Genomic DNA, 51,892 nt, shown 5'->3' on the forward strand with positions numbered 1-51,892 from the left:
TTCTTCGCGATTTTTGTTTCACAATCAGAGGGACAAGGGAAGTTTGCGAACACGCGAATTATTAGGAAAATGAAGACGCTCGAGTGATTGTCTCCGGCGTGCGATTGATATCGCTTCTCGAGTGATTAATCAGTAGATGCAGAATACGTCGACAGTGAAAATTAATTCTCTCGGATTTTTTCCTTGCTAAGATATCGCGGGGCACAGATATAATCGACGCGGTACACTTTTCCGCCGAATTTTTCCGATTACAAGAAGGATTTCTCTTTCGCGTACCTCGCGCGAAGGGGTCGAACGAGACGCAGGCTCTCGCGGCTGATTACGATTCAGGATGCGAAGGGCGGTGATATTTTACCTCTTTTTCGAGGCTTTACGATCGGACGTTTTTAATTTCCCGCCGCGCGCTCCAAGGAGAGGCCCAGGCCGAATGCAAATTGTGACAGGAAAGTTATGCGCGGCCGTGAAATTAATGTCTTCCCGAGATCGGGACTTAATAGTCCGTTACATACTCCGGGCGCCACATACATATACGCGTGAGCAATTTCGCGAGCGGATTTATGAAGTGACGAACACTCTCTTTCTCTCTCTGTCTCTCTCTCTCTCTCTTTCTCTTTCTCTCGCGCCCATTAAATTGAATTCGATTTGCCCCATTTCTTCGACTCATGTAAATCGTCGAACAATCGATACCTTCACTTAAGTTTCCAATCATTTGTTCACATTTTATGACTACGATTAAGATAAAATTATCTAATTGATAATGACTCTTTTAATATAAAAATTATGGATGCTATCTTAAAGATAAAACATTTAATGCTAAAGATAATTTTGCGATAGCGTATTAATTTGTAATACTTTACAGCATGAAACGAACAGTCAGATCGTCTGTTCTCTCATTCTCTCGCCTTCGAATGTGCTTTCTACTCTACGTCATGCTTGTCGTCATTTCTACCTTGAACTCGGCGGAAATTAATAAACTCAATGGAAGCAAAATGACGTACACGAGGGAGAAATCTGACTCGATTAAGAATTCGAGAAAATCTACCATCTCTTCACAGCAGCGTGGGAAGAATAAAGTAAAGATTCGAAATGCATTTACGTAATTGAAACGATTTCAATTTTGTATCGATTAATTTGAAACTTTCTCCGTTCGATGAGATACACGATAATCCTTCCAAAGAAGCGTTTTCGCGAGGTTTCACGGAGCGAGTATGTGAATGATAACGGAAATGATATTATGTCGGACCGGAAGGGAGCGACTCGCGACGGCAGATCTCTGTTTTCGAATATGTTTTAATACCTCAAGCGTTAATTTCTTTCGGCGAGAGACGCGCAGAATGACGCTCCCCGCGAAGCATCCCTCTCATCGCGTGGCTTTCTACTTCTTATGTCGGATGACAAAATGACAAAGGGTTGGTCGCCCCGGGCCAGCGATATTACCGTTCCCGTTTCGGAACTATGCGAACTGTCGTCTACCGTTCCTCTCTTCGGCCGCGTATTGCGGCCGAAAACGCTTCGTGATTGATTATGCCCGCCGTACTTTTGGTTTGCCCGACTCCCGCAAAAGCCGATTGATGGAGAACCTACGAAAAGGAGCTCGCAAACGGGATTGCGATATTGATTAATGCAGGAACACTTGGAAACGATTAAAACGGGATCGAGAGAATTATGCAAGAAATAAGATATAACTCTTACGCATGAAAAAGAGAGAAATCAGGCTACATCATAGCATGTTATTAATGTTCACAATATGCAGTAATATAAAACTTATGCATTTTAAGACAAAATTAAACGTCGTTTAGCCAACAAAACGATTCATTATCGCGTGGCAGTTTAATAAAAGGAATTCTAGGCCCCGGATAGGGCTTGGGGCGGGGGAAGGCCGTAGATGAGAGGGAAGACAGCGAGTCTTTATTTAGTTAAATGCCGCGTATAATTGAGTGTAAGATTCTTTTTTCCTCTTTTTATTCGGCGAAAACCGACCGCGACGTCGCGTTCCGCAGCGAAACTGCGGGACCGTCTTGCGTCGCGACACTCGCTCGGGTTTTCCACCCCTTTTCCTCCGTGCGCTAGCTGCCAGCCACCTGATGGCACAAGGGCCCGACGGGAATGAGATGCAGATTGCCAGAGGCCACTTCAGCCGCTCTGGGGGAGGGAGTGAATTTTTAATAACACCGCGTCCCGCCCGCGGCTCCCGGATGTAGGGGCCATTGTCTTGGCCGTGCGCTCGCGTCGGAAAAAGGACGGGGGAAGCGAAATAGTACATACACGTTATGCGTTATATACGGAACGCCCGGTATTATTATAACGCGCTAACGTGCCGGCGGGGCTGGCAGAGAGGAATTGTCAGCGACAGGGCATTCCGCTGTCTTCGCGACAGGAATGCCGTTGCAGAAACCCCTTCGCAGTCCGTGGCACTGGCGCTTGTGCAAGTGTTAATTTTCTCGCATCCTCCGAGATATTTTAATTTAAGTCCGCGGATGTGCAACTAATGCTCGGTGAAAGCAACGAAAAGTCGATACGTCAATAAAAGCATTCGATGTCGAGATTGTTGTTTGAACGCAGGTCGACATTCGAAATCACATCATAAATGAATCAGCGACGATCGGCGAAGATCAGGAAAGTAGCGCGGCTCTAAACAGATTTCTGGATGATGTTTTGAAAGCGCAGAATGATTTGAGGTGGATAAACCACGCTAGCCCTCGTGTTAATCATATAACTCAACTAGATGAGTAAGAGCTTGTTACTTTAATATAAAAAAAAATAGTTTGAACAGAAAACAAAATTAATTCGAACGATGAATAAATTTTAATTGAATTTTTATAAAAATCTTAATAATTAAATTTGGAGAAATATCTATTCCAATCGATAGACATTACAAACAATCTATATTTTCATTTGACAGCCATTTAGAAATATTCTGATTTTTATTGAATGATTTAACGCGGATATTTCTGGTCCAGTTCACTGGCGCATACAAACTGGCATTCTACAGTATCCGTCAACACAGAAAACGTCCTAGAGTCGACTGATATCGGTTATAGAAGTAGGTTACGCGGCAAGAGAGGCTTCGATCAGAATTATAAAAGGATATGGATGCTGCAGAAGAAGAAATACGGGGAAAGTACTCAGGATGTTCCTCAGAGGGTCTATCTGGATAACGACATGACATTTAAGAGAGAGGCTGATGACGTTGATTTCAACATTTTTTATCGACCTCCTGACATGTAAGCCATAGAACATGACGCATTGTTTAATTAATCGATTATATATTGTACATATATAATAATTATATATAATATATTATATTACATAATATGTCAATTATGTAATATAATTATATATAATATATTATATTACATAATATATTTAAAAAATAATATAAATGTCTATAAAAATTGATAGAATAATATTTCAGGACCTTAAAATAATGATATTTAAAAAATTTTTTAATTTATTTTTTAAATTATTCTAATAAAATTGGTAATAATAAAACGATTTGTGAATTATAAATTTAATTTGAATTATTCAATCACATTTTTCATGCTCTACGAATTTTCTAACAGTCAGCACACGTCTTTCGCGACAGATAAAAAGAAATTCGTTCCACTCTTGAGTGCAGGTTAGATAGAAGCGTCTACGAAGGAGAAGCGATAGCCGATCAGCCACTGAAAGATTGGGGGAGAAAGAAGGATCTCCATTCCTCGGACGACTGGTCGAATTCTAATGAGAATCTCAAAGTGACTAACGGCAAGAATACAGGGCTTCGTGATTACAACTCTGCTCCTGAAAGTCTCGCTAATTCTGGTATTATTAAAATAATTCAAACATTAAAATTATTAGCTTAATTTTGAATAACACATAAAAGATATGATCTCTTAGACTTGAAGGGTGAGAAAAAGCTGCGAAATATTAACGATGACACGGAAAATCAATTAGAAATCGTATCGTTACACGATCCAATGCATGCAGATGATTTTAGCGTTTTGCAGAAATCTTTGATTATGAAGCGGAAATCTCAAAATATGCCGCTGGAATCTTTGAAGAAGATTGTGTTAGATTTAAAAAATAGTTTGACAATAAACAATAAAAAGAAAAATGCGCTTTCGAGAGGTAATATAATTATTCTTGTAACGATATTTTTATTATCTTTATATTGTCTTTACCACGATCAATTTTTTCAAAGAATCTAGCTGGTGGGATCATCCAAGAGCGGTAGCTGAAATATTTGACTTGGAGAGAGATCTTGAGCAACATCCATATAAAGAGACAATATGGAGAATTAAGAGAGCTAAAAATATAGACAGTGAAGCTGAAAGTGACCCGAGAATTTCTCAAGAAGTGGAACTTCGAAAGTATCTTGGAAAAGAAAATTTGGGAGAATTACATGATCGCGCTAAACGCAGTAGAAGAAGCTTCAACTCAGATTTAAATAATCAGAAGGATATTCCTGAAAATAAAAGCCATCGGGAAGCTCAGATAATTAAAGACTCTCTTGGAAATATAACCGGGATACAAAAAATCAAAGGAGTACACTTGTATTCTGATTATCTTAATAACGATGGAAGAAGTTTAACGAGGATTTTAAATAAGCTGAACATTTCCGACTCGCAGTATCCTTTAGACAAAGGGTCTTTCTTAAACAATCGTTTTACTAATTTAACGATTACCTCACCGGTCCCTAACAAAGCAAACATTTCTGAACTAAGATATCTTTCGGTTACAGAGCCTAACTTAAATAATTCTTCCGACAACATTACATCACTCTTTCTTGTAAAAATCAATCTTCAAACATCAAATTCACCAGAACATATCGCCGTAAATGAAGTTCCAAAAATAAATTCGAAGAAACCTACTCAACATTCTCTAACTGAAAAAATATCAAAAAATATTGATATTACAGCGGAGAACCACACCATTTCGCTCGATTTTGGAAAAGACTCTGCTACGTTAAGTACATCCGTAAATTCGATACGTTTTTCAATAAATGGCGATGCTGATGACTCTCGAAAGTTGGCGAGAAATAGGAAAAGCGACGAGGAAAAATTATCGGCGCGGAAAAAATCGCGACTCGATACAAATGACGGACAATCGAAGGACGCGAGAGAGAAGTTTCCCGAGGGAAATACGTCGCGTGGCTTCGACACGGCAGCAAATGAATCGCGGAGAATCCACGCCGAGACAATCGCGGCTACAAAAAGAGAAGAGCTCGAGACGAGCAGGATGCGGGAGGAAAACCGCGAGCTGATACCTGGCGTGATCAAGGTCTTTGAGTCTCGGGAACGTCCGTATCAAGAGCAGGAGATAGAGGCGAGATTGTTGGGGCGAATGAGAGAAGACGGGACGTTCGCGGAGCAGACGAGAACGAACGATGCCGACGAGTCAACGGATGCAAATGTAAGGGAAGACTCTTCGAGCTCGATTGATCTCATTATCGATGCGACAATGAAACTGGAAGCTGCGAATGTATTCGCGTCCGAGAGCGGTGAATCGATAATACCGAAAGATCGACGCGAGGATCTCGCTTCCATGATTGTAGACAACGATTTGCGAAGGCAGCAACAGATGGTTCCGTCTCTAAGTGCGACGAATAGCAGCGCAAATAAATCGAATGGAAATTCGGATACCGACAGAATCGATATTCGTGTTGTCGGGTCAAACGGAAATGAGACTATGAATGTAAAGGAGGGCACGCGAACTATAACGGAGGCTCGCGAGTATCACGAGCCTGATAGCCATTTACGGAGAAGATTATTATGGATTTTTACAGTTTCCGTCGACGCCGAAACTGAAGATTCTTTGACAAAGAGCACAGAATCAGTTCTTAATTCCACAACTGAGAATCATATCGAAAATGTTATGAATGAGGATCGGCAAAGTAAAATAATTAATTCTGCAAATTCTAGAAAAGTTTCAATTAGAGTCAAACGCGACGATAACGCTGAAGAAAATTCTGCGTTGCAAAATAATTTTAATTCTCAGATGTCCGACGCAAATCATCATGCCCGTTACAAACGATCTACATATTCCTTTGAGAATCTTGAATCCAATAATGCAGCAGAGAATGTAGAGGTTGGAAAAGAAGCGGCAGTAAATCACGATGAAAAAGAAGAAAATAATGAAGAGTATGAAAATGTCGAAAGAGTTAAAGAGGATTATAATGACAGTGAAGAGGATGTAATGGAAGGTATAAATTGATGGGATTTTTATAGCAGAAGTAACGCAAATGCAAAAGTGATGTAATGCATTTACAGATGATGATAGAGCAATGGAAAGCGAAGGTTCATCTAGGCAACGGATCGATCCTGTGAAGGCCAAAGTCGATATGCTAATTAAGCAAAAGCTTGAAAAGAAGTATAAAGACAAGGGTGGCGATTACAGAAGAAAAAGACGTAGTATGTTGGATATGATCGAATATTACGATTATGAAGATAATGAAGAACAAGAGCGCGATGCGCCAATAAAAGAGCAGAAAATTCGGAATAAAAATGATAAACTTTTAATCAAAGATGAAACATCGAAAGAGATAAAACGTGGTAAGAATATATAAACGTAATAAATAATATTAAAATAAATAAAATATAGCAGAAATAAAAATTCGTGAAATCAATTATGTATCAATATTTCGATTAGCTAAAATACGATATAAATCAGCTGATTTAGGAAAGAAGAAAAACGAGAACATCGAGGCGATGATGAAGGAGAAACACAAGAAGGCAAAGTACAAAGAGCCAAAGGAACAAATAGTCGTCGATCTTGGCGAACGTAAGAATAAGACTTTAAAAAATGAGCAGAAAGACAAGAAGCCGTCCAGTGCATCAAAATCAAGTCTTAGAGATGTATTAAATAAAGGAAGACAACTGTCGATTGAGGAAAACTCGGGAAAGGTTCATCAAAATGAAGATTTTACGAATAATATTTATCGAGGAGAATCGACAGATGCAAAATCGAAATGGTAAATTGAATTAATTTGCAAGTTATAAATGATGATATCTTGTTATCAATAATAAATATATATTTCAAGATATCTTTTATTTTAAATTTTATATAAATGTAATAACTTGATAAAATTGCATGAAATATAAATTGATCCAAATGACCAAAAAATAGATGTCTGATAGGTTGGACCAATCATTTGAGAACAAAATGGCATTGCCGAAGAATTCAGAGATGGCATTAGACGATAATCATAGAAAGCAAATTAGTTTGAATGAACCTTTAGAAATCATATCAAATGCACGTATAGACACAAATCCTGATGTTATCGAAAATATTTTGTTAGATATTCAGCCTATCAAAATCTTGGAGCAAAACAGAGAGTTAGAGGCCTGGAAAGATTTTTATGAAGATTTTGAAAACGGACGGTATCATTGTTTTTAAATTATATCGCAGAATGTATATGAAATTGGAAAAATTGAAAATTTTATTTAATTATTAATATAATTAATTAATGTGATATAAATTTTTACGAAAATTATTTATTTTGAATTAGTCACATTTCTTCTCAATTATATATAAAATTATTTTTATTTATATTTAAAAAATCCAATTAATTGTTAAATATTTTGATTGAGAAAAATTTAAAAATAAAATCAATCAACATTAATTATTAAGAATATGTATATTTGCAAGCCTTGAGATTGTCTAGTAGTTTACTTCACATAGACCGGAAGATCATTATTATTATCAAGAAAATGATCAGAGACATCCGAACAATGTCGAGCCTCTGTACGAGGAATTGAAGAACGTGTACGATTGGCCTGACGGTGAATTAAAGAGCGGACCCCGCCTCAGGGGTGATCAAAGACTGCGCTATGAATCGGATAATAAACTCGACACGAATTCCTCTCAATTACAGCCATTGAATGATAGATTCTTCGGCTTGAATCAAAACGACAATGAACAAAAAAGATACCAATTGGCCGATACATCCTCGACAAGTAAATATTGAGTGCATTTATCAAGAATATTTCTTACTTATCGTTATTTTAATAACGGATAATTAATCTATATGGATAATTTATCCATGTTTTTATATCGATTTTTATTTCAATCGCAGATTTATTACTACTTTTTATAATTTTTTTAACATCTCATTTACGATTTTTAATTTGCTGCGTTATTTTTATAAAACTTATGTAATGATGAGATATATACGGGAAACTTAAGAAATGTTTGGTTGATAATTGCAGGTTTGAATAATATTGCGACGGACAATTACATCACACTTAAAGTAACGGATGACATGCTTAAAGGTGATCTCGAACAAAGTGATTCTACGAAAGAAAATTCGCCAAATATATTTTCCGTCACTACATCTATCGAATCAAGTGTATCTAAAGTACGCATATATTTATTAATTCGTTATCATTAATCATAATTAATCTCTTTGCAATCGCAAATATAATAATACACCGATACATAGATTGTACAAGATGAAGAAGGAAATAATCTGTCTCCCGAAAGAAATGCATTAAAACGGTCAAAGATCAACGTAGATTCCGGTTCTCCTTATGAAAATCAAAAATACATCGAGTCCGAGACGCGTAAAGTACTGAAACGAAATCTGAATCCGGAGAAACAAGCGGCGATTAGTTCGCAAGACTTACACGAGTCATTTGTAGAGTCTTTAGATTGGCACGATGATTTGGACGATAACGTAAAAGTCAGGTTTGGCAGAGGATTGAAGGCCATAGACGAAGCATTAATTTCCGACTCAAATGAAACTCACGACTCAGATAATAAATCAGGTGTAGCAAATACAACGAATATAAATTCTAAACTTTACAACTCCTCGCATATTTTTCGTCATAATTCATCGATCTCGCATGATTGGTATAATAACAAAACTGAGGACTTAATCAATATATTTAACGATCATCGTGATGTAACCGAGGGGAGTGGTGAAAAGAATCAAAGGCCAATTTTAATGAACACGATTTACATTGTGGATGGCGATAAGGACCTTGAAGCTGCCGAACAAAAATACGTAAATAATCAAACAAGAGTGAGAAGGACAGCTGCTTCGTATCGCACGTTTTATGACGACGTGAACGAGAATCAAGGCGATTCTGATGACGTGGATAAAAGTCTAAGCGATCGTTTCCAGCTTTCGAATATTCTCGAGGATCAATCCGATGACGGGTACGCGGCCACAAATTTGAATAACGATGTACAATTCGATCGATACTCGCAGATTCCTCGAACCGATTCGAAAAAGAAGAAGATTTCTGGGAAGAAAAATAAAAAGAACAAGCAGCCCTCGGAGAAACATGCAAAGAAGAATAGTTCAAGTTCGTCTTCAAATAGAAACAGAAGACATCACACGCATCGATCCGACATGTCGAGAGACGCTAATCGAGACGATTTGAAGCCAAAGAAGGAAAGCAAAATTGAAGGGTCTTCTTTGATCGGACGCACCAGAATCCAGAAGAGCAAAACGGCCGAGCAAGATCTGTTTCGTGCGGGAGTGAATGAGGAGACACCAAGTGAAAAAGTGCTTTACGAGAACGCGGAGGATCAGAGTGTGAGTGAAAAGGCGATCGGTGATCGTCGTGTAGTAGATCGCACGACTGGATGAAAAAAGAGAAAAGAATTAAGGATGATTTTTCAGACAGTGAAGCCGGAAGAAGGCAACGCACGGAGAAAGGAAATTACGCTGCTTCTCACAGCCGACAACGTCGACGACGAGTCGCAGATGGACATCGCTCTTCATGGCGAGCTAGCTGGAAAAATCGTCGAGCAGATATTCGAACGGGCAAGTAAAGAATCGTGTAGCGCGATATCAAAACTGTTTCTGTAAAAATTATTTATGCAATTTACATTTTTATTATAAAAGTCATTGATAATAATTAATACTGACGTAGATTCAAAATAATGATCAATTGAAAAATGTCTTTGGTCCTGGACTTCAACGTAGTTATAAAACTAAAGACATGGTATCAGCGAGTAATATTTATCGGCAAGGATTTGATGAGGATAAAGTAATTGCTATACTTAATTTTAGAAATTTGATTGTATTTTCTCTAAAAGAAACTTTGATAATTTCAAGTTATTATATTTCTTAAATTAATGTTATTTAGACGAATTACACAGAAACGATGATGAAGAGAGTTAAGGAGCTTCTTGGTAGATTAATTTTAAACGAAGTTCAGAGAAAAACGTGTGTTTCTTTATCGCCGGATATGCGAGAATTTTTAGGATGGATGCTGGAAGTGGATCGAGAGGAGAAACCGTTGGAAGAAGTATATTCCATAATCCTCGAATGTGTATTATAATTATATCATGTATATGTACATTTTTCTTAATTAATAAGTATTAATTTTTGAACTAGGTACCACCGTTGCCATTGATCCGTGAGGAAATCATCCCGGAAGAAGACTCGAGACGCAAATTTTTATTTGACAACATTTCGGAGGCAGAGGATATTGGCGATTTACAGAGAAAAGTGAAAGTATTAGATACTCTAGTAAAGGAATATAACGCTCTGACAGCAAAAGAGAAAACAAAGGTTCAAACAGTGCACGATTATTTGGTGAGACTTTGTTAAAAAGCTGATATCGTTATTTGTTAATTAATATTCAATTAAAAATAATGATCAAATTTATATGAAACAAAAAATGTTAGAAGAATAGGAAATGTCACCACAGAATTTTACAATTATTTAGATTCGTCAATTAAATTTACTTCTGGAACACATCGAAGAGCGAGAAAAGAAAGGAAAGATCGCGCCGGTATCTATTGGAGCAGTTAGAACTGGAACCGGAAATATTCTACAATATCAGAGCGCAATGCCCAATGTCACTAATGCAAGCTCGATGGCAAAAAATGCATTCTCTTTGCCAATCGATACGCGTAATTTTTTTCAGTTCAACAACATTGCACCCCAAGTGGCAGGTAGACAGCATCGTGATGGTACGTCATGTTTCTCTCGCGATATATTTCTCGATTTATAGAATGCCTTTTAAAAATAATACAATCGATTATTTCGTTATTCTCTCTAATGCGCATTTAAGAATAAATATTGAAATTTCGTTGGTAAATGTAGTAAACAAACATTGCCGAACATGTTTCTTCAACTACCGGTATCGGAAAATTAGTTATATCGGAAATATTTTCAGTCTAAATACCATGGCGATAAACTATTTTCGCGATAAAAAAAACATGATGGCCTCGGACAAACTTTTAAAATCATATATAATTATATCCACGTAATTTCTCGTCCGAAAAATGCATGGTGAAATATTCGTTGGACGATTATTTCGCATATTATTTTCAGATACTGGCGGGATCAAACTATTTCGTTATTTAATAACTTGATCTTATTTTGCTTTTTATATAATTTTTCTATATTTTTTCGAAAAATTAATAAAGAATTAATAAAACATGTATTCTCTATTACATATTTAAAAATTTCTAGGTCATCATAGAGAAACGCGCAGTCTGGAAGTTCCATCGAAGCAACATCGCAAAACAAAACGCCAAAAATTTCGCAATTATAAGAAGAGCGAAAATAACAGAGCAACGAAACGAAAGCACAGGAAGCATCGCAAGCATCAAAGTCGCGCAGGATCATCGCCGGGATACAAGTCACGACAGAAGCGTGCGAGTCACGAAAGGAAGAATTCTATCTATTTAGGTTACGAAGAGCCAACTATTTACGATTCGTTCGACCTCCTCGATGCAAAATTGACAGGGAAGAAGAAGAAGAGGAAACGGGAATTGGCCGATAAGAAAAACATGACTACCGAAAATGACAGGATGCTCGATTTGTTGCCAATAAAGGGGAAGAATCGCTTGGAGGACGAAGTGATACTTCTCAACAAGCGGGAAGCTTGGAGGAAGCAGAACGAGAAACAACTGGAGGAGGTCGCCTTTGGTAAAAACATGAGAAATGGCACGAAGAGGGAGAAGAAACGATTCGAGAAATTGATGGAAGGAGATAAACATAAGCTGGTTGACGAGACAAGTTTCAGAACGAAGCGGGAAGACATCATTCGCGGGACATCAACTGTCAAGAGCACAGACCGTTTTGATAAATCTCATTCGGTATCCGTGGCCAGTAGTGACGAATCAGGAAAAATTTTGAAAACAGATTACGAAAACAACGATAATGGAAAGACGAAGGATGAGAATAGGTTAAGATTGGCTGAGCATAAGATCAATGTTTTCACGGACAACAAAACCGATGCTACAATTGATACAGCAACTACAGAAGTCAGCACGAGAGAAAAGTTAGTTATAAACGCGGGAGCCAATAACCAGGTTAAGGGAAAACTTTGCGCTATAAATCGCGAGACAAAAATTGACAGGGCGAACGAAAGTACGACTTTCGTAAACTTGACGAGCGATAGGAACATTGGGGTCTCGAAGGAGCGACAGAAAGTTTCGGCACCGGAAAAAGAAGCGGATGATAACGCTGTAAAATTAAATCGAGCGACAAACTATCGAAGCGAAGAAATAGATCCTGAAATCGAGCTGAAAAATCTGAGACAGGAACGAGAAAAAGGAATTTACGGCGTCGCAGATTGGAAGATGATCGACTTTTCTTACGATGATGATGATGATAATCTTTCCAGAAATAAATTAAGAGAAAAATATGTAACTAAGTTGGACGTACCGGGTGACCTAGATCCCGAAAATAATTTGGAGCTTCCAAGATTAAGAAATAATAAATGGTCGAATGACGTCGTCGAATGGAAGCTGCTGCCAGTAATAAAAAATTCGCATTATGACGATCGTGCCTTATCACACCTTCGTTTAACAGAAGAGGAAATACCTATATCAAACAACATCAGAGATGTCGAAATTAATCCAAATGTTTATTTAAATAGCGACAAATTTCAGCGATTGAAACATCGTAGAAGGCGAAATGGTGTCTTTAATATTTCGCCTGTATTAAGAATAATCGACGACGATGATAGTCTTGCGCGCAGAATTCGTTCGAAAATAAAACGAGCGTCTGAAATAGCGGAGTTGAAAGATTTACGAGTAGATCCCAAAATTTCTCTTAAAGCTAGAAAATTCCCTCGACCGAGGAACAACAAAAGATCGAACAGCGTTGCGGAATTTGAAGTGCCTTTCATATTGAAAAATTATCGTAAGCTCCGTGAAATATCTAGCCATGGCCCAGAGCTCGACGATCGACTGATCTACAACAAAGTCGACTTGCCGTATCGATATTACGATTACTCGCCGACCTTTCACTACGTTCCGAATATTCTTAGGAGCGACGCGTATCGATATCCCACGGGAGCATATCTCGAGTATCGCCCCTTTAAAGAGCAGAGTCGCGACTCGAATCGACGAGTCGCGAGCCGGAAAAGATTTCGCTTGAAAACCTCGGGAGAAGAAGTCGTCGATTTTCCGGCGGATAATTTAGCGAGCAAGACCTCCAAGTTCAGTCCCGTGCGCGAAAAGTTTCTCGTGCAAACCGACGAACCGGCTCTCGCGAGTCGCAAAGATTATTTCGCGTTCAGCAAAACGAAATTTGCACGGGAGACAAGGAGAGATAACGACACAAAATCGGGAGAGCAAGCGAATCTTTCGAGCAATATAAGAATTTAATTTCGCGCGAATAATTATTTTTTTTTGTAGCTAAAAATGCGATGTAATGTGATGTAATATGGGAAAAAAATCGAACAATTTGCAAAGTAGTGTGATCAATTCCGAGTGTGAAGAAGAATATTCGAAATTATATCGCGTTATACTGCGTCGCGCTTTCAGATTGAATCGCGATGCGATAATTGCCAATGAGCGTCTAAATAATTTCATCGGATAAATCAGATAAATCGTCGATGCGCGTTATCGTAATTGACACATTCGCCGTATCTACGCGCCAGACAAGCCTGTGAAACCTCGTAAATCGTCCTAGCTCGGCCGGGATGAACTCGGTGTCGTCGCGTGTTTGCAGTGCCGTTCGCATTAATCCATCTATGCGAAGACCACTACTGCAGTGCAGTTTAATGGTACCTCCCAATAATTAGATTAACAGATTCTGTCAAAAATGGACAAACTTTGGTATATTGCATTTCGATCTATTATTAAATTATAATAATTTGGTATTAATTATAAAGTGAAGAATTGATAAACATTTTTTAAGCTAAAAAATAGTAAAAAGAAGATCTCTTTTTCTCCCTAGTTTTTATTTAAATTTAATTTATTTGCATCCGGAATATTCCGAAAATCAGCAAATTGCAATAAAATAATTAGAATATTATCATAATTTTTATGTAATTCTTAATAGATTAAGGATAGATATATTAATTCAAATGCAAATTTGGAATGCCCGAGAAAAAACAAATGAAGAAAATAAAAAAATACTATGTAAAGTACATGTTGTCGCAAGGACTTTTACAAAGTATGGCATCTCATATGTATTTGCGCGATAAAAGTCAAATCTTTCAAAAGCGCACGGTTGCTCTATGCTGACTCAATCTCACCGACTTACCGGGTAACCGGAAAAAGAGTGTATGCAACGTGTTCACCCCAGCCCGGTTCAAAATATCTCGAAAGTTTCCTCGTAAAGTAAGGCCACGCAGTGGAATTCCCTCCGGCCAATTAAAGTCTCGAAATCGGACATGCTCGCTTATGCAAGCGAAACAGGCAGGGCAGACGAGAGAGAAAGAGATAGAGAGAGAGAAAAAGAGACGAAAGCAAAGAGAGAGAGAGAGAAAGAGAGAGGAAGATAGAGGAAGGATGGGACACAGCCGTAGATGTTATTACTTATTCGACTCTGGGATTTTAAGGGCGAGCTGGATTTATTTAGATATTTTGGTCGGAACATCTGCTCATGGTTCGATGTCTTTCCTCTCCCGCGCCTTCATTCGTCCGTTTCGTTCTTCTTCAACATTAATATACACCGGGCGCCGTGGATATTTTTACATAACATTAGGTTGTTCGTGCGCCCGAGACCTTCGTACTGCGGTCTGGGTCACTAATGGGGGTTAAAACGCAGAGGCGAGACGCTGTGGCAAAGTCAAATTCTGTCAGTATAATTTGTTCTTTGGAAAGATATATTATCATATTATTTTTTTTATTTTTGCCATCGGATATTACTGCAATTATTTTACTGAAACTGTTCTTTTATATTCTGTTTATTTGATACATATCAGAATATTACAGTATACACGATATTGTATTTTTAAACATTATGAGAGAAGAAAAATCGCACAAAAATAATCAAATTATTTTATTTTGAATTGAAGCAGCTAACATTAATAATAATATTTGATTGTATGAAATAATGGAAATGACGTGCTAGTTAAACCAACGGCGTTAATTAGCACTCAATAAAATAATATGATTTAAATAAAGTATTGAGAGAGAAACATTTTTAATTAAATTCTGATTATTAAGATGAATAATGTTTATTTTATATTTATATTTTGAAACATGTTTACGCACACATATGAAAACGTCGAATTAATCATAATGACTTCATCACCGTTTTATTAACTGAGATGTAACTATGATCCATGCGCACAATATTGTATAGCAATATTTGGGCTATTCGAGCCACGATAAGGACATATTGTTTGACACGTTCGATCGATTTATCGCCATTCTCGTTATTCGCTACTTTCGATGGCGCGGCCGGTCGTCGACCCTCCCAGTTCGGTCGCGCGTTCCGATCAACGGCAGTGGAGTCGAATGCAAATCGGGACCTTTAATTGAAAAGTGAATCCGACTATGGGTCATGATTATTCACGGCTGCCGGGCAGCGACCTGGTCTCCCGATACTCGTTCGTTTGCAGCCAATTGTTTCAAATCCCGCATTGTTCCGGAATCTGGATTAACTGGGTCTTACGGTCATGCTATTTAAGAAAACATTTTCCGGAGCTTAATGGCATCCACCTCTAATTCGATTGCGAAAGTGCCAATGTATATTTCCAACGCAATTATCTGTTATGTGTCACCAAAGTGGATCGCATTAATTTGCTCTGCTAATAAACAAGGTCAGCGGAAAATTCAATATACAGCAGTAAATTGAATGCATTATGAAGAATGTACAATATGTGTACATAATGTGTGTAATTTTAGATAATAATTTTAGATAATAAATTCTCCCAAGTAAAAATAATATAAAGTAAAAATAATATAACATATATGTACACATATGAATGTTTCTAATTAAGTTTTTCTCTTACTGTGTCATAATTATAATTCACGGATTGACCTTTCGATGATTTACCCATTTTCATTACGAGGAGATCACCCGAATGAATGCGAAAAAATCGAGGGTCACGAATCGAGGGAGCGATCGGGATAGAGAACGACGGGATCGAAAATCCCGGCGGGACGGGAGGGAAAGCAGGACCCGGCACGCATCCCCGAATGACAGATGGTATTTTCGCGTATCATGATCGCGGCTAGGATAGTTTCCTATATCGTAGAATATACAGCTCCGGTCTGGCATCGTCGACATGTCGATAGCAGGCCTCGCCGTGCGATACATCCACCGATATCCCCATACCATAGGCACCAGCCGCGGATCGTCCCCCTCGTTCGACCGCTAAATGGCCGAGCGAAGCCACCCCCATGGTGCTCAATTATTGATACTTACCCCTCGCGTCGCCTCGCGTTTCCAGGGCTGCTGCGTGCGTTTCCCGCAGTTGCAGTTTCAATGCACTTGGAATCAGGAGAAGAAAATGCGACCAAGCGAAGAACTCTTATGAAAATTGTAGATCCATGTAAAAAAAAATTGCGTTTTTTATAAAAAAAGATATATCCCCCCTCCCTCAGACAAACACGCATTATTTCAAATGTTTTCAAAAGATACGTGAACGTTCAAATTTTAATACTCAATTAGATTTCTAGAGTGCAAAGAGAGAGAGAGAGAGAGAGAGAGAGAGAGAGAGAGAGAGAGAGAGAGAATGAGAGAACGAGAAAGAGAAAACAAGAAAACAAGAAATATCTACAAATTAATATTGCATGATTTTTGCAATATTAATTTGTAAACTTTGTAAATAATTAAATTTTTTATAAAGGAAAAGAATTAATTTTTTACATGTCAAACAATAAGTTTTTTAACATAATTATGAATTATGAATTATTTTATACATATATATTTGAAAAATCGATCCATTGTACAATTTCCAGTTAAAAGTCTTGACTACTTTTTTAAATATTTAAATATTACTAATCAATATTAAATTCAAAAGCACCGTGTATATCCTGTGTATATCGATGATGAGTGAGAGAGCGAAAAGATTTGATCCTTTCGAAATTCGATTTCGGTGTGACAAAGTATATAAATTCAAATCGAGAAGGGAGCATTTGAGAACCTCTATTGTCCGCAATGGCCTCGATTAACCGTTTCATCGGTTAGAGCAAACGACGGACGTTTTCCAAGCGAGCTCTATTAGATTTACCGGAAGTCCTGTACAGATTTCCGGAGACGGGCGAGCCGGTTCACAATGTTTCCTTGCATCGAATTCTGGGAGTTGATCTGGCCCGAGGAAAAAGATCCAAAAAAGGGTCTCCGCGCTGATTGAAAGTTTTCTATTCGGTAGCACGGCGTTCCTCTTTATCGTGATATCGGGAGATCGATGGCCGTGGCCGTTTAATCGAGGGCAGATTCCGGATTTTGGAATTCAACCGACTGAGCGGTAACGAATATCGTGATTACTGCTTTCAAAACGATATTCTGGTACGAGCAAAAAGTATCGAATAACAGGAAAAGCTCGTTGTGTGTAAACGATTTATCGTAAATAAAAAAATAGCGCGACGATATAAATAGAATTCACTGGGCTTTATTTATCCATTTCAATCCTGATGCGACTAGCGATAATCGTAGACTCGTCCATGCCACAGTAAATCTCGATCGTTCACAAGGCTTACAGGCGCCTTTAACTGAATTTGATTGACTCATATACTATGAAGACTCGTTGTGTGATAATTTATGCCGCTCAAGATACGAGAAAAGCACCTACCCATTAATATCTCAAACATTAGCGTGTTTTCTACCCCCTCGGCTCTCTCCCTCCGTTACTGTCTTCAAAAAAACAGGATGATCTTTCGATCCTTTTCATAAATTTCAAGCCAGTCATTGATTCGACGCCCGCCCAGCCAGTATCAAAAAAGGAGAAAAAGGAAAAGAAAAAGAGAAGAAAGAAAGGCGGCTGTCTCCATAAAGCGATCGCTAGGACCCTCGCCCTTTTTCCATAGACGCGCCGCGCGTCTCGTCTCTAAGTGTATTAGACTCGCGTTTCGGGTCGTGGAAGCCGAAGAAGATTGGGGGAGAGGGAAACAGGGACAGATCTTTCAAAGTGTGCGAGAGGGTAAGTCCGAGGGCGCGGGCCTGTACCCCGCTAATGGCACCCTCGGGGTATTCCCGAGGAACCCTCTCGTATTTATTATTTAGCGCGGGATGCTGCGAGGAAGCGAGAGGAAAAGGAGAAGAATCGGTGGGAGAAGGACGGAGGGGACGAAGGGGACAGGGAAACCGGGTGGCGCAGGCATAGCGGGGGGGACCGAGGATTTATCCGCAAACATCACACACAGACCGACTCCGGAATTCGGATCGTCGAATTCGGTTTAGAGAATGGAAACCGCGACAAATTAACGCCGACGCGGGGTCAGTTACAAAAGGGAAAATCGAAAAAGTTGGCTCTTAATCGATGGACATGCAAATTGTAATCGGTCCTCGTCAACAAGACGTCTAGGAAAAGGAAGAGAGATCGTTGCAATAAATGTCTTGACGCGCCAAATAATTCTCGTTTTAAAACAATCATGTGATAAATACACGTCGTAATCGACGCGGGGACCTCTATTTTTATCCCGGAGGGAGAATTCGTCGGGGGTTGAAAAAGCGCATGGATTATAAATCCATTTATAGAATTTATGATCTATCATTAGTACGATTTCGCGTCGGTGAATGAATTGGCGGATTGGCAGGTGGAAAAGAGCGCGCCTTCGGGAAAGCACATCGACGTCGGGTTAAAAACAGCAGTTGCCGTTGCTCGAAAAAAGAAGGAAAGGAAGGAGAATAAGGGTAGGTAGGGGGTAGAGTAAGAGTGAACGAAATCGGAAACGATTGTCGCTCGCGTCCGTTCGAAAAGGCATCGACGCTGGCAATTTGCGCGTCAGGGAAATGCATGCTTCGATGGCGGCAGCTGCGGTACGTTATTGATACTACATTTCTCCCGATTTGACGAATTGCCATGCCGGACTAATGGTCCGAATGCCGAAGGTTGCTGGTCCTCTTCCCTCCCCCTCATCCCTCTCGGTCTGCCGGCAATCGTCGTCGCGGTCCGGTCTCGTAAAACTATAACTCGCTCATAACTCTTCGTCTCGAAGGAGGAGAAGCAAGACCGCATCGACACGGGATCGGAAAAGGAAAACGGCCGAACTTATGCTCGGTTAGTCGACGGGGTCAACGAGCTTGGCGAGTATCGCACGCGACCGTTTGCATCGGGTCCTGTTTCGTTAGTACTTTCGACAACAGGACTCCATTCCAGAGAGTTTTGGTCAACTACCATTCGGAACAGCTATTGTGTCACGAATTGGTTTTTCCAACATTTTCTTACATTAAAGTGTAAGTTAATTTGATTAAAATCGGTTTTTTTCAGAAATGTTAGCAAGCTTGTAAACTTTTTTGAATTTAAGTAAATGTAGATGCTCTCTTTCGCGATTTTTTTATTTCTTTAATCAGATGTTAAATATTTCAGCGGCTAAGTAATTATAATTTGTTTTTAAAATAAAGTTATGGACATTTATTATATTTTTTAAATTTATTTCTATGTGTAATATCTAATTTTATGATATATAATTTATGCTGCTAATATAATAAGATTCACGTGCTACATTTTTAAAATAACCGATTAAATTTTTTTCTATTATTTTTGTTTTATAAATTCACTTTTTGATTTTGTATATATAAAATAAGATTAAGAACTGTAAAATAAGATTATTATTAGATATGTAAAGTAAATTTTGTATATATAAAATATGATTAATAAATACACAGAGGGTGCCATCTGCTGCTAATGCAACGAACTGTCTGAGTCTTATGATTCGAAGTACCGTGTAACTAATTTATCAGTTGAGAAATATTAATTCTTCTAAAACTATGCAACAAATAATAAATTTGTTAAAAATTTAATAATAATATGTTGATCTACTTTTAATTTTTGTTAAAATAAAACATAGCAATTAATACAAATATCATTATATTACACATAACAAATATTATAAATTAGTATATTTTTATTCAAATTTATTGAAAATCATTGAAAAAAATGCCTTAGTGCAGAAGAAATAAAATTATATTATGCACAGCATTTTGCTAGCAGCACTTCTGGAATGATAATAGCGTCATTTAAAATGTTCGCGTAATTAACGAAGCTAAAAACTTTTAACCCTTAATTACGTAGACTATTGTGCTCCGTGGAGTTCTTTCTCCCAGATGCAATGAAAATATGAATGCCCTCTACTGAAAAAAATGTCCTACAGTCTACATTTTATATAATGTGTACCTTTTATGTGTGAAAGTTTTTTATATCACGTAATACATCTCAGTTGCAAATAAATCGTAAGCGAAAATATTATAAATTAAATTCTTGAAAATATAGTTTAATGTAATAAAACATAAATAAATAGTATAGTCAAAATTAATTATCTTATTGAATTAATTAAGCGTATATAAGTACACTTTAGGTCATTAATAATTTATATTAATTCAAAAAACTATACTGATATTAATTCAAAGAATTATAATTTAATATAAGTGATTCAAAGAACTATAATTTAATATCGCCATTGCGTGTGTTTGAGTGTGATGTAGAGTGGTATGATAAAAGCATTGAGATATATATATATATATTCTATAATTAGCTGAGTGTGTAAAAACAATTGTAAAAAAATATATATATATATATATAGGTACATACTTAGTATATATAGATACATATACTTCGATTTGAATATTTTTACCATAAAACTATTCTCTTTAATAAATTTTCGAGCTGTTTTATTTATTTAAAAAGACATTTCTTTTATTATTATTACATTAATCTCAATTTAATATATAGACATTATATAAAGCCATTTTGGAATGTGAAATGTTGCAATTTTGCCGAACAATTCCAAAAATAATAAAGTATAGCATCGCAAATAATGAAATAAATTGAACAAATTTACTCACTAATTTACTCCGTTGCAATCATCTGTTTCCTCGGTCATTTTTATCTGAGGCAATATAGTTTCAAGTCATGATGCAGATAGAAATTACATCTAATTGCATCATGTACCACAGAATCCTCTTGGCGTATGTCAAAGCGCTTAAGATTGATTATCTGTAATTATATAATATGTAATTAAGACTTTATATACATATATATGTATGGTTATAAATAATAGAAAAATAATACGATATTATTTTTTTCTATTATTTATAGACATACATTTTTATATTTTAAACAATATTATTTTTTAGATATAATAAACGCAAAATTCATATATAAATTATATTATTTATATATATTATTATATACTGTTAATAAAAAATTTGTGCTATCAAGTTTAATAAAGTAGATTATTACTACAGGTTTATTGCAAAAATTATCCCGATGGACATCGATAATCTCGACATGATTTGAGATCGAATCATACCATAGTGCAATCGAGAAAATGAGATTAATAATGGACGCACTAATTAATACCGTAACGACAGTTCACGTTATCGCTTTGCTGTTCATTTTCGACTAATAACATCGGATCATTTGATTACGAATCGACACGATTGTATTTCACACATCTACTCGAATATCACGTGTCAATGAGTAATTAGTATCACTTACCTTAACTGATTCACTCTGGCGGCCGATCGTTTATTCACTCACTATACTCGATGTTTCGTGTGCGACGTGAATTATGCGAAAATGCGATCAATCGCGATTATGCGTGACAAATTAATGTACCACTACAGCTGTACTAGACATCGGTAACAAGTATCACACTTTCGTTGTCAATTCGCATGTAAAATGCATTTTTGTCGAGTGGAAAAAAAGCGCGCGCAACGAGATTTAGTGATAGCCCGCAGCGAAAGCGAGAATATATCTGCGCATGCGTGGATCGCATGTTTTCGATGATTTTCTGCGTCGCGAGACGCCGATACTTTCGATAAACGACAATGATTATTATGATTTCCTTTAATCAATTTACCGGAAATGTTGTTCGTCGACTATTCTCATCGTGCTTCGCGACATAAATCACACGATAGTTCTGAGATAAATGATGAGCATTGCATCCGAGAATCACGCGTGAGAGAATCGCCGATTCACGATCACAAGAGCAGGATTAATCATGTTCACCCAGATTAATTAACACACTACACATAACGATGCCCAGCTTCGCATGCGACATCTTGGACACCGATTTATACGCGATATGTAATTCTTTAATCGAGTAAAAAGCGCGAAAAACGCGGGACGATTTCGCAGCGTCCGTTACGCGGCGCGAGGACACACGAAATATGGCGTACGGGATGTGCGCATGCGCGGATCGCACGCGACTCGCGACAATTTGGCGCGTCGCGCGAAAAACGAATTTCGGACAAATAATGGGCGTAATATGAGTACGGCAGTAATTAATTATTATTATTTATTTCTCAATAATGTTTACCCGTTTGTTATTTTCAGCGTATTTTTCACGCGATGTGAATCATGTGATTAATTTTAATTCGATAATTAGATATTGATATGTGCAAGAATCATTCGCAAACGAATAATAAATTGGCGAGAATGCAGTTAATTGTGTTATCTAATTAACACAATGCTAGCATCGTATGCGGTACTTCAGATATAGATTTATGTACAATAATTTCTCCGAGTAAAATATACTATATTTTATAGTATATTTATATACTATATTTTGTATCACAAAATACAATTTCAATCAATTTAAGATTACATTTTCAAGATAATTTACTAAATAATTATATTGATTAAATGACACAAATACAACGCAAATTTTGAAGTTATTAAATAAAAACAGAAATTTGAAATAAAAAGATAGAATATTCATCTTCATTTATAATTATTATTTATATTTTCAACATAAATTTTTCTTTCTATTAAATTTTTCAAACTAAAATAAGAATCAAATTATATAATTCTATTTCCTTGAATGTTCTTGAATTGAATTTTTTTGTGTGGGCTACAAATAGCGCATATAATAATTAAGAATTAATCGAAAAGTGAATGAAACGTTTATTGAATATTTGAATAGTTTATTAGAGAGGGAGCTTTATGTATGAGAGATAGAGAACTATTCGAAACAATATAGTATATACATACGTACATACATAGTAAAAATGTGCATATAGCAAAAAGCTCATAGAAGCGGCATCATGTTTAGTATATGATCATGCCTCCTATTGTCTTTACGTTTGGCTGAGAAACGCCCATTCAACGGCTGTTTATATGGATGAGTCCATAACGCTTACGCTTCCATGTTATTTCGGTAAATACTACCCATGGCATCCCATTGTTTCGAGCGTGGAATATTTATGTAAAACGAGCTGTTGTCAGGAGAGTACCATTCTATTACTTAGGATAGACGTAGTATATTACGTTATCTTATATCGTGTCTCTTTGTACATCCTATTATTATTTTATCGATTATATATATGTGCGTCATATTATGGTGCGTAAAATTCTTTCCTTAAGTAATTCGAATGCAGAGAATTGCCGTTATAAACTTAAATCTTCCTTTTTCCAGACAAAAAGAAAGAAAATTTATTATATCTATATTTTTTATATTAAACTATAAGAGGAAATTATATATAATGTATATGATGAGAGAGAGAATAATAACTATTAAATCAAATTAATTTTCTTAATAATACAGTTTTGTTTTAGCAAACAACAACGTGTTCATTTTTAATTTATCAGCTCCAAATAATGTCTGTCGATTTCATCCGTTATTACGGTTCATCAAACAATTCACTATTTATAAGTTACTTGTCCTTTAAGAGGACCTTTTAATAATTTAATAATTTAATAATTTAATAAATGGAGAGTTTAAGGAATTCTTGATGGAATTTCTGAGCAGATTTCTATTACATTTCATATTTGCAAGATTGCCTAAAATAGACGAGACTATGGCCATTATCATCAAGAATATATTTTGTAAGACCATCGCAACAAAAACTATAGAAAACGAAATAATAAGACTCAAACATGTATTACATTTTATGAGATCTATATTATCACATTTCCTTGAAAATTATAACTTTCAATTTTCCTGAAGGCAAATTGAATCATCGTAAATATATATTTAAGCTGTAGATATCTCTTTCTATCGTACATTTTATTTTGAAGCTTTATAAGAGAAATAAATAATTTAGACACAATAATTTACATACTATATTCTATTGTATATGTTTCTTCAATTTTTAAAGAGACTTTTACTATTTTTATAAATACCATTTTGTCATAACATTATAAAACATAAATATGGAAATTTTATATTTTTATTTAAAAAAATATTTAGGTATCTATTCATATTAAATCTAAATATAAATATTTGATAAAATATCAAATAATTTAGAAAATAAATTAATTTATTCATTATTCATATGTTGCGTAAAAATTCAAATATGTCACTTTGATAAAGTAGTGGATTTTATTTCCGTGAAAGCTGATTTTGATTAAAAATGTATTTTCCAACGATTATTTATCATATGTTCAATAACCAAAAAATTAAAGTGCAGCAAAAAGTTAATAATTTTTGAGTTCGCTTTAAAGAAACCGAATCAAGCCGAATGTTCTACCTATCGAGTCAGTTTGAGACTCGTAAGAGTAGGTGGGCCTGACATGCGATCGGTCCCAGAACCGAATCACCGGTCGGCTGGTGCCGGCTGCGAGTAGGAAGAGAGGGACGCCGTGTAACAGTCAGGACCCTTGGGGCCCCTCTAGCCACTTGAGAGGGGAGAACAGGGGGCAAAGGCACATTCCAAGGTAGAACGGCTGCCAGTGAAGGTGGAAGGCTCCAACAGTCTCTCACGAACTTCTGCTCCGCGTCTCTTCTCCGTTTGTGAACATCGCGAAAGTCATACTAGTGCGTAAATTGCATCGAGATTTTGGAGTTTCGTTAAAGTTACCAGAGAAGTTCGTAACTTTATTTCCTTGGTCGAGATCGCATTTTTGGAGTGGAATTCTGGAAGTGTATAAATCGTGAGAATTTTATCAGCTAAAAATAAGAAGAGAAATTATCTGCAGTTTGTTCGTGTGTTTTATTATGTTACAATGATTATTATCATGACATCATGATATGTGTTGCGAAAATAATATATGCTTTTACAATGACCTCGACAGTTTGAGTTGTTCAAGAATCCAAGGATTTATTGCGAACTGCAAACCTTAATATTATACTATATTTAACAGATGGCTTTGTGCACAAATTGCTAAGTTAAAATCAGTTTTAAATTATTTAAATTGTTTAATGATTTTATCTCGCTTTTGATGATGATTAGCAGTCCATGACGATTTATAGTATCAACGATTAATCTTCTGTTTGTCGCATCCGTTAAGACTTCGTTGTGAACTTTCAAGAATACAATCGACTAATCGTGTAATCTTATAGACGGAAGAATTTTCGAGACTTTTGCATTTTATTCCCCTGGCTTGCTGCCTCTCGTGCCCTTCGCTGTAGGATCGCCTGGGCTCTTACAATGCTTCAAGGAACACCCCAACCTCATTAGGCGTCGCGTCGATTAACAGTCAGTGAAGCAAGAAGAAAACGACAGGAGCACGCATTTCACGAAAATGCGCCGTTTCAGGGCCGCAATAAGTTATTTCCGAGGGATAACGAGAAACGAGGTTCGTCGGTTCATCATATATCGAATCTCTGCATCGTGTGCAGATCGCCCAGCACGCGGAAGACACAACGCTGTGGGACTACAGTAGTGATCAAGAGGATTCAGCAATCCAAGAACTAACTCACAGGTGAGTTCTGCCGTTGTAGATCAATTCGATCGCTTACTATAGATTAAGATAGACTGTAACATGAGCGCATAACCGTGCGATTTCGCAACACGCGTGCGAAACATGGGGCCTGTATACCGCCTATGAAAAGGTCGCCACAGTTCTTCTCACGGTGTTGCAAGAGCGCCATGGAAGACCGACCTGGCTTCTTAAGTGCGGAGGAATTTGCACTGAAAAAACACATTAAAGTGACTGGATCTTTTGAAATTTTATTTGAAACATATTTATATTTTATATTTTAATAAATTGCATAATATCTCTGGAGATTAATTCGCACGAATTATTAATTATATAAAAGAAATGGAATAATTATATTTTCAAACACTTCTACTCGACGCACAAATTTTGACTTGATTTAATTGCATTGGATCTATATGATTAGAGAGGAAGGTTGGGTTGTTCGTGTTGGGAAAGTGTTTCCTGCAAAAGCGCACAAGCGATTTTGCAGACTAGTAACAGCGACGAATATCTTCAAACGAGCACTTTGCTCGATAAGCGACATTAAATCCACGTGCCGTGAAGACATTTCCATTCTTGCCGACTACACCGGATCGTCAAACGACAGAAAAAGCTAGCGGCGACTGAGCACATGCCATCAGCATCGAACTTGACCGTGGCCTTCGGAGTCTTTGCGCTGGTATAACGAGATACGAGGAATGTGAGCGGCCGGGAGTCACTGGTCGTACTTACAAAGACTACTTCGGACTGGTTATAGCAGCTAGATGCCCGGTATCTCGAATGGTGGGCCTGACGTGATGCCGGAGCGTAATCGGTCTTGCAAGATAAAATTCTTCGTGGATCTCATATCTCTCAAAGGAACCTTTTTGATATGAGGAGACAATACGCGTGAAATGAAATTAATTTAGGCATCTCGTATATCGACATTAGAATAATTTCCTACATGTTATAATAGACAAATGAAAAAAAAGGTATAAATTAATTAATGAATATAATTATTTAATTTTAATTAATATACATATATTTTTTATCTAAAATTTGGAATATTTTTTACATATATTTAATAATAAGCATTTTAAATAATATTTATTTAATTTAGCTCATAATACAATAATTCTTTCATTATAATGAGAGAAAAGAGACAGAGAAAGAGAGATACATAATTTTATGCAATAGTATACTCTATATATATTTACCTGAATCATAATCTATTATCTTTGTGCTTAGTAAACTTACGATTGAAATCTCTTAACGAGATAAACGCATAATAAACCGCTTCAGCGCGTTCTTGAAGTCTACAATTATGATCGATTATGAAAGGCTACTTTTATTTTCAAAGAACTACAAAAGAGGAGAAGTAAGACTCCGTTCTTCCAGAAGATTTATTCAAGTTCGCGGGTGGCTGTCAGAAAAATTTTAATAACGAACAGTAACGAAGTTTTCATATTATCCAAAACTGGGATAATACTTTGTGATTTTGTTTATAATTTAAAGCTTCATTAATACTTCGTTTCGTCTAAATTGATTGCTAATATTAATCTCTTATATTGTTTGATTATAAGCTTATCTTTTTAAAATTAAAGTGTATCGAGATCAAATATAAAAATTAAAGATTTATCCCAATAATAAAGTAATAAATATTTAATATAAAATTTATTAATTTCATCACATTCTTTAAGCATGTTTGAAATCATCTGTATTTGAAGATTTGCTACAAGAAATCTTTTTAAAACAATACCTTTTACAATTAAAACAATGTTTTTCTAATGCATTTCTTTTCGTTATATCGATTAAAGCATGTCAAGTAAGGAATACCATTTAATCAATAATTTATTTTTCATCCAGTTTCAAATGGATACAGTTCATTACTGTCATACATGTAATAGCTAGAAACAAGAATTGACAGCAATAGCGTTGACATATCCACCGTCTAGATCCGGATCGATATGTCGAACGATTTCCAACTGCGCGATGACCGTATATCGCGATGAGAGGTTGTTCGTTTTGATGTCCCGCCTCGTTGCACTTGATAAATCGCTCCATATTACAAAACAGCAGGAGTCATCGCGAGTGATGTATAAAAAAGTAAAAACGGAAATCTATCTAACGAGTAATTTCTTTCACATCTTTTCTTATTTATTATATGACCGTGACCGATATAATTTCTTCGTTAATATTCTAAAAACAAAATAAATATTTTATCAAGTTAATTAATCCTTAGAATAAATAAAAATACCAGAAGTTATTAATTAATTAAAGAGATCGTAACAGAATTTGCTTTCAATTAATTATATAGAATTAAGATTAACTGTTAAATAAAATGAATGTATATATATATATATATATATATATATATATATATAAATATAAATAAATAGATTCTTTCAAGAAATATCTCATACCTTGGAGGAAGAGAATCATTATTAGCATTTTACTTGAAAATTGCAATAATATTTAAACTTATGAATAAATGTTTGTAGGGACAATTGTCTCCTACTCCGCCCGTGTTACATACACACGCACATTTTCCACACATGTCCGAAATCCTACCAATTTTCTAATTCCCGCATGCATGCATCCGCTTTCACCTCAATAGAATTTACAACCCTTGCATGTTTCTCAGCCGTCCTCCGAGTCTATAGATTGCCATGTAACATTTGGCAAACACATGGTTTTTCCTTATGCAATTCATCCCTTGTAAAATGTCTCCTATTATAAAAAACCTTTCTCGGTTCATGCATGCGGAATCCAGATTTCCTGAGAGTGCAGTAAGTTCCCGGCTTGCACAGAGTTCACATCACCCGATTGAACACGATACTACTGACTCGCTCGCGTACAGACACATCACGCTCACATCAGATATACTCATGTAACAATTGTATTATAAAAGAAACAAATACAGAATTATTATTTATTGCAACGTAGAGTCTTAGTTGTGACATACCCCACATGTTTATTAAAATAATGCAAATTTACACTTTACGAGTCTAATTTGTATATTTTTTTTATGCATATTATTCCAGATATTAAAATGTCTCAACCGGAATTGATCAGTGATCTAGATGTAGCTGAGAATCCGCAGCATCCTTGTCAGTGCTCCGCGATGGATCCTGTAAGAGACAGAACGGAAAGACACGTGGGAAGCACCAGGATCTCCAATAATCAAGATTTTCCGCGAAGTCTGGAAACCTTACAAAGTGCTTTCGAGCCGATACGAAGATTGGAGAGTCCTCATCAAGATAATTCGCAACAGATCAGCCTGGATAACGCCAGGAACATCGATCTCCTAGATCGCCAAGCGAGCATATCGCCTAATCCAAGATCCATGAACAATCAGAACTCGATATTATTGCTTCACGGGCATAATCTGTCTTGTAGTCCGCGTAACTTGGATCTATCGCGCAATCTCGCATTCGAGGCGGCTCGAAGGGTCCAGGAGACCTCGAGCCTACAGGACAATCAACACAGTTTGACCTCGAGTCCTAGTCCTTTACTGGAGGCCGAATCGAATCTGCTCGAGACGAGCAGTAAGGAATTGGAAGATCATAATAGCTTGTCACCGCAAAAGCAAAACTCTAGCAAAGACAAGCTGAAGAATGTTCAACAAGTATTGAATCCGTATCAACATCATCATGAACCGGCGGCGGTGGATCGTAGCGTTCACGGACACTTCCACGGCGATATACACGGTCACATTCACAAGCACACCGATAACTTCAGAAGCAATTCGAATCTCGATGCCGGCGAGAGCTTGATGGGCTTTCAGCAGCACCAGCGACCACACGCGCATCATCATCATGGCAATACAAAGACGAATGTCACTCATCATCACGGGTCCGGTGCGCATCACGCACACTCGCAAGGAATGACCGGACATCATCACGGAAATCTGGTGTCTAATCTCACCAGCCATATCCACGGAACATCTGGTTCACTAAGCGCGTCCGGTTCGTATCTTCTTCGCGATCATGTTAATTATTATGCTCGTAAAATAAATGGAATGTCGCATTATCGTTACAGGTTCCGGTTCGATGAATCAAACCAGCTCCACCACCTCCACTGGACACCATCATCCAACGTCGATGCCTATCACGGCTACGATAAATCACGTAAACTCGCCACGCAGTCATCAACGACTCGGCGCCGGCCATGGCTTGACCCATCACTCGAATCCTACCTTTCCCGGCGATCATCACGGTGTTTCCAGTGCTTTGAGCGGTGCGTCGTCTAATTCGAGTATGATGAACCACGGCGGCTCGCCTACGGTGCATCGGCACGTGGTCAACGTCAACAACAGCCTGTCGACGACACCTCTGGGCGGTCACCATCGCGGCAGTTCGTCGGGTAGTCTGACCGGTCATTCCAGCGTAAATCACCATCACATCAGCTCCGGGATATCATGCGAATCCTCATCGTCGAACGCCAATACCAGGACTCACAGCAGGTTGGACCACGTTCACGATCATCATCATCACCTGCAACCTGTGCATCAACTGCACACGAGTCATTCCGATGCCAGGCCGAGAGATCGGGCGCCTTCGAGCTTGGATCACCATGGGCATCTTCATGGACACGTGCACAATCATGGGCATCCACACGGACAGAATGATACCAAAAATGCGTCTCTCATAGGCGTCGATGCCATTCAGGTATGCAAATCTACAATAAATTATCATTTACTCTATCTTATTCATAGTGAATCGTAAAAAATCGTGACAACTTTCTTGTATAATTATTTTGCATAAAACTTGAATAATATGGAACAGATACGATAACAAGAGCTAATGAAATTTTAAATCTTCTTTTTCTCCTCGCTCTCCTCGTCCATACAGTGACAAAAGAAAAGGAATTATTTCGAGAAATTAATTAGATCTCGCACGATTGTACTGTCATAAATTTTCCATGCGCTTCGCCAGATGAGGAGAATGACTTATGCCATCGTTCCGCCCAGCGGTTCGTATATTCCTAGCCGCGTTTTTGCCGCCACATCTCAGAAAATACATGTTCGTGAATCGCCATATCTCTATCCGCGCACGCTTGAGTTACGTTCTCCGTGTCTCGGCCACACGAGAAGCTATAAATCGTATACTAAGCAACGGTTCTGCCCTTAGAGTTTATATCAGGAAATATTTTCAGCCGTGGACCAAATGCAGCGCGCACACGGATGATTAATGATAGGTGCCCGTTGCAGGAATGTTCGAATTTCGTCGCGAGTACGACGAAAAGTATTTCATCGGGCGTCCTTCGCCCGTAAGTGTTGATATCGAGTGCTTATCTATAATTAACAATTAAAATTTATCTAAATCCATATAATACAGCATATTTTATTTGAATACAATGATTGTGAAGAAGAAGCATATTTAACGATGAGAAAAAAACTTCTAAATCACATAACATTAATAATAACACAAGAAATATATTTTTATTGCGATTTCAATTATTATGATACTATAATTAATACTCATCAATGATTCGTTAAACTATAATAATTTCGACTTATATCAATTCGCAAGCAAATTTCTATTCCAGAAAAAATAACAGAATTAAAAATTTAAAATAATATTGTCGCTTGTTAAATATCATTGATTAGACAATATAAAAGAGTTTTTTAAATTAAAATTTATTATATCGTTAAACGATGAGCGCATTATTTTAACTTGAGTTAACGTAAGTACTTTGATGTTTCAGGTTTCAGCCCCTACGAAGAACAAGTGTCAATGCCACGTGGTGCAGCAACCCGGAGGAAACAACAGAGGAACAGAGGGTGAGAGTGATGCAGGCATTGAGGTGGCATCGAGAACGCATCAACCCCCTGCCCTTCCACCACGTCCACCACCGAGACCAACGAGACGTTACGAGACAGCTACTGCCAATCAATGTAAGTAATTTATTTCTATGCGTGTAATATTTAAATAACTAATTTTTACTTAAGACAATAATTTAGACACATATATATCTCGAAATTTATTTATAGTTAATTATTAAACGTTATATTGTATTTAATTTTATTATCGCAAGATGTATTTTTTGCGAATATTATAATATTATAATCGCGTATATAGAAAAAAATGTATCAAGTTAATAATATAAAACGTTAATAATATAAAACGAAGTTATGCATCTTCTATGGACGCGATATTTCCCGTCCATGAGTTGCACACTGGACGTCGATACGAATGGTCGACTCGCGAGATGAATGACGTTAACACTCCATTCCATATCGGTGACTTAATTTCCATTCGAGATTGAAATGTCAGACAGAGTCGTTGAAATGTCGGACACAGCGATGTTCTCTGAAAATTACCCGAGAGATCTCGGGACGGATGGTGCAGCTCCATCCATGTGCCGGATTTGTTTTTCAACCGTGACTATCGTGCACTATCAGCCGGATGAAGAGGAGGCGCACGACGTTTGCGTCTTATCAGTCGCGGACATCGGTTATCGACGACTACATGTAACTGCAGTTCCTATTCCGCTTTTACGAAGGGTGCATTCCCACGAAATTTCAACCCCCGACCGCGACGGGTCGCTCGAATCATCCGGGGGTATATCGACCAGTCGATGCTTGCACCAACTGAGAGTAGGACCCTCCTGTCGAGGGTTGCGAGCGACTTGAGAGCGGGCCGACGATACTACAAATATCGCGCTATAAACGTGACATTTTCTTTTTACTCGCTATACGTGCTCGATAAAATTTCCCTGTTAACGTGGAGAAAAGACTGGATCATATCCCGGATCTCGTGGATTCGAGCACCAATGGAAGCCGCCACCTGTGGGACATATCACAACGTGTCCGCCACCGACGATTGTGAATCCTCTCGAGTACGCGATCGTCGATACGAGAGTGGATTTTCAGATCTCGAAAGAAAATAGACAGTGAAGATCGATATTGGATTTTTATATTTTTCGAATTGAAGCTTGGCATCAAATAACCACTGATCGAGAACAGAAGCCAATGTTAGCGATGACTTCCGATGACGATTATTGATGGTGAAAGTAGGTTGTCCCGGAAATGCACGATGAACAAGTGACCTTGGCGAGCTTTCATAACACGTGACCTGTGTAAAATATTGCAGACATGTGTGATTTAATGACGGCAACAGGGTATTTATTATATCGAATAATGCTGTTATAAACTGAACGCATAATGAATCATTTTATAGCATAAATACGATTTTCTTTCAATTCTTTCAATTCTTGTTTAATTGCAGAATTGCAAAATATGCAATGCACAATTTTATCAATATATAATTAAAAAAAGAATTTTGAGTATTAGAGGATTTAAATTAAAAAAGAATAAAGTAAGTAATCAAACAATTTTCATACAAATATAATAATGATGTGACGATTGTATTTGTATTTGTAAACTTCAAGAATTAAAATTACACTACGAAATAATATATAAATAATATGAATATCATCAATTAAAGCAATTTAAAAAATTGTGACGATATAAAAAATTCTTTCCAAAATAATAATAGATAACGTACGATTATTGAATTTCGATGCAGATAGTTCTGAACAGTTCGCGTATTGGTATAGTTTACTCTCACATTTTTACGATGTTACCTGTTTAAAGAATCAATTAAGTGAAATTAGATTTAGCCAATTTATCCAATTGTCATCAAAACTGTTCGATAGCAAGATAAATGCCGAAAGAATGGATTGATTAAGAAGAATCAACAGCTAAATGATAAAATCGCCGGAATGAACCCGTGGACCCGTTACTGAAGATCGTCGCGAGCGGGTGCGAGACGACGCGAGGAAGATGGATGGCTATCCGGTGCTCCAGATAGTGCGTTGCCGCCTCGGGACGGAAATGGAGATGGACAGCCAGGGCTATCCTTTCCCGATGGCGACGCACTCGCACTCGCATTTGCCACATCCGACGAATCACGCGCACTTCCCGAGGCCGCATTATCCGCATCCCTGTGGTACGCCGAGAGACCCCTTTCGCTTATCAGCATCCCCTTTTTGCGCTCCCTTTGTGCACTCGTTATTAATAGACACTGCGTCTTGAGGCAAGGTCAAAGGTTGCGACGCCTCGCTCCATCAATGCGTGCATTCTGCGCGTTGCATTTTTACCGCATTTTAATTTAAGATTGAAAATTGTTTCGTTCAAATCATTCCCTGTAATTGTGCTCCAATGCTAGAAAGAGAACAAATGTAAAATTGTTCCTCGTGTATAATTTCTGAATTGCTTATTTGGTTTATCGTAGAGATTGCGATAGAATGATATTTTTTGAGAACCCCTGCTACATAATGTCGAGCTCCATTTCTATCTATATTTCTTTAGGCAATCACATCGCGTCGTGAATTCTCTGAAACGACTATTGTTCTGGGACTGGTCTATGTTACTCTAGCTCGAATATTATCAGGGCAAAAATTGTTCTCGACATATTGACTATCTATGTACGCCTATGAGAAATATTCTTAGCTGCGCGCTTCAAAATAGATGGTCCAATCTCGTGAGATCAGATTGCACGGTTATATGATGTGGATTTATATATAATATAGAAGATTTCTCTTTTGTTATATCCGTATTTGAACTACGAGAAAGGTTTCGAGTAATTTCCGACATTTGTTTTTATTAGCGAGGAGTAAAATATTTGTGATCCTTTTTTGCGATGAAATCAATATTATGAGAAAAAAAATTTTATGTATGTACCTAATTTGTTTTACGCTGATTCAAACCAATATAACTTTTCTCGAACCAATATAACTTTTCTCCCTAAACAACATAGGTAGTAAACATGTCGCAACAGGTAAAAGGCTGGGCTTTGTTACCTTTGAAAAAGAAAAATGTAGGTTTCGCCAGTTTTCTAACTGTGAGTCTTAGAAAGTGAAATGTGTATACGTTCCTCTACCTTCATGTCACCGATTTCTGGTTCATTGTCCTGACTATTATGGAACGTGAATTCGTCGTTCGATGGGAGACTAGATCGAAGGGGAAACTTTCCTTAAAGAATTTATTCGATTTTCTTCTCTCTAAGAATTTTCAAATCTTATATCCCGTCTTTAAACGGCAGATGGGATCAGAATACGCGTCATGCTCGAGGTATTTTCTGAAAATATCTTTCGAGACTCCCCCATTTCACCTTTGGAAGAAAGAATAGAGAATCTTTTTTTGAGATCTTACATCGTCTTCGATTTTTATTTACACAAGTACCGCTAAGAATTTTATCTTGTATATATTTCTCGATAAAAATGAACATAAAAAGTTCTGAAAAAATCTGAATATCTATTTTGAATATCTTCTGGTCTCTATAAAATGACATTTATGAATACATTTTGGATCGTATTCGTGTGATCTTTCATTTTGTTTTTAAATTTCTCAATATTTTTCATGCATGGATAATATATCCGAAAAATTCATTTTACGAGAGTCGGGAATATTAGTACTGTCTTTAAAACTACGAGGTATATTAACGATCGAGAATTCATTGAGAGAACTTTCAATACAACACGATCGGCGCACCGGGTTCAATAGAGTGCTTTGACAATGGAAGTCGAACCCGGATGCCGTCAAACAGAGTAACGTAGCTGCATTGAACATTACAAAGGCAACGTCGTAAGCATTCCGCAACGCGGTAGCGATAGAAATGGAAATATAATATGATGCTTTCTGAATCTCTCCATGCGTAATACACGAGAATTACGCGATACGCGTTGAAAGTGATCGTGTATAATTCTCATTCGCTTAATATCTTAGAAAGAAGAAATTAACTTTTAAGAAATTAACTTTTTTTTTTTAGAAATTAGTTACTTTTTCGTATATTTAAATATCTTTTTTTGATTCCTGAATTTGATATGTGAATTTACAAGATGTGTTTCTTTATCTTGACCTCTTGACACTCTTATAATTTTTATCATCTTTATAATTTTATCATTGTATATCTATTGGAGCTATTTTATGATCTTAAACGTTGTCCTTTGTAAGGCCATCAACCCTATTCATGAGAAATTCAAGCACGACGGTAGTAAGCCGTGCTGGATCTTCGGTTAGCGGGATAATGATTGTTCGCGTGAGAACCTAACAGCCGTAGTTCTGATCTGGTCACAATGAGAAACGTGCCGCGAGCGAAATTCCTCGAATATATCCGCAGACTGCGATTACCCACAAACTCGCATTGATATTCAGTCTCGATAATGCATCGTCGACGGGACTGAAATTAATTGCAGTTCTTGACACTATCAAATTTACAACTCGCATCTTTCATTGATAGTCGAAAATATCCGCCCATATTAATTCAACGAAACATTAGAAAAAAAAAAACAGTGCGCGAATTTAGCGATTCGAGCTACTTTTTTAAAAGTACAAAAATGTTCGTCGATTTTTAAAAATAAAAATTAAAGATCATTGAATTTTCAAAAAAAAAAAATACAACAAAAACAAGCGCACCTTCTCTTGATTTAGTATTCGGCGAAGTTTTGCTACGTTTGTTATCGAGACATTAGTATTCCGAGCACGCGCGTGGAATTTTTTTATCGGAGCAATTAGAATTTCAGTGATCGATTTTGCAGGTCACAGCGGCGAAGGTGGCTGCTGCAAGAAGTACGTTGTCCTCTGCTGCCTCTGCGGTGGGTTAAGCGCAGCGGTCGGCAGCCTCTTTTTGGCGGTGCACGCGGTCCTGTCGGCTCACACGGCCAGTCTAGCGCTCTTCGAGACCGTCCCATCTTACATTCCTGGCATTATGGTGAGAGACAAGAATTGATTATGTATGATATGATCGATTATATTAATAATATCCATTCTAACGTTTGTAGAAAATTAATATCAAATATTACATCATCGGAAAAATTAATTTTTACATAGACGCCATGAAGCTGTTACATGCATATAAATCAATTCTTTGAGTCTTATGAAATTTCATTTTCGTAATCATAATCCTCCACAGTACAATTTATTTACAATTTATTTATTTACAATTTATTTATCTATCAATTTATATATTTATATATTATTAATTTATATATTTATATATATTATTAATTTATATATATTTATATTTATATACAATTTATCTATTTATCTATTTACTATCTAACCGTATGATAATGATTTGAAAATGGATTTGCCGTTTCAGTAAAAAGAGTAATGATTTTTTTTACCGTTTCAGTTGATCCTCATGGGTCTTTTCACAATGCTGCTAGCTAGACGAAAGCACAGATACGGACTTCTGGTAAGTCCGTCTTGTAAACTTATCGGTCCCTCACGGGAAAATGTCATTGGCGTTGACAGTTTTGTTATTAAACTGGGTTTATAACTTTTCCAGATGAAAGTCTGCGGTTCCGTGGGAGTGGTGTGCGCGCTGGTGTGCGTGCTCGTTACCGTCACGACCACGGTAATTCACATGTCGCGATTGCAGAATCTTCGCGAATGCGTTTACACTGCGCGCGCGAGGTACGTATGCGTGTATACATGTATTTCTATCTTTAATATATCTCGGAAATTATGATCATGAGAAATTAAAACGTCTCGGTTATGAAAGCAACACGTAATAACGATAATAATTATTATTGAAAATTTAACCGTCTATGTTGGTCAAAATCACTTTTACAGAAGAGTTGAATTAAAATGAATTTTAATTTATTTTTTTCCTACTCAAATGATCTAAATTACGAGCTCAAGGCATATTTTTCTCCGAGGCAAGTGGGATAGAAATCAAATCCTGAGATATTAATCTTGAACTTTCATATGGGGATTCGCAGATCGTGCACATGTTATGGTGCGCCGCAGTCGAAGGGAGACCCTGGCGTACTGTTCGAGGGAACTCCTCATTGCGAGGCAGTGCACGGCGCATTGTCGGACTGCCTGAGGGCTCTCTTCGGCGTCTCGGTGGCCGGTATACTGGCCTGCATATTCTCGTGCATGCTCGTATACCAGTTGTTGAGTCACGAGAAGAAGAAGATGTACTGGGAACAGTTGGAGCTGAGATGCAGATCGTTGTACGGTCAGGGTGGCGCCGTGGGACCACCGGCCGGATCCTGCGGATGCTGCAACGATTGCGGGGGTGCGAGTCCGTGGTGGGCGCAGACACCGGGAAATCTGTACACGCCGAATCCCGACATGGCACCTTCCAGGTATGAAAATAATAATGTTGTAAAAAAAAGGAAAGAATTTTTGATCGGTATTTATGAGAAACTTTATCACTTCATTCTAATGAAATCGTAAAGTTCGTACTGAAAGTTCGCGTAAAATTCTCTTTCAAAAGGAAAATATTTTTCATAGGAGCTTAATTTTATTTGGCCAAGATAATGAAAATCTAATATGTTTGATTTATTGAATAAAAATATCTAGTACAATTATTTATTAATAATAATCGATTTATTAATAATAAAATTTGGCCTAATAACTGGACTGCAATTATATTGTGTAATAATGGCCACGACATGTATTCGATAAAACCAATAGATTTCATATACGAATGTTGTCAGTATACGAACAGAATGCAATAAACTCATAAGGCAGTGTATCCGCACTTCTGCATCGTGCATTGTATTCCGATAATTTGTTAATACATACCATTCATTAAAATGGTATTTCAATCGACTTCGTATGCTCGTAGAACAATTTTCCCGAGTTCCGGGAATATTGCGATGGACTCTTTGAAATTTATTTTACTCGCCGTAGCAAACTTGCAATAAAATACACGAGCGTAATATCAATTGTGAAGAGTATACGATAGACTTTGTGATATTTCTTTGAAACATTGCATCCAATAAGAGATTGGAGTCTGGTCAATCCCGAGCCCGCGAAGAGGTAAAAAAGATAAAAAGAATTATGTTTGTATTGTGCACAATTCAAATCAGTTTACAACAGTCAAAGCTTACGTTAAAGAATGCTGTTCTTTTGTAATAGACATGGTCAATAAAACTGCCTCGTCAGTATACAATGCGTTTCATAATATAACAAAAGCACATAGAAGCTTTTCAAAAAAATTTTTTTAAAATATTGAAAAAATATATCGTAAACATATTTCCTAATTTTTCATTTTGACAACTAAATTGGGAAGAGACACATTTAAAAAGATTTTAGAGATATTTTATTTTATAAAATAATTTGTTATATATTAAAATGAAAAGTAATTACAATAAAATTATAATAAAATTAATTAAAAGACAAACATTATTTTTTAAATGTAAAAGAATTTGCATTTTTGCTATCAATACTAATTAAAAAATTTGCCTTTTTTTGTAGAAGGTGGCGATTACCTTGGTCCAGATCAAGAGGTCCAGCACCGAGCCCGGATTCAAATTATGGCTTTCACACGCAAGCACGAGCAACGGAAACCAACGTGGAAGGAGGAACGGGGCCGTACAGCGTCCTCAACTCGCAATCGAGTGGTCCTTATTCCGTTTTAAACACTCAGAACGTTCCGTACACACCGAGCACTGCATCTTACAGCGTTTTGGAAACGCCAGTGCCATTATGGGGACCGCCACCTCCTTACAGCGATCCTAACAGTCCCGCTAGAAGGCCGCAAATGACCGAATCGAGAACCAGAATTGCCAAGAGGATGGATAACTTTGAAAATAATGAAGGTAAAATATGCATCAGAACACACGAGCTAAATAATTATTTTTGATGCAATAAATATCATAATAACATTTCTATAAAGTGCTATAAAATATCAGTTATTTCATCAATCATCGAGCATTAAAAATGAAATTTTCACGTCTCTTCGAAATGTTCAGATCATAGATCGAGATCCGCGAAGCGTCCCACTGATAATTATGAAAATGCCGAGGAGATTTCCAACAGCACGGATCCCGAAGGCGGAAATGAGGGAACCGTCAAAGGTAGGAGAATTAGAAAACCGTTGAAGGGAGTGGAGAACGGGGCATTTCAGCAAGAAACGAATCCCGGCCCGAAACAGTCCGAAAGTGAGCTATACTTCGGTGACGTATCTTCATGCTGCGGACCTGAAAGTAGTTTTTACGATTTGGCTGTGGAGAAAGAAGGTACCAAATTATTCTACTTATGATCAAATCACATGTCATGTAAATTCTTATCATTATTTCCACATGAGAATTTTTCATTAATATATTATTATATTTAAAATAAATTTTGAAAGGTATTCGTAAAAACATTAATTCCAAGTAATATTTCACTAACTCCGTTACATGTTATTTAAAAGAAAAAATATTGAAAATACCACACAATATAAATTTTTTTCTAATTTTATCAAATTTTTTTTCAAATCCTTAATACGTTTTTTATTAATTAATTTTTATTAATTATTAATGTATGCGTTAATATAAAAAATTTTTAAATAAAAGATATTTAAATATAATTTAATAACAATTTAATAATAATAATTTTTAAGAATATATGTAAATTTAATCACTGTTTTATTTAAAATTTTTCCATCTTCCAATATATTTAACATTTCATTTCTTATGTAAAAATTTAAAAAATTTACATTCTTATATCCTCAATAATTTCCTAAAGCAAAAATCTAACGAAATTGGTGAAATATCTATACACATATGCTTTTACTATTGCAAATTGTATAAGAATGTTTCTTATTTACAAGAGAGCCGAAATCTTTAATATTACATTAAAATTACTTACTTTTTGGAAGAAGCTAGGATGCTCCTTTAGGATGTTATTTTTGTGTTGATAGGTGCGGAACGTTCGGAAGGTGCCGACTATCTGGCGACCAGATTGGGCAAACGTCAGCTGTCAAAGAGATCCCGGCTGCCTCTTCCGTTGCCTACGGACAACGGTGACATTCCTGTCGATAATTACGCAAATAGTGACGAGCCAAGGAACGCTAGAGGCCCGTTCCTCGCTCCCGACGCGCAATATGAGGTGATTCAGCAGGGTCGTTATTCCTATTACACATCGAAGGATGACGAGGAATTACAGGAGGGTCCGGCGAGTTCCGGTTATTTCCGGGAGGACGAGAACGAGAGAGCGCGAGAAAGGGATTACAGGGACTACAGGAATAGCCAGGAGGAGGAAACGCCGCAGTGTTGCTTGAGCGACTCGACGACTCCTGATTCCGGTTGGCAGAGCGGTGAACAACAGCAATCAGATGACAATGTGCGGCCGGTGAACGTGTGATCTTAAATACTTATAAGATTTTAACGACAACAAAGTAACAAACGACCAGCGATTTTTCGCGAAAAAGTAAAGATAATTAGATCGTAACGAAGGAAATGCGACAATAGTTTCTGATCTGTGAATAAGTAATTTAGATCGATCGTGTATTTAGATCTTGTTTCCCGGCAAACAAAGCAAATAGCTGCAGTTTTGCTTGGAACTTAATCGCCGGAATAGAAATGTTAGGGATGGTAGAGCTCGAGCTTGGCAAATAAGGTCCTAGTCGGATGATGTGTACGTGATAGGTTCGTTAAAAAAAAATGAAAACGTAATTAAGTTGTTAATGAGCTAAATTTACAATCGATAGAGCGAAACTGAAAGAGGTCTGGAGATGACATGTGTATCGCATCGATTCTTTTTCTCCCGAAGCAGACTGTGTTGTTAATGAAACTAATTTAAGAACAACGTTTCGTACCTCTTAAATATTTTAAGTGGCCGTGACACATATGTGACATAATGAGTACTTTGACAATTTTCTTGCGTAAATAATAGTTATTTAATAATAATTGTCAATTTCATCTTCTTGATGGACATTACATTCTATATCTACGTGTCATGCTGTAGAAAGTATATAATAAAAATCGAAATAGAGAGAGGGAGAGAGAGGGGGAGAGACTTCGATACAAGATACATAGTGATATAAACGATAACATCAAATGTAACTGTGAATTTCGATTTGAATGACATTGAGATTACTGCCATTAATTTTTTTCGTAAGAAGTTTGTCGGTTGAATGTAAGCTATATACATATATATGTATATTTAATTGAAGAGTAAATATGATTAACATGCGATCAAAGTGAGATTTATGCTACGAGATTCATGCTAATTCTTGATAAAATCAAGCAATGTGATTGGAGACAAACAGTTTAGGCGCATAAAAATTCCTCGTGTTCAGTATAAGACGTACAGTATTAATGAAGCAATTTAAACGATCATATGACAATTGATCGTATGAAATACAATTGTCAAGTAAAAATGTTCATTGCATAGAATGAAATATTCGCGGCAAATTCTGTGTATTTTTGCACATTAAGCGATGTTGCTCGTGTTGTTCGTAATAATAAATAATAGTGTGTACTAATAATAAATATACCCAAGAAATTATCTACACTGAGATAGAGAATAGAAAGAGATCGATGCAGAATGAGAGAGATTGAAAGAAAGATTTAGATATTAGTTTCATAGTCGATTGTTTGTTGAAAATGTATCTCTTCTCGTGAACGAGATGTATTACTTTATCAAAAAGATGTCCACTTCTCTTATCGGATATCCATTCGCTATTTATTGTATTTGACTTGTAGTAGTAATAAGCGTATTTTTACTTGAAATTTTTTATATATTCGTTACGTATATACGGTATATAAAATTAAAATTGCCGATCAATTGTTCTTTGTTGGATACGCGGTATAGATCATGTACAAAAGTGTGCTTTACTCTTGCCAATTGGATGTTAGTTGTATAACTTGCCGATCATCCCCGCTCAATGATCAAACGATATATGTTTGTAATGTTAAGAAAGTATATTTAATGAGTACTTAATTTTTGCGTCTCACACACATCGTCATTATAATTTTAATTTATTTCTCAGTATCTATAAGTAAAACGTTTCGTATTCCTTCACCTCGATTAAAAGCTTCATCTCGAACTGTAAACTTCACTTCGGATCTTTCTAATGAATTGCGTTATCAATGTGCTTACTGACACTCTTTATTTCAGTGTCACGCCGTTTTCAGGTCACGAAGATTTGCATTCGGAAATCACAATTCAGGTGGACCAAGGACAATATAGAGAGATCAATCGAATTAATTAATAGGGCACTCGTCGGTTGTCTATTTTCGTTATCGGCCGCTCGAGAGACATAAGCATGTAAATGAAATACATATTTTATCATCCGATGAAAAAGATACATTGTAGCGCAGTAGCTTAATAGCGTGAATAAATGAATGAAAAGTGTACCTTAAGAGCGAGCCGCAGAGTTATAGCAAATCCGGCGCGCCAAACGTCGAACAATGTATTTGACAATGATTAAGAATAAAGGATGATTTTGCGAAGAAAGCTACACATGACGAACGATTACCTATCCTCATATCAGGACTTATTCTTCATATATTGTCGCACACTCTAATTGTTCAACAAATATGATAATTGTAGCCAATTTCAAATATGATACAAAATAATAATATTTATCTTGCTATATTTTCTTTGACATGTTTATTATGCAAATGTGACATTTTTCATGCTACCCGTTGAAACTCGTGCATTGTAAAAAATGTTATGATGGAATAATAATGTTATATATTATATGCTACTTGCACTTCACATATTTTTTTTCTACATTTAAAAGACAAAACAACTAATTGTAAACTACTTTTCTCGCGTTAGCAGATCAACTATAGATATAACGAGTTGTTTTGTATTATTTGTTCATTAGACATTCTCTGTATCCTATTTTTTTGATACAGTTACAGATACACTTGTTTTTAAATTATTTCTTTATGTAAAATTACAAAAATTTTCGTTAACTAAAACTTAATGTTCATCAAATTATAATGATTTTAAGACTGGATTACATGTTTGTAATCTTACTAACAATAAGCTGCTTCTTCTGCTGAATGCAGCTGCCAATGTTTCGCACGTTCTCTTCCCATTCAAATATTATTGATCGATACAGTGCTAAAGGGGAGTCAGTAAGCGACAACACTTTATTTCTCTGTGATCTCCGATCATAAAGTGTCGAAAGAGAAAGTCGTCGTCTAAATTTTCACTATATATACAAATTGAAACTTCAGTGATAAATAAATTCAGAATTATGTTTCGCCTTTTTGTGATATTGGCCGCGCTCTTTGTGATGACCAACGCGCAATTGCACAGGTCAGTATATATATTTTATTGCAATATATATTTTGGCATCACAAATATCGAGATTATAGAGATCGATTTTTTTCTTGTAATCGCATTCGAGTTCTTGGATTAAACGCGTGATTTGTACACACGCAATTAATGCTTCGATATAAATTGAATGAATTTTCTTTCGTTGAAACATATATTTTTATTTATTAGTTAAAGAATAGATAAAAAAGCATATTTTTGAAAAAGTGATTCTTTGTTCTTTCGTAACGTTCACTTTCGACGTTTTACAATCTTGCTTTTTACATTTAAACGATGATCATGATTAGAGATCTTCAAAACATCTAATTGTAAACTACTTTTCTCGTGTGTAGCAGATCAACTATAAGTATGAGTTGCTTTGTATTATTTGTTTACTAGATACTATCTACAAGATATCCTATTTTTAAAAGGTTGATACAGTTACAATTATTTTTAAATTATTTCTTTATGTAAAATTACATGCAAAATTTTCGTTTTATTTCATTTTAAAAATTAAAATCCGTTAAATCAATGATTTAAATAATGATTTTTTAAGGCTGGATTACAAATTAAGTATTACTTTGGAAATATATATAATATAAAGATCATATAATTTAGAAAAATTATCGAGTTAATAAACGTTTCTGATATAATTAAATATAATTATTTAAATAACTTATATTGTAAATATATATAAGTTATATTAGATTCCTAAGATGTTTCAATTTGTTCAGACTTATATGACTTATGTTTGTTCCTAGAAATATCTGCATATTAAATGTAAATAATCATTTTATACATATATGTTTTATACATATATAAGTTTATGTATATATATATGTATATATATATATATATATATATATATATATAAACATGCAAATACATATGTATAAAATGATTATTTACATTTAATATGCAGATATTTCCAAGAACAAACATAAGTCATAAAAGTCTGTACAAATTAAAACATCTTAGGAATCAGATATAACTTAGTATATTATATATATATATATATATATATATATATATATATAATACTGTATGTGTGTGTGTGTGTGTGTGTGTGTGTGTGTGTGTGTATGCGGGTATCATAGAATGTTCTTTCTGTTATTTCAAGGATTCAATTGCACGGGATGAAATCCGTTATACCTTTGAGAAAACTTTACACCGATTTCAAAGAAATGCTTTCGTTAGTTAATAATTTTTCTTTAGTATTTTTGATCAATTATCGAAACGTGGAATACTATGGTACTATTACCATTGGGACTCCACCACAAGAATTCAAAGTGATATTTGATATTGGTTCTTCAAATTTTTGGATACCGTCCAAAAAATGCAACACTGATTGTTGTAAGTAATTTTTTGTACATATATATACACAACAATATATATATATATATATATATATATATATATATATATTATAAACATTTAAAAAATTTAATACAACACAGATACAAATTTAATATTTTATAGTGTAAATATTGCAAAGGCAAATTTTGGAATTTACAGAAATTAATTTAAATATATTATTATATTTACTCTCTGAAGATACAAGAAGATTAATAAAATAATATCTCTATTGTAAAATTTTTTTTAATATTGTTAATTTGTGATACTACTGAATATGTTTTACAGTAAAACACAATCAATATGATAGTACAGAAATCCAGCACATATATAGCAAATCATACTCCAATTTATATGATGTATCATCAGAGGCATAATATACCTATATTATATGATGTATCTCCTTTTAACGTAGAGGGATTCCTATCTACAGACGTAGTGAATGTAAGTGATGATTAAACAAAAAATCCAATTCAATTACAACTGTAATCGTAGTTTAAACATATCTCAAGCAATCATTTTTTTTGTGCGACGATAACGATGTGTTATTTTGTTATTTTATCAATTTTATTACAGATTGCCGGCTTCAATGTACAGAAGCAAACATTTGCAGAAGTGACTAACGTGTCAAACGTACAAGCATTTAATAATGCAAAATATGATGGTATCTTGGGCCTGGGTTATTCCAAGTTAGCTGTCAACAGAGTAACGTCTGTCTTAGAAAATATGGTTAAGCAAATCTTAATGCCACCTATTTTCAGTTTTTATTTAAATAGGTATCTTCTCATACATGAACAATGCATATTTCCAAACAAAAATGTTAATAAATACATATATATAGTTATATTTGTATGTATATTTATATTTATTTTAATATTGACACATAAATTAAATTTATTATTTATATATTATTTTTATCTTTTAAATTAAAGTAATATTTATATTTGTATATTAAATTTATTATTTAATCTTAATTATTATACACACACACACATACTTATTACGATATAAAATTATGCAATTTGTGCAGAGATTCTTCAGCCAAGTTAGGTGGTGAGTTGATATTGGGTGGTTCCGATCCTGCTTATTACGAGGGCAATTTTACATATATTCCTGTTACTGACAAAAAATACTGGCAATTTACCATAGATGAGTACGTTATTTTATAAAATACGTTAACCATATTCCAATAAATTGTTATTATCGCTTTGTAGAATTGAAATACGTAATCGTCATTCGCATACCACAATGTGCTATAACTGTCAAGCTATCGTTGATATAAATATTCAGTTAATAGTTGCATCAGAAAGATATATCACGCTTATTAATGAATCAATTGGAACAACTAAAAATGTTGATGGTCAAGAAACAGTAAGTAGACGATCATATTTTTTATAAAGAATGTAGCCTTTAATAAAAAAATTATAAAAAATTGATATAGCAATAAAAATAAATATTAGATTCCTTTCAAATGAAACTTAAACTTCTTTGGAATAACAACGCTAATTAACATTCACACTTTGATTGAACGTGCTTAATATATTTCTTAAATATTATTAATTACTAATTTGATATTATCTTTTTTGTTTAAAGATAAACTGCAATCGAATTTCTGAGTTACCTACAATCAGTTTTATTTTGGCTGGTGAGAAGACAGGAAAGTTCAGTTTCGGTGGTAAAAAGTTCAATCTTAACGGTGAAGATTACATCATTCGGGTGCGTACTGGTATAAATTATTTAAATTATTTAAAAATATGTTGAGAATTTACATTGTGTGTATTTAATTCTGTACAGGACCCAGATAATGTTACATGTGTAAGCAGATTTTACGGAGCTAATATGTATGAACGTGGATACGATTTGATTCTAGGTAGTGCATTTATTGGCCGTTACTACACCGAGTTTGATATGGAGAATGACCGAGTGGGATTTGCTTTGGCGAAATAAATATTAATTACTATCTCTAACATTTTTTAAAAATATACATATTACATAATAAAAATGTACATAATGTGCAATTATGTACATTTGGTGGAATAAATTTTTGGATTTTGTTCAGTCCTGGATTAAAAATTGATATTAAATGTTATTCTTATATAACTAACATAACTTTCATCAATAATTGTTCATAACAAACGTAATGATTACGAGATATTTGACGTATTCAAAGACTGTGAATATCTTTAATTTCCTGCTTAAAAACGTACATAGAAAACATTTATTAAACAAAAAGTAATATATAAGATATATATATAAGAAAGATATATAAGATTTTCACTAATGTAATTATGGATTTAAGGATTCAATATAGTTTTATAACTTCTTTATATTTTAAATCAATTAAGATTATATCAAATATAGTTTCATCTTCTAAGAATGCAATTGTAATATCATTAAGCTAAATAACTTATTTATCTCACTCTTCTAAAAAATAAATTATAATTGAAAATTACACTCAGAACAAAATATTTTTTATCGCGTAAATGTAAGTAGATATACTGTCGCACAATATATACACTTTGACGAGCTGGTTCTTTGTTATTACACATAACATATATAATAAAATAAGATAATAATATTTTTTACATAATTATATCATACTCTATTAATTATACTACATAATAATATAGTATAATTGTATAGTATAATTAAACATTATTATATATAATATAATTAGATAAGTTAATAAGATAAGCACATCAGAGAGTAGAATAAATACATGTAACAGTATATTTCACATTTCATACAGTATAAATATATAAATGTATAAAAATTATAAAAGTTTTATGTACACAGAGAAAAATATTTCTTTGGATTTAACAAATTTTGCTAAAATCAAATAAATTTAATTATTGGAATAGTCCAACCAACTAATATTCCAACCAACTAATATTCGATTTAACAAATACGATTGTTTGACTTTCAAATAAGGTATACGTTTATTTTAAATAAAATTTTATCTTGAAGAATTTTACTTTTTCTTTGACTTTAACCTTTAACAATTATATTAATTGTTAAATAATTTATTATATTAATTGTTAATTCCACATGGCATCATACCGTTTAAAAGTTTTTTCTGTCTAATTTCAAATAATTTTTAATATTCTAAATCCCAACAAGGATCCAGATTATTAAATAAATTATTTCAAATTCAGTTTGAAATTAAACTGATAAACAATGATACTTCAGAAAGAGGATGCTCAACATGCACATGATCAGAGAACCTGCGTGTGAATAGCATCCTCTTTTTCGCACTAGTGCTAAGAGGGGAAAAAATAGATCTTTAGATCTTATTATTTAATACAAGTCCTTTATATACATTTCATGATAAATATTGAACATGAGAAAAGTTAAGATTGGTGCGCCGCGTAATGGCAAGCGAAGAAACATGTGCAACATACTATTCCAAATAATAAGTTAATTGAAACAAGCAACACTCTTATTTGAATTAGTATTATTTCAAATAATTGTCATTTTTCTGTTAAACAATATAAATTAATGCAACGAAACAATTAAATTAAATTTTTATTTAAACAAATAATATTTGTATAAGATAATTTTTTCTTTAGCGAGACAAATATAAGTCAAACAAATTCATATACTAAATGTAAAGAAATACTTTTCTCTGTGTATAAGGTGTTTTATGTATTATGAACAAAAATGTGGATGAAAATTAAAAGAAAAATGCGTGTACAATTTTTGCTCGAATAAATAAAAGAGAAAATGTAGAATAACTAAAATTTTTATTTTTCGAAAAGATGTTCAATTTTGTCCTAAGTCGAAGCAAAAATTCAAAATCTATTGAAAATCTTTCCTTGTCATATTTGATTGTATACTTTATCATCAAATTTATTTGTTTGGTTTTCCAATAAAATAAATATTCAATCTTTTCTAATCTCGCCAACCGACAAAGATTGCGTTATTAATATATATGAACTTTGCATTAATTTGTACATATTTTTGCCTTAATTTTCAAGCAATTTTCAGTGCAATATTTTATTGTGAAAATAGCTGATATGAGTTTATTGCTAATTAGAATATTAATTTTTGCAATCAAAGTGTCATTTGTTTTAACAAAATAGACGTTAATTACTTTTTATTAACTTATATCTAGATATATATCTAAATGATAAACTATCAAATAATTTGGTAAAAACAATTTCTTGTTTGACACTGATTAGACAGTAATTGTTACTTATAATTATGTGTATTATTATATTTAAAAATTTATTAATAAATATTCTATTAAAAATAATCTACTAGAACAGTCTAGAAAAGATAAACTTTTAGATATATGTATATTTCTTTTCTTTCTGTCTATATCTTATGCTGTGTTAATGTTCGGTCTATACTTATATTGTCTATTCATTGTTTGAATTGATATTCATTAAATAATTTGCAAAAATACATCTGATAACGCGTGATAAGTCTGATATAATAAATAATAAATAAAATAAGCAAATTTTTAATTAAATATATTGTACAGGACTGCAATATGTGCGATCAGTTTTACATGAATGTCAACAATTTAAAAATACGTTATTTTTATAATAAATATTTCAAATATATATTTTTTTAAACATATTACATACAAACATAAAATGCTTTTGTTAAAAAAAAATTATATAATAACAAAGTATAGGATATAACAGGCTGAGATTGCTAAAGTACTCTCTCTCTCTCTCTCTGTCTTTATTATATCATATCAATAAGACTATTCAGTATTAATTATTTTAAAAATATCCAATATTTTTCTAATATTAATAAAAATTAGATAAAATATTCTAATATTGTTAAGAAAAGATAGACGAGAGAGAAATCTTTTTGAATATTTTAAAATTCACATAGAGAGTCTATAATAAAATTATTTATTTCAGGCACTTTCATCGACTCTATGCGTTGCCTGATTTGCCAAGAACTTCTCAACTCTTTCCCTAAATTCTCTGTTAGATTCCGGCAAGGGTAGCCGCGGTCCCAGACTAGCTAGACCTTGCAATGTAGTGAAGTTTTGTAGACTTTCCGATAATCGATGATCATGATTCAAGATATCTGGCTTGGAGGCAAGAGGTTTTCTCTTCTGCAGCAATTTCGTCGTTTTCGAACCAGCCACGGCATTGCCGCTTTCCGGTAGATTCATCATTCCATTGAATGCAATTTGCGCGCTCAACAGTGACCAAAGTATCTCCAGACAAGACGCTGTTATAACGTTCATAGTCATCGGTACTCTGTTCAAATTCACCTCGAATTCTCGTTTATGCCAAACAGTGATTTTTTCCTTTTTCAAATTCACAGATCCCGTAATGTTCATCGTGTCATCATCCTGGAAGATATCTTTCGATATCATCATTTTTTTCTCAACTGTAAAGGACGCTTGAAGACTACTGTAACTGTCATTCATGATACCGTCATGGAAATCGTTGGATACGAAGGGTTCTAAAGTAACGAATGACTTATTAAATTTGTTGGTCATCGAAGAATCGTAATCTTCGGTGAACTTTGGATTGCCGTTAGATGTATCATTCGCGAAATCATCGACGAGATGAGGAGCGTCGAGATTTTTTAACGATTGTAGAGATTCTTCAGCGTTTAAAATCATCGTGAGATCGTACATCATAACGCCGCAGCAGAAGATCCCTGCTACCGAGGAGAAGAGGCTACTGTAGAAGAAAATGGTGATGTTTCGGTCGATGTACCAACGTCGCCAAGCGAAGCAACCGGTCACGGACGGTACGAGACATACGAGAGACAGAATATGACCCGGAACAGACATGGCTATGGTGCTCAGGAAGAGAGATATGGCCCCAAGGATGAAATGGATGAGGGACATGCCGCCAACCGTTGATGCCGAGTAGCGACGCTCCGATGGATACAAAGACGACAACGGTGGTTTTGTCTTGATTTTTATAACGTATACATTTTCCGTCATTGTCTTTTATGCGACTTAAATCGCACAAAATTTTAAATTAAAGAAACCGATCTAAGGAAAAAAAATATAATAAATAATTTGATACATTTGCCTCTAATTGTAAAACAAATTTGCATAATTTACACACAATCCATTGTTACGAACGTTCACATTTTTAAAAGATAGTTCGCACTTTTATAAGTTCTCATCACTATATAAATCCAGAAACTCATGAAATAATCTCCGCACTTCTATTTTCCACTATCAAATTGAAAAACATTCGGTCGTAGATGAAATATAGTAGTTGATCGCTGTACGTTACAAAATCTGTCTGAAAAACATAAAAATAAAACGTCTTATGAATATATTCAAATACATTGAGATGTCATGTAAAATTTATAAACATAACCATTAACATAACTAGTTAGATTTTGAATGTAAAATAATGTGCACATATATAACGTATTAAAAAAGATATATCTCTAATATTTTCACAGTTTTTTACTTTATATTTATATAAAGATATATAAATATAAATATATATAAAGATATTAATTATTACATGCAGTATAATGAGGCGATTTTACATAAATGTATGTACTAAGCGCAATGTAGATTGGTAATTTAAATAATTAATAATTAAATAATTAAAGATTAATAATTAATAATTAATAATTAAATAATTAAAGATTAAATTATAAGATTAAA

The 51,892-nt window shown here is 35.1% G+C and overlaps 4 protein-coding genes across 5 annotated transcripts in view; 3 read left to right on the top strand and 1 right to left on the bottom strand.

Moving 5' to 3' along the window:
• Positions 1–989: 989 nt before the first annotated feature.
• Positions 990–14,000, top strand: LOC105255311. The gene is given in 18 exon segments (XM_025408338.1): positions 990–1,073; positions 2,563–2,729; positions 2,961–3,224; positions 3,620–3,804; positions 3,880–4,068; positions 4,184–6,184; positions 6,252–6,533; positions 6,652–6,952; positions 7,119–7,361; positions 7,663–7,937; positions 8,190–8,338; positions 8,423–9,523; positions 9,611–9,754; positions 9,864–9,980; positions 10,080–10,283; positions 10,331–10,531; positions 10,665–10,911; positions 11,417–14,000. Coding segments are annotated over 18 exon segments (8,301 nt in total). The 3' UTR covers positions 13,564–14,000.
• A 10,980-nt stretch (positions 14,001–24,980) lies between these two features.
• On the top strand, positions 24,981–43,113 carry LOC105255156. The gene is made up of 11 exons (XM_011264290.3): positions 24,981–25,946; positions 28,967–29,890; positions 29,964–30,592; positions 31,632–31,821; positions 36,468–36,640; positions 37,064–37,126; positions 37,220–37,347; positions 37,656–38,027; positions 39,145–39,488; positions 39,642–39,908; positions 40,574–43,113. The coding sequence occupies exons 2-11, from the start codon at positions 28,975–28,977 to the stop codon at positions 41,014–41,016; spliced, it is 3,525 nt and encodes a 1,174-aa protein (XP_011262592.1). The 5' UTR covers positions 24,981–25,946; positions 28,967–28,974; the 3' UTR covers positions 41,017–43,113.
• A 2,001-nt stretch (positions 43,114–45,114) lies between these two features.
• LOC105255320 (lysosomal aspartic protease-like) lies at positions 45,115–47,226 on the top strand. The gene is made up of 7 exons (XM_025408339.1): positions 45,115–45,279; positions 45,568–45,723; positions 45,856–46,055; positions 46,310–46,432; positions 46,494–46,650; positions 46,873–46,995; positions 47,074–47,226. Exons 2-7 carry the CDS (start codon positions 45,583–45,585, stop codon positions 47,224–47,226), a joined length of 897 nt encoding a protein of 298 aa, XP_025264124.1. The 5' UTR covers positions 45,115–45,279; positions 45,568–45,582.
• Positions 47,227–50,100: 2,874 nt separating this feature from the next.
• LOC105255174 (hypothetical protein) overlaps positions 50,101–51,892 on the bottom strand; it is a 3,552-nt gene continuing 1,760 nt past the window's right edge. The window contains exons 2-3 of one of the 2 annotated variants that reach the window (XM_011264306.3): positions 51,333–51,515; positions 50,101–51,256 (exon numbers count right to left, since the gene is read on the bottom strand). In XM_011264306.3, coding sequence (XP_011262608.1) covers positions 50,153–51,205 — 1,053 coding nt within the window. In that variant the 5' untranslated portion in view covers positions 51,206–51,256; positions 51,333–51,515 and the 3' untranslated portion in view covers positions 50,101–50,152. Of the gene's footprint in view, positions 51,516–51,892 lie in introns of both variants that reach the window. The other variant, XM_025408322.1, reaches the window with a different exon arrangement.

This window comes from Camponotus floridanus, unplaced genomic scaffold (assembly GCF_003227725.1).
Source record: "Camponotus floridanus strain SB8 unplaced genomic scaffold, Cflo_v7.5 scaffold20, whole genome shotgun sequence".
In the NCBI taxonomy this organism is placed as follows: Eukaryota; Metazoa; Arthropoda; class Insecta; order Hymenoptera; family Formicidae; genus Camponotus; species Camponotus floridanus.

Excerpts from the sequence above, each read along its gene's own strand:
- LOC105255156 (XM_011264290.3), top strand. The coding sequence starts at position 28,975 with ATGTCTCAACCGGAATTGATCAGTGATCTAGATGTAGCTGAGAATCCG. Across the intron at positions 29,891-29,963 it reads TGGTTCACTAAGCGCGTCCG|GTTCCGGTTCGATGAATCAA; the intron begins GTTCGTATCTTC and ends TTATCGTTACAG. Across the intron at positions 37,348-37,655 it reads GTTTACACTGCGCGCGCGAG|ATCGTGCACATGTTATGGTG; the intron begins GTACGTATGCGT and ends GGGGATTCGCAG.
- LOC105255320 (XM_025408339.1), top strand. The coding sequence starts at position 45,583 with ATGATAGTACAGAAATCCAGCACATATATAGCAAATCATACTCCAATT. Across the intron at positions 45,724-45,855 it reads TATCTACAGACGTAGTGAAT|ATTGCCGGCTTCAATGTACA; the intron begins GTAAGTGATGAT and ends ATTTTATTACAG. Across the intron at positions 46,056-46,309 it reads TTCAGTTTTTATTTAAATAG|AGATTCTTCAGCCAAGTTAG; the intron begins GTATCTTCTCAT and ends CAATTTGTGCAG.